Source organism: Limanda limanda, chromosome 19 (genome assembly GCF_963576545.1).
Source record: "Limanda limanda chromosome 19, fLimLim1.1, whole genome shotgun sequence".
NCBI classification, from domain to species: domain Eukaryota; kingdom Metazoa; phylum Chordata; class Actinopteri; order Pleuronectiformes; family Pleuronectidae; genus Limanda; species Limanda limanda.
This window is the reverse complement of record NC_083654.1, coordinates 5923317-5994807: the sequence shown is the minus strand read 5'-3', so window position 1 is coordinate 5994807 and position 71491 is coordinate 5923317. Positions and strand designations below refer to the sequence as shown.

Below are 71491 nucleotides of genomic sequence, written 5' to 3'. Positions count from 1 at the left end.
AGGGTTAGAGCGTGTCTGCGCTGTTGGGCTGAGTTATCCTCGTAAAGCTCTGGGCCTGATTATCCTGCAATGACTCATCCAGGGAGAGAGGGAGAGGTGAACTCAGTGCACAAGAACCCAACAACCAGGCCACTGGTTATATAGCTAGAAACGAGCAGAGCGAGAGAGAGAGAGAGAGAGAGAGAGGGAGAGAAGTAAGAGAACTAGGCCTTGAAAATCATCAAACAGTGCAATCCCTGGTTCAGGCATGTGAGCAATCAACTAGGACAAGGACAAATCACACACAGGTTTTGTTGTCACAGACCCACAACAAAAAAAAACAGGCAGACATCCATTATTTAACCTGCTTCACTGCACTGCTTGTTTATCGCAGGCTCGTGAGATGGACTCGCTGGCTATCGAGCGCCAGTGTTCCCGATGTGATTCTCACCAAGCTGTACATGTCAGGTCATGTAATTAAGTTGCTAATGTAGTCGGTAATCACAGGCAGAGAGGGAAACAACAAAAACAACAGGCTGCCGTGGACCGATCTGCAGCGGACAGGCTTTGTTGACACCGCAAGAGCCGCGGTGACTGGGATGAAGTTGCATAACATCTCCCGCACAGCGCAAGAGGGGGGGAGGGGAGGGGGTGACATTTAGAATCGGTCAGACGTGGGGTCCGGAGGGGTTGACAAAGACATGTTGACGTGCGCACACACAAACAAAAGTTGTACTCACAAAATTTGGAACAAAAGCTGTCGCATATATTATGTTCCTCTCATCAAATGTGTTTTTATACATTTGCAAGTTTATTTGATTTTTCTATATATTTTGGGGAAATGTCCACCTTCGCATGCAGACTTGTTCCGACCTCGTCAACCTCGCACTTTAGTGAAGAGTTTATAACATGAGTGGGTTTTGTGTACATTCCCTACTTGTGCATAAGTCACTTTCAGAGCATTCATCGCATGCGTACTCACAAGGCTTCGCAAACACTCACAAGAATGTGAAGCCATAGAGCCATTTCCACCAGTCCAAGTCGCTCCTGTTTAACTTTTAGGACACTGAACGTTTACAAGCTTCTGTGACTTACCATAGGTTTTTAAGTATTTGGACTTGATGGGTTTTCTATGTTTTCCTCAAATATAATTTCCCTGAGGAGCACTCGCAATTCTGGGCTTCTGCAAAGTAATATTTGCTCTATTTGAGCTGAATATTTCAGAGGGCCTTCCACTTATGCACATGAACACACACACACACACACACACATTTGTTGAGCCTGATCGAATGGGACCAGGCAGCGTTCTCACAGCACTAACTGTCACCACAGTGAGAGGTCAAACAGAAACAGTAACACAGCTTATATAAGTCACAATAACAGGAGCAGGGGGGAGAGCGGACAAGAGAGGTGTGTGATTGTGTGTCTGTGTGTGTCTCCCAAAAGGGAAGAGATGCATCATGTTTTATCTTGCGAAATAAAGATTACTTTAAACTTATGCATCCTCTCCTGGGTTTTTTGTATGAAATCAAAACTGATATTGATTTTTTATTCATTTATGTGCAGGGATGGCACAGATATCGGGCAAAATAGGTTTTGGAAATTTGACTGGAAGCGACCTGTCAGCTCCAGCCTCTGGTGTGCAGTAAGGGACGCATTCAGACATATTCGGACAAAACAAGAGTGCAGATAAGATGTGCATGTATATTTTCTAAAATTAAAGCTGTATAAAGTTGGTTGGTTTTCTTATTTATAATTACTTATATAAAGTTTGTGGTAAAACTGTAAAATATCAAGCCTAAATTACATTTATTTGTCATGAATGCTTCAGAGTGACATAATAAATCATTGTCAAATCTATATATCAGCCATTAATATCAGTATTGATAATGTATCCTCTAATCAGCCCCCAAAAATCATTGGTTGGACTCTAGTCTAAAAAAAACTAATTCAGAGAAGCAGTATCCTCATTGCATAACCTTCAAGATTCATAACTCGCAAAACACATACATACATATGGAGACACTTTTTAAGTTAACACACAAGAAATAACTGTTTGACAACAATTGTACAAATGACACCAAGTGATACAAACAAGTCAAAGCAAACAACCAGGATACATGAGCAGATTAAGTTTATTCTTAACTAAACTTAATTCTGGTGTATTCTTATTGGGTTCGGGCTGATGACTATAAGACAACATTAAATCTGTTGGACGGATCGGACATTCAAAATCACAGGTTCAAGAAGCCGGGATTTGGGCTGCAAGCAACATGTTACAGTCGTCAGTTAATTTTAAAAGACACCGACTCTGGAAAGTTCAAGATTGATTCGGAGAGACAGGTCACCGGGAGGGAGGGGCTGGGGTTGTAAAGTCACATCGCAGGAGAAGAGGAGACCAGCAGAGAGGGAGAGAGAGGAAGAGGTGTGTTGGAGGGGGGGAGATTTTCTATAAGCAGAAGCTAAAGAGGTCAGACTGCCCGTTTCTGGGTCAGAGCGCATTAAAGAAGCAGCCGCGCTGAGCCGTCGTCCTCAGCCCCGTGGCGAGGCAGCAATGTGGACAGGCTTCTACCAACTGTGACCACACATTAGGAACTTACTGCGAGCCATACAGACACTGCTCCGGGCATCAACACATAAAGTTGCCCTTTATTCTAATCCACAACATATAGGGACACGCACACACAGACGGACATCTGAAGAAGCCGGCAGCCAGCGGAGGTGTGTGTGTGTGTGTGTGTGTGTGTGTGTGTGTGTGTGTGTGTGTGTGTGTGTGTGTGTGTGTGTGTGTGTGTGTGTGTGTGTGTGTGTGTGTGTGTGTGTGTGTGTGTGTGTGTGTGTGTGTGTGTGCTGACTGGCACAAATGTTAACTTTAACTCTCATCGTAACGGTCCCGGGAACTCATCTGTAGGCATAAACATTGGGAGGTAACACAAGTAGGTCATGCTATGGAATACATATGAGCCGAGAGTGCTTGGCAAGTCACCCAGTTGGCAGCGGGACAGACCACGTTCAGTGGTTTATTTTCATGTCGTATTTCCTGCAGTTATTTTGCCCGCAACCATCCTGAGAACCGTGCTGGAACTTCAGTCAATCAGTCTTTGGTGGTACGATTTAGCCCAGCTGCTGCTAATAGTCAGAGCATGACAGTCACGCAAGGGGAAATACTCTGGACAAATCATCCCATTTAACATGAGGCAAACTGGTGCTGATGGTTCAAACGGGTATTGAATAAATGTAGTGTTGCACTTGCATACAGTAGGAGAACCTTGATTGGTAAAATTGTTTGAATTTCTCTTTAAAACTGTGTTCTTTTTGATATACTGTATGCTCACCAAAGTTATGTGGGTTACAAAGATTTGTTGCCTACCCCTGCTGGCTCTCAGAAATCCAGTACGTTGAAGATCTGTCATGTTTTTGCCCAACTACCATCTCCAAACCATTGATTGTATATAGGATGGATGAATAATCTCCACTTCCTCCAACTGTCCAGAAATGAAGCCAAAATATCTGTACTACGAATTCTGCCATCTTGTCTTTATGGAGCCAGAGTCTGTGCAGTAGATATATCACATCGGAATCAAGGTCCCACTGTTACAGGCGCTTGACCAATCATGAGTTGGTCTTTGCAGTCAATCAAGATGTGTCACCGTATTTTTATAGCATCAAATGTCTATCTTAGACAAAACTTATCTCAAAAATAAGCACTGTTACGTACATCAGTGTGATGAGAACTACATAAAATGACAGAAAAACCTCTTTATTAAATGTGTTCTTTGACTATCTAGTTTGGTCCAAGCCTCATCCACTGAAGTGAAGGAGGCTGGATTTATGACCTGTACTGCAGCTAGCCACCAGGGGGTGATCCACGAGACTTTGGCTTCACTTTTTTTGGAGAAGTCATGACCTTTAATACTGTACAGTTCAGCGTTCAGTCAGCTGCACTGCAGAAAGGGAGTCATCTTCAGGCCGCTGTGGCTGTGAGGAGGAATTTGTTTTCGATTAACCTTTTTTATTTGAGATCAGATCCAACCCAAGCGACCATTTTGGGGCGAGCCTCACAAATGACAACATTCAAAGCAGTTAAAGTTAAATATGAGAGCAATTGGTTCATTGTGTGCAAAAAATGATAAATTTATAAGCAGTTTAGTGAACAATTCCAGTTTTAACAAAACAATCCCAACATTGCCCATGTAACAAGACCTTCACCTACAGACAATGTGTTTTTGTCTCCATCGTCATGGAGACGGATCCATTGACTGAAGCCCAAAAGTGGTTGTGATTTATTTCCTCGCATTTGAATTGAACTGTTTTGGCTCATAAGCTAATCATAAAGTTCATCTTGTAACAATCCCAACTCAAAGGTTCACTTAGTAGCTTTTTGGCAGATGGAGTACAGTTAGTTGTCAAGGAGATGTGTTGACCTCAGTAGCTATTAAACAGGGGTCGGGGTTTGGACTGAAAGACTTCGGAAAACCAAGTGATTAGGCCTTGATATGGATGTTTTTATGAAATCATTTCCATCTTACAAGTGAACTCTGATTCTTAGACTTTTTTATTCTGATGAACTCATTTTTCTTAGGATACAATGGCTTCTGTGTGCTTGAGCTACATTAGGGGAAATAAGACACAGCTCCTTTCGAGATGATGTTGTTACACGAGTTTTCACATTCAAGCACTGTGTACTGATTTAATGTGATGAATGCAAAACCTTGCTGGCACGACTGCCTTTCGACTACGTCTGAATGACTCCCATTCATTTGCCATCGCCATTAAGGCTAAATTTGACAAATCTTTGAGTGGCAACTACTAGAGAAGTAAACATGCCACTTTCACCTCACCCGTAGCATACGCTCTGAGTAGAGCCAAAATGTGACTAGGAAAAAATGAGGAAGAATAATCTTTCAAGGGCAAAATACACCCAACTGAACTGAAAGCAGCTATTAGACAAAAGAGACAAGAGAGAGAAAGAGAAAAGGGCAAATATCTTTCCAATTATCAGCTCTGGAGCATTTTCTTAAGAGCGAGCTGAAAGGACAGGTTATTAAGGTTTAATGCATCACAGCATAGGAGCCATTCAAGGCCTTTTCGCTCATTAGACCGACCACCAGCCTCGCCACGTGTGCCTGAGTGTGTGTGTGTGTGTGTGTGTGTGTGTGTGTGCCTACATAGGCTTTTGCATGCAAGTACGCACAGCTAAGCACCTCACACACTACTAAACACTTAAACACTGGTAATGAGAGTGTGAGTGCTGGCTAGTCCGCTTACAGACGGAATAATTGCAGATTTAGCCAACAAGGGCATTCTCATCCTCTTGTATAGATGGGATTAGCACATACAGAAAACACGGGTAACATTTTCCTAATAAAACCACTCAACAGGAGCGAGTATGCTGCTGGAGCCTTGCCCAGAAAGTGTATACAATATATATAAATGAAAGTATTTCATAAATCCTTGAACAAAAAAGGGGAGAGAAAATTATTTAATCATATTTTCTGGCTGTAAGATTCCTTTTGTAAAATGTACGATTCTTTTTATATAACTGCCATTCAACCGGAGGTAATGCTTGTAGAAAACACTGTGCTGGGAAATAATTCTTCTCGGAGCGAAGGCCTGATTCCTGACATTAAATCCTTCCTATTTGCTTTTCAAAGCAAACAAACAACATGATGAAAAATTCTCCGGATGATATATTGCCCAGGTTGTTGTCTGCGTATTAGTTTGCAGTGTGGGTTGACTCCACAAACAAACCCCACATTGATTCTACTTATTGAAATCCACCACATAATATCTGAGGGAATCCGTCTGCCCGTAAAGCTCTCTTGCCCTCTATAAATAAAAGGATATAAAAAAAAATTGAGATGGAGGGAAGAGGAAAAATAAGAGCCTCTGGGGGAGAGGAGGCCTGATCAACCTGAACCTGGGGAGGATGCAGGAGGTAAACGATTTGGCCCGCCCGTGAGGCCGCTCGCTGGGACTTAACGCAGCCAGGCGCTGCCATGTGAACACATTAACCGCCCAAACCACCGGCTGACGTCCAGTCCGAGACCAGAGGATCAATGAAGAAGTATCTGCTGTGGAGCTTCTGCTCACTGAGCCACTAACTCTCCTTCTGTCCGTTCCTGCATCGGGTGATCATCACCATGTGGGCACACTGTTGCCCCCAAGTCTGATGAGGATGATTTTCCATAGATGGAATGATTAATGCGCCCGCTCTAAGATGCTGAGTGAGATTGATGCTGCCCGCTACCCCCTCCATGCCTAATCTTTCATCCTTACAGTAAATATGACACAATGTCCATATGCACACGAAAACAGCCTGATTACAAACAGCTTGCAAGCCCTGGTCCCTTTTAATGATTACATCCAAAGGCACTCTCTCAGTCAAACAGCAGTTTCCCTTAATGAAATTAGCTGATCGCACTATCTGCCTCCTTTGAGCGCGAGGTAAGGAGTTTCCACGGGGGTCACTCGGCTAAGTAACCCTCGTTAAGCAGCTCTGATGCAAATGAGATGCAAATCTGGCGAAAACGGAACACTGGTTAATTTGGCCTCTTGACATTGCAAACAGTCTCCGGGGGATGCGATGCAAATTTCATGCAAATGACAACTGATGGTCTTTGTCTCTGATGGCTAAAGGGTGGGAGCCCACGGGTTCAGGTTCATGACGGGTTTTGTCTATGCAAACATTTGATGTATCCAAGTGGAACTAAAGAAAGTAAATACCCACTAGAGGGTGAGGTGGAGTGTGGCAGTGGGGAGGTTCACGACAGGTCAGGAGGCTGTCATCGCAACAGCTGAAGGCATTACACACCCCCGCCGCGCGGGCGCAAGAGATGGAAAAATAGAAACCTCAAACCAAGAGAACAAGAAGGGAAGTAGACATTACATTCCAACCGCTCCACATATGTACCAGAGCCAGGACCCAGCTGTGTAATAATCCAGCCAACTCCTACATCATCTGGAGGCCTGCCCCATATACTCGCTCCTCAGATCCAACCCTCAGTGACAAGCCCACATATAAATACAGCAATCTGGGCAGAGTTCTGTTAGCACCTGACAGAGGTGGCACCGAAAGCCAAAGCATCCCGTGGAGAGGACAAATGTCAGTGCAGACAGGCCCTGGAAGACCTTGTGACACAAACCACTTCCTCTAGCGCTCAGTCTATGTTATACAGACAAGAGCAGTTTTCATCTGTCCATGTACATTTTAAATTCTGCAAGATCCTTGTACTTTTAACACTAAATACACCACAAAAAATTCTAAAATGAATGAATGTTTCCAATTGTGAATGCTGCCCAAGGGCTTCGTACAAATTCTGCGGCCTTCAGATGTTTGGGGAACAGGCGTGCGTTCCCACTCGGTCCACTGATTCCACCAGGCTCATTGAGAGAACCTACTGTGGGTGTGATGCTGTGTCTGCCGGTACCTCGGGGAGGATGTTCGCTCTCAATTCAACCAAGGCCACCCACTGAAGTGGAGCGGCTAAAGACTGAGTCACGAAGATGTAACCTTAGATAACGTGTGCTGTGGTGAAGTTTGTTTGTTCAAGAAGGAAAAACCAGATCAACAATGTCCTGATGTGACCTTGGCTGTCTTTACAGAGAAGTATGAAGAAGATGTGCTCAGAGAAGAAAAGAAAACAAGACATACTTTTCATGCCCTTTCACAAACATGCATTTGACCATTTCCTCGGAAGTTTCTGAGACTTTTACTTAATATGTGTTTTGTTTGACCTTTTGTTGACTATGTGCCTTCAAACCTGTTTGCACCAGCATTTGAAAAGGTGAAACCTAGCAACATAAATGATGTGCCTTTGCTAAACATTGGGGATTATCAACATACAAATTTGCAAACTTAAACATGACCAAACCCACCTGACATCGCTGACCTTTGAGAGTACGGAGAGCCTGACAGTACAAAATAGAAAATGCTCTTCAGCCGTGCATCACCATCCACTTTTATTTAACTTACCTCTGTCGGAAAAATGAACCACGTAGAAGAGCCGCAGATGGTTTGCAGACAGGATTCCATGAAACAGGTGTGCCTCCTAAATTAACTGTGGGAACTTATTGTAAAGGGCCTTTTTTTTTACACATCAACTTGGAAAATGGAGGAGCCCAGGATCAAACCACAATACCCAAGATTAGTGGACAAACCGCTTTACCCTTTAGCCACAGCTGCCCAATACCAACATTGGGCCGTCAAGAAGGTAAAATGTAATTTTTTTTGTTGCCATTTTGTATAATTTACGCTTTAGAGTCTTTGACGGGAAAGAAGTGCAGGAAACATGCCCGCAGACCCACATGATTTAATGAACCCCATTTAAACCCAACAATCCCCTTTTACATTTCCGTCGCCACACGGCTTCTCCACAGAGACACTCCCTCGCAGCTCTGACAGATTGATGCTCCAGCGTCCTTCCGCAGCTGAGTCACAGATGGCCAAGATGCTGTCCAGACCCAGAGTTTTAATGACAGTTTTAGACAGTGATGCCTGAACAGATGCATGCAGAGCGAGCGACAGGACAGCAGGTCTGAGTGATAGATAGGATGAGGATTTGCCAACTGCATATTCAGGCAAGTGTTCAGCTGCCTCCATGGAGAGGGGCGAGAGGCCGTGGTGATTCAAATGGAGCGTACACTTTCCAATGGTCTCCTCATAATCAGTCATGGTGTCGCATTTGTTGGCTGGTTTACATCAAAGATAGCAGTTATATGAGGATTGTTAAACACACTTAAATAGTTCATTACTTTGCCATTCACAGTGGAGGAGTTTGCCTCTATCCCCCCCCCTGGTGAGGTTCTCTCAGCTCACTGTCTTATCAGTGTTGCATTGTGCAAGGTACAAAGAAAAAGAAAAAAAACACTGTTGCACATTGTTCCCAATATGTAAACAATAAGTATACTATTGTTTGTGCTTATGGAATTGTACGTGGTATTTCACTGCACATCATAACATCCTGCAGAAAAAGTGCAGCGTTGGCATCTAGACAAGCAAAATAAAGACGAGTGCGTTCAGCAGGGTGTCATGTTTCCATGGCTGCCGTTAAAAAACCTGTTTCTGTGTCATTTGACCCGCGAGTGAATGTCGTTTGTATCCGTTCACATTACAGACATGAGCCAGATGTTAGAGGGGTTTTTGGCCAGAGGAATATGGGACAGTTTCTCATCTGGTCAGTCACAGCATGAAGTCGACAAGATTTAATGTGAAGTTAGAAGAATCGTATGAAGCAGTTTGATTTGTCTTGATATAAGGCTGCTGCCAAGACTGATGAGAATCTACATCTTCCGTTTACTTAATTAATACAGAACACAGAGCTAAGTCACAGACGTGGGTGGTGGCATTGCTTGAAAAGGCTCAGACCTTAAATTAACACTAGACAGGAACTACAAACAGAATCAGTAAATAGTATAATAAACTGCACATATATTCACCAACTCAGAAACTGTCTGTGAGGTCTGTAATTGCAACTACAGCGGTATGAGAAAGTCAAACTGGCGAAACAGCTCCTCTACGTCTGAGTCCATCAGTGAGGATCAGACCACACGTCTGCACTGAAACGTGCTGGAGAAAGGTGCAGCTACTCCCTCATATGATAGAAAAGACAGGTAGAGGTGCCTGCAGGTGCTACTGTGCACGTCCTGCCGTGCTCATCTGTTGATCGTCCTCTTTGCATCCAGAGGCCCAGTGCCGCAAACAAGCGCTCCTCCACTTCAGCGTACTCGGTGCTCCGCGAGCTGCGGGTGATGAATCAAACTACTCCTGTCCTGCTCTCTCACTATTCATCTCATTCATAAACCCAAAATATGGCAAAGGCAGCCGATTGGCTGGGAGGGCACCACGCGAAAAGACGGCGTGCTCTCGGCAGCCAATGGCTGAAGAGTAGTACGCTCTCTCCCTCTCGCTTTCATGCTCCCTCTTTAACCCTCTCTCATATTTTGTTCTCTCTCGCTCTCTCCCTTTCCCTGCCTCAGTGAATTACAGCAGTCAAAACAGCCTGACTGTAGGGAGTGTAGTGTAGAAGCCAGCGCTGTATTTCGGGGACGGGTGGGACAGCTGGACAAGACGATCAACCTACACTTGTAGAGTGGATTGCACTTGCTCCGAGTCACTCCTAAATCCCCTCAGGGGCCAAACCTTAAGTGGTGACTTAGTCCTATGTCCCCCTTTAGGCCTCGCCATCTGGTTATTTTGTTAGGAGCTGAAAAAATCCCTCCTAGGTGACAGAGAAAAGCACTTTAAAAATGAAACTTCATTGACCGATTGATCGGCTGATTGACAGCTATATTGGCCAATCTTTAACTGAGCCCTCTTGAGATGAGTGTGCTTACGTCAGTACTAACTCAATATGACCCAATTCAATATTCACTTTGTTTTTCTTCCAAGTGCAACATCTTTGTGGCACAGGGAGGACAAAAAAAAACAACAGAAAGACACATGAATCAATAATTGCAGTGATCCAGTGACTCTCCATGAACTCAGAGTGAGTGTGCCACTGTTTACAGGGAACTGGGTTGACAGGGTTTATGTGGGGTTTTGAGGTGCAACACTGCCATCTATGGACACGTCTGGGTGCAGCAGTCTGTCCACAGATTACATCATCATGTTGAGGGCACTGATGTGTTTTTCTACGATGCTGAGGCTCAGACAAAGAGAAGCAGGGACACTGGAATGAAACTGGATTGGAACAAGAGAAAGTTTCAAAAAATATATATATATGAGCACATTCATAGAAATAAAGAGGCAACAGAGAGTTTACATAAATCCCCAAACAATTTGCGATGTACATTTCACATTTACATGACTTCAAATCATCCAATTTGACCAAATCATTAAATAAAATGTATCCATCATCTATACAGCTTTTCCTTTCAGGGTCGTGGGTGGAGCTCGAGCCAATCCCAGCTGGGGTGAAAGACCGGAGAGGTCACCAGCGTATCACAGGGTCAACATACGGACACAACTTAGAGTCTCCAATCAAACTAACCCTAATCTGCACATGGTTGGATTTAGGGAGTATAAGTGCCTTATAGGCTGAAGACTACTGTCCACAAACAAACAAATAAATGGAGTAATCTTTTCTTCAATATTATGTCAGATGTTTGTCTGTGCTTAAAATCTTTATTTTTGTAGTAGCTAAAAAAAAGATCTTCTTCCCCTCATTTGTAAAAATAAGGCTGCTTTCCTTCTGACAACCAGCCTAACTAAAGAGGCAAGTCCGTGATGTCTGGTTTTATACGGACGTCTCAGGAATCACTCAAACAATAAGACTGAGTTTGAAACCTTTGACCTCTGTTAGATCTCTGCTCGTTGGTGGTTTGGCAGGTCTTTTTTCAGCCTTAGATAAAGGTATGAAGACAGATTCTATAAACATATTTTTTATTTGGTACATCGATCTGGACTTAAAATCGAAAAGGTTATAAATAAGCTGTACTAATGGAAACGTTGCCACAATTATTGTCTGAATGTCAGAGTGGGCTTCACTTGAATGAGGACGGAAACCGTCACACCACCATTTCAGTGTCTGTCTGACTAATGGGACGATAATGACGTTAATGTGCAATATTCTGCTAACACTGCACATATTGTTTACACTGTATGTATTATTTATATTCTATTTATGTTTCTTCATTCCTCTTTATCTTATTTTCGTTCAGGTTTTGTTGTGGCTTAAAGTAAACCCCCACACAAGAGAGTTCATTTGGAAAAAGAGTATTTTTTTCCTCTTCAAGGAAGGAGCCCTGTAAAAACATTCTCCAATTTATTTCCATACACTGTATTGAGGATTAGGTTTTTTTCATGGTAGCAACAGATGCAACTGCAAAGGTTAAGCATCTTAACTGTGGGTTGGGTCGGACATTAGGTCATTTCTACTTGATGCCACATACATAACAGGTCAGCACTCAGTCACAATTTCAAACCAGCACAGCTTTTGAGTGAGGATGAAGGATTCAGTGGGATCACACTGCCTCCTAGTGGCTCCATATGAACTACACTGGATTCAGGTCGAGTTCACTGTGGATGGGTTCTGAATGTTGTTGTTATTTAATGATGTAGTGCTGTAAAAACTGAGCACATGACATGATGGCTGATCTTGCAGCAGGCCAGTGAGAAGAGAAACCGGAGGCTGCAACATATTCACACACACACGAACACACGTTAGAAGAAAGCTGTAATATCTACTCGAGTCAAATGCTGTAGATTAATCAGTTACTAATTTAAATATTAGAGTAGAAACAATTACTGTCTTCCTTGCAATTTAACCGTATCATGGACGACTCAATTAAAACTGTAGTTCTAGTTGTTTAAAGATTTACTATATGATGGCAAACCAAAATGACAAATTATATAAATATGAAACAATGACAAGCAAATGCGTAAACCATCCATCTCATATTAAATAAAAGCTTACTGGAGACCATTTAACTTTTGCTATGATCTACAGCATCTCTGATACATTGTTTTCTTGATATGCATATCACAAAGCTGTGACCTATGCTGTGTGGGCTCAATGGAACCAGGTCAAACTGTATTTCAAACTTGAGGTCAATGTAGCTTAGTCAAATATATAAAATATAGAAATCAGTCAATATTGATAATTATCTCAATTTATTTATGAGCTGGGTGACAAACACTCGACAAAACAGAAAAAAAACATTTTATACATCTGAGGTAGATGTGTTATACCTCCACACTGTGTTTACACAATGCATAAGCAGTATATCAATATACATTCAACCTTTTTTATATCGTAATAGCTATTGTTATACCTCAACTCTGAGAACATGAATCACCTCATTATCATTGTCTTAATGGGTAACTGCTGAAATACAAGTAGTAACAATAAGTGAATATACAGTGTGAACTCATGTGAACAGGCACTTATTTCTGCTTAACAGTCAGTTTACCTTCACATAACAGCTATTTAGCCTCAAGGTCCCTGGGCACAACTTTGGTGTACAGCACTCGTGATGCAAACTCTTTGTCAACTGAGATTAACAAAAATTGTAAATAAGAAAATTCATGACGTGGCAGCTCTGAAGAACAGTTTAAAAAAATGCAAAACGCGATCAGACCTTTAGTGTTGCATTCTCAAGAATGCTCAAAACTGCCTGTGTTACTTTTCCTTATGACATTAAACACAAACCCACCAGTGGAGTCGATCATTCTTTAACAGGCTTGAACTTCAACATATGGTCCAGCATTTCAAAGTGGGAACTTGTCAATTTCTAAAAACTGTAAACATGACAGAAAGCTGTTGTTTATTAAGTTGAAGCATAACAAAAAATTCCTGTTATTTTACCGGATCCAAAGATGTCTCATGTATGACCCCAAAAGCATAACATCTTCATATTTAAGAAGCTCAGACCAGCAAATATTTTGAATTTTTTGTTTTTAAATGATATCATGAAAATGGTTGTAGAGAGGTATTCTGTTATTATGTAAGCTCTACAACAAAGGTCTGGCTCTTTCTGAAGTAGGTTTTAAGGATAAATGACAGATATAGAATTATGTTCCTGTAGTTTTCAAATTTTTGGTTTAAGCAGCGCTCAAAGGAGAACGTTAAGCCTTTAAGGTCACTTCAAACTTCCACAAAAACCTTTCACTCTACATGACAATATGAGAGCTGCGGTCTCTATGATCACGGAAAGGTTTTTCAACAGAAAGGAGATTTCTCAGTTAAGTTGGTACCAAGTCACATCGTATCCAAATATTGTCTGTTTATAAACAGCAACAGGGTTGATGACAGGCTGCATCTGTACATCAGAAAATAACTTCCTGAGATGTTTAATGTCTCAAAAAGCAGTCGGGGAATTGGAGACTCTTCACAACCAAAATTGAGTAGATACTATACAACTCACTGGGTAGTTTACACAACATGACTGTCTTGTAATCGGAGGTCTTGCAGTTATTGTGAGTTCAGGAGGAGGAACGCAAACTATATCTAAATCACAAAAACACACACAAGAAGACACGCTGATCCCAGTGAAGAGAACAGCTTGGGCCACATTTTTCTGTTCGAACTCAGCTGAGGCCAAGAGAAAACTAACTGAGCACAACCCAAACTCGTTCTGTTTTGGAGGTGACATCTATAAAAAGGCTTCAGGGTAATAATCGCGTCTTTGAGGAGTTCACACATAGCGATTGCCAACTGCCGATCGAAGGTGTTTGTCGGCCACATGCAAAACTGATCAGCAACTGGCCGATCGGGCTAAAAATTGTGTAATGTGAAGTAGACTCAACAAAAAAGAAGCGTTGACACAATGTCCTGGACAAAGTGATGCTATCAAATCATGACCTCAAAATGAATAATGTCAAACTTTGGGAAATGCCTTAAACATTTTGATTTAAAAAACATACAAAAATTGAACTTCTAGCAAAAGGTCCCAGAGCCCTGAGAAAACAATGAAGCCGAAAGTCAGACAGACTGAGCTATGCTGAAGTTTGTCTTGCATAGCTGACAGGAAAGCACCAATCCAATACCTTATAAATGACTGATCCCCATTGCATACAGTTTGTCAGTGATATTAAATTCCGTGAATCCAATACCAGGCGTATCATTCAGACTAGGGGCATCACTTCAGTTGTTAGAACTGCAGCCTTCCTCAGCCTTGTTATACCTCAGATCACAATTATTACAATTCGGTGAGATATACAGATTTTTAAACAGATCCGCATTTGGTATCTGCCAAGATCCTTCGTCGAGATAAGAGATGTGAAGAATGGATCAGTGCATCACACGACAGGCAAGCAAGACAAGTGGGGTATTTCCATGTCAGTGCAAAGTGATGAGGGACTAACCGTTGGGAATGAGGCACATATATGTAATTTTTCTTCAGCAGCAGTCTCAAAAAATAAGGGGGAAAAAGGAAATTATTATCACCGTCCACTGTGGAACTTTTAGCTTGAAGTCCAATAAAGGGCAAGGAGTTTAAAATCAGAAAATCTCAGCAGATAATGATGCAAAACGGACGGTTAAATCTTCTGGCTCCTTCATGTTCACGAAAGGAACTTTGATCCACAGTTTCCTTTAAGTCCACAAGTCGTAAGGGACGTCTACCTTAGTATTCAGAACAATATGGTCATTGCAATAAAGCTCCGCTGTAATGCTTTTGTGTTGCATCTACCTTCACATACCTGAGTGTGAGTAAACCAGAGTCACATTGTCCAGGATAGGTTCATTTGGATATATATTTACAAATATCATATTCAGAGCTGTACTTTCATTAGAATTCCCTGTGATATCCTGTTTGTGTGAAGGTATCCACTGCCGCCAGAATTATTGATTATTTCAATAAGAACAGCTGCTCAGACAAGGGGCATCTTCACTGGAAATTGCCCCTGGTCGTCAGAGGAGTAGTGGTCAGTGATGCCATCGTTGTCAGCCAGGCTCACGAGGAACTGCTCCCCATCAACAGAGAAGGCCACGGGTGAGGCGCGAGTGTGAAAGCTCTGCTGGTCTTCCGAGTGGGGTCGAAGGGAGGTGAGGAAGGTGGGCGCGCGGGAGGTGGGGGCAACAGAAACCGGTGAGGAGTGTTGTGTCGGATCGGACAGCGTGTTGCAGCTACTATTGATTCCGGGTGTATTGTTAGCATCATCTGGAAAGATAATGGGAGTGTGGATAAGGAGACATGAGTTGGTGGTAAAAGCATGAGCAATGATGGTGTAAAAGCGCAAAGTAAATGTGAACCAGCCATCTAAGAGTAGGGTTATAATTAAATATGTTATCTTATAAAAGGTTCCATGTATAGGCAAAGGCTCATGGGTATTTTCTGTGGCAGTTCAGTCCCCCTTTGCATAAGTAATCAGTGAGATGGTCCACAGGGTCTGTAAGTGTAAGACTCACCTTTGGAAGACACGCGGGCGGAGGACGAATGACGCAAAACTGGGACCGAGTTATTCCTACTGGTGGACAACTTTGAGTGTCTGCCATTGGCCACGGAGACATCTATGCCGACCGAAGAGTTGGGGGGATCGGAGCAGACGAGCACATCAATGGGCCCCCGGGTGCTTCGGAGGTGGACCTGGAGCCTCTGAAACACAAGGCAAGTAAACAGGGATTTTCACTAACAGTTCCAGACACTTTAAGGGAGCGGTTTCTGGCGGAGTTCAAATAATTAAGTTTTAGGCACAACTGAAACCACAGCCATGGTTCCACTCAGAATAAGGACAAATTAGAAAAGAGAAAAGTGAACTCATCATACGTCGAGGAACATACCTCCTCTGGATGTGGGACCTCCAGTTTTGTCTCTGGAGGAGCTTTGATCATAATGACCGTCTGTTCTTTCAGACTGGGGATCAGCTGAACATCCTCATGCGTCACATAGGCAAATGTTTTCCATAAGGTCAAGGATGATAATCAAAGTGTTTTTATAAAGAGACAGAGACAAATTCAATGACTGTCTAACTGGAGAAATGTCACAAAAAGTGAATACAATATACAGCTCTTTTTCACAGACCAAAGGGCTCACATTGAAAATCACAACCTTGTAAAAAATTATTATAGTTTGTCAATAAATCGATGTTTTTAATAATTTTTTTGTTCTTAGTTAGCTTCCAGCCTCTCAAAACAGAGGATTTGTATTTATGTGTCTCAGATGTGCATCTTTGATATTTCTGCATTACAGAAATTTATCTGATCTTGTAGCTGGAAGAGTGATAATTATACATAAAGCCCCAGAAACGCCTCAATTGAACATGCTGGGTAATGGAAAATCTTGACTTCCAACGACACACAATGAAAATATAATGATACCCATTCAAGCGCATACTGCCACCAAGGCCAGACAAGGGCGTCAGCAGAACACACCCAATCTCACAATGTATAAGGAAGTGAAAACAACTGTCCTTAATCCGTCCACTGATCAGGATATGCACTGAAGTTAAATGGAATCCTCCCTGACCCATAACAACATCTTTCTTTGCTACAAGTTTCTTGGAAATCCACTGTTCTTTTGGTGTAATCTTGTTTACAAACAAACCAACAAACAAAAAAAAGAGACAGGGGTGAAAAGATAACCATCTTGGCCGAGGTAATGAAGCCGAGCTCACAAAGGATATCTCTGATTGTTCCCGTGCGCCCACATCTGCTGAACTTTGCACATACAGATTTCAATCGCCTCGTCCAGCTTCATCTCCTGCTCAGTGAGAGCCCGCATTTCTTCAGCATCTTTCCTACTGATTGGAGCACACCTATGCACACACATTCAAGCAGCAATACAGGATGAACGCCACGACAAACATCAACATATTATATCTGACTATGATGTTGATTCATTCTAAATAATAACCAAGACAAATTAGCGAATGTGGGTGTATGTGCTTTAAGTGCGAAACGCTTCTTTCCTAGATACAATTCCTACAACATCCAGTCATACTTACATCCACTCAATATGGTTTTTAGCCTTCTTTCTGATGAGCTGGATCCCCTCAAGGACGTTGGTGATATCGTAGATACGCCTCTTGGCGACATTGAGCTGAAGTGCGACGGAGTTTAGGTCGATCACGCCATTGGAGGACTTGTTTAGCAGTTCTAAGAACCTCCGTGTCAGCAAAGAGAGTGAGGTGTCATTGCGGCACTTCATAATCTTACCTGTAAAAATGGGAGGAAATTTGCGATTATTTATAAGACAATACTTGTGATCTGTCTTGTGTCACTTTATGCAAATATATAGGTACATCAGTTGTGTTTGCGAAGATCAACTAATGCTATTTTTACACCGTTTGAGTTAACGTATATGTCTGATAACGAGGTTTCAGTGTGTGTCAGCATGAGTGACAAAGAGATAAGAAAAGAGCTAGCACGCTATGAAGAAAGATTTTACAAACTTAAGAAAAAATATCAGTCCTTTAACACGTATACACGTAATCAGTGGGTGTACATGTTTTTTTTATAAAAAGGTGGGTAAACACAAAAAAGCACTAAGATCAGATGTTCATACCAGATCGGAAGCATGACCGTTCTCCTGTGTGGCAAAGAGAGGCCGTGGGGGGGTCCTGGGGATCACCGACTTCCAGCTCCAGTCTTCTCTTTGCCTGAGAGAAAGAAATTGCACAGCTTGTGAGACATCAGAATATACCTCAACTATACACAAAATGGTTGTTATTACAATACATTTACACTAAAATTTTGCATTGCAACTATGTCATTGAGTCCTGTGGCTCACAGGGCCATAAAACATTATAATCTTCTCTCCAATCCATTATATTTAATCATAAGCAATGAGTCCGGTTGCTGAGAAGATATTTGTGATTGTGGGCATGATCGAGCAAAGTTGTGTCTACTTGCTATATTTCAAAATTCCAAACTGGTAACTTAAACTGACTTTGGACTCCTGCAGGAAAGGAGGGCAATCGCTCTATCTTGGAGAAAAATGGATATACCTTCAATAAATGTATGTGTGAAGGAGGTTGACTTAATAAAACCTAAGGAAAAGCGGGAGAATTAAGGCCAATTTATGCCTCTCCGTTTTTTCTATTACGGACAGATAAGACCGCCCTATCCGTCGTGAAACGTCCTCTCCGAGGGCTTCGGACAGCTTTTCGTACACGTCTGATTTTTCTAACTATCCGTCTTCATGTTGGAGACCCGACGGACCGCTCTTGGCTGTGATTGGTCCGCGAACGACATAATTTCCGTATGACGTCATTTCCGTATTTCCGGACCTCAAACTTCCTGTTTACATGTAGCAACAAACACGAACACAACTATGATTCTACGATTAATGTGACGTGTGTGTTAAGCCAGCGGAGTTGTCCGGCTGACGGTGGCTCGTTAGAGCACTGAGGGCATGTGTGCACGGTCACATACGGTTATAACGAGCTTTCAAAACGGCGCTAGCAGGCTAGGCTAGCCACCATGCTAACTGCGGTGGTAACAGTGCAAGAACCCGCCGTAACGAATTTAATTCCACTTCTATCATGACACTGTTTCTATAATACCGTCAGGTTAGAAGCAAACACTGGATAGTAGTAGTTAGTGTCGGGAGTCCCTGCTGACTGTGTGTGGAAGCTGGGGGGAGCTAGGTCCGTGTAGCTTCTAGCTACATGTAGCCTCAAGCAGATTCAAGCTGTGGAATCAGCAACACAGTTCGGAAACAAGACCGGGGAACCGCTGCGCTAAGAAACGATTACATCAGCATTTTGACCCGCTGGGTGTCACTTTATTTAGTTCTGTTAGTTGCCATGGTTCAGTGTGTGGGACGCAAGCTAACATGTAAACAGAGACACGTGGACTTCTTCTTCCCAAATGGGGTAGGCTTCTCTGAGCTCGTCTTCCGTTGCGCCACCTATGGGTTTGGCGGTGAATTTTTTCCGAACGTAGACTGACGGAGAAGTAAAAATCAAAAAGACTCTTTGTCTCCCGCTGAGACCTCTCCGAGAAACGGACACGTAGTAGTATATAAGAGCCTTTAGAAGCCAGAATGAAAACTTTTGTGCATTAAAATAAGCTTCTTTACAAGGTCATACCATCATTGTATTTCATTCTATTAACATTAAATCAATTTACACAATTCTATCCGTTTTGTTTGTATCATCTCTTTCAACTGGTTTTGTAATTTCCACACAGATTTGTCATTTTTATTTACTTAACTTCTTTTATTCTACTTTTTTTTGGATCTCATATTTGCTTTAAACTGTTGCTTCCTGATGTTACTCTGTTTCCAGTTCATTTTGTATGTTTTTAATGTTCCTGTACAGCACCTTGATTCTACCTGTGTGAAACATGCTTTATAACTAAAATCCCCTTGCATTCTACATTTTTTATTTGTATTCTATCTTCTATCTGGACTGTGGTTTTTCTCTTTAATAAGGTGAGTTGTTTTGGTAAAATTTGTGTTGTTGTAAACTATATGTAAAATATGGGCTAAACTTGACTATTGGTGTTGAAATGAGAAGCACTGGGGGTGGTGTTAGGTTAAATGTTTGCTGTGTTGTTACCTGGGGGATGGGACAGTAGCTCCCCCCCTCTGCAGGGAAGCAACAACCCCCCCCCCCCCCTGCCATGCTAATCCAAGGCCTCCACACTCATTAGCTTGTGGCTAACATTACATTACATGGTTCAGTCTGCTTAAGTTAGTTAAGTCAGGAAATACACGACTGTGACTTCCCCTTCAAAATAAAAGCATGTCCCTTAAACAGACACTTCTCACACAACATAAATCCAACCAAGAGATATAATTATAGCCATAACGTTAAACCCAATATACTTTGAGCTAGTTGCCGGTGCTATAATGTATTAGATGACATTAAATTTCAATCAATTTTAAAGTTGTATTTGTGCAGCCAATATTCACAATGTGTCTCATATGGCTAAACATGTTGCGACATTCTCTGACTTTAATCTTTAACAAGAGGAAAAGGAAGAACCAACAAAAAAAGAGCTATTAACAGGGGGAAAATTTAGAAACCTCAGAGAATCACATATGAGGATTCCCTCTCCCAGGACGGAGAGAAGTGCAAAAGATGTCATGTGTAACTCAGAACATCAACAAAATAACAGTATTTACAAAATTGATTAGAAGAAAACATTTGTATGAACTGGAGGCGCTGGGAATGAATTGAGGAATCATTGTCAGTAAGAGTAGAGTAAGTGAGTAGGCGTATTGTATGTCACATAAATCGTCGTCCACGATCAGCTGCCACCACGATCCACCACCCATCAAACATACTTATCATTAGGCTAATTCCAGGTAGTGACTGATGACACCTATTACCATTGCTTTGGATTCAAGTTGTATTTGTCTTGTGCAAGTTAACACAACGAAACCTGTTAACGAAAACCGTGGTCCAGACGTCCACAGTTTTGGTTTGTTTAACAAAAAAGGAGGAGTCGCGACACGTCTCCCTGCCCCATCCCACAAGCTGCCACGGCAGCAGCCTGTTGCGTGTGTGCGTACATGTCCAATCACACTCCAATCCAATCACAACCCTGCATGAGCTGAACCAACACAGAAGTGACTAGTATCTTCAGAGTGTGGAGGTCGGAGAGGAACCCAGCGCTTTTTCTTACGCACCAGTGACATGTGTATACTGCATAGGTACATATGAATTATTGTATATTTTCCAGAGGTCATTACGATTCACAGAGGACTGAATAATGAGTTTAGAAGCTTGACGGCCTGTAATAAAAACTCTCTCTAAATACCTGCTCCTGCACCATTTGCCAGCTGCTCACAGAGAGATCAGTCTGAATGCTGGAAGGCTTCCACAGACACTTCTGTTGGTGGATGTTGTGAATGGCCTGGAGTGTGTCCTGAAATGTGTTGGGTTAGAGCAGAACAGTTCCCCATACCAGACCATAATGCAGCCTGTCAGCAAGCTCGCAGTGGTGCACCAGTGGAAGTTTGTGGGAAAAAACACTGACAAGCCTTCTTGACCATGGAGTCTGTGTGGAGTGACCAGGAAAGTTCTTCAGTGGACTCAAAAACTTCACCCACCCCTCCATCGGCATAGTGGTGAGTACATAATGAATGAATTTCCTTGTTTTTTCGGGGTGAACTATCACCTTTAAACAAACTTTTTTTTTTATTTTGAAGGGACGTTTGGAGTTTCCGGTGGTGTGGCGTGAAACAGTTTGTGACCAATGGCGAAAACAAACCCAAGTTAATATGGCTAATTTGACTTGAAGAACATGTAACAAGTCTTCAAACATGTATTTAATAATAAAGTCTGCGTTAAGAAGCACATGTCCGGTGTGTTAAACACAGGCTGTGTGATGTAAACAATGCAACATGGCTGACATTGCGTGAATAGTCACGTTTATCTTGTTTATGATTTTAGCAGTAGCCCCTCCCTGGAGTTGTTATATTTATTTACAGCTGTGCCCGGTAACGTGCTCGTACCTGGGCTGGTTCGTGTTGACATGGCGGCTGCTGCCCCGGGCCGGTGGTCGTGGTGGTGGTCGTGGTGGTGCTGGAGGAGGGCCCGGGAGGCGCAGGGGACTTCAGGCCGTCCTGAGCATAGATATGGTCCTGAGGCTCCAAGGAGGCGGCCTGGTCGAGGGTGGTCTCCGGGGTGAGGGTCCCGGCGGTGGAGCTTCCCTCTGCACCGTCGGAGCCTTCCGGGGCCAGAGGACGCTGCTTGATCATCTTGTTCCGTGGGTTTGATTCCTGCTGCGGGGCCGACGTCTCATTTTCTCCGCTTGTCCGATAGATCAGGGGCCGTTTCCAGGGTCCAGCTCCGCAGACCAACACACACACACACGGAGCTGCAGAGGATCTACGCGCGAAACTCAGGTTCCTGGCTACACCTTTAAACCTCATTTACAACTGAGTTTCTATTGGCTATCGCTGTGTGTACGTAAAGGCGTGTACGTGATTGGACGAACATGTACTTTACCTGAATAACTTATACAAACACATTCATTCCATACAGCTAAAGTTGCCACTAATTTGGCACATGTGAATATATATAGTTTTAGTACTGTATCGTATTGTGTTTGACTTTTTTATAGAGTTCTTTCTAACTTTCTAACTAAGCTTTTATTTAGTTTTAATTATTAGACTTCTGAACTTACCTGTTTCTTCTCGTCCAACACTTTTCATTGTACCGTTGAACCCGTGTCAACTTGCAAAGGACAAATAAACCTTGACATTACATCTCCAAGGGAAATAAAGCGTTTTTTTCCTGGCGGCTTTACTTATTCGTTTATTTACAGCATGCATTTTAACACCACTCCCATCAAGCGATGAAACCCAAAATGTGCTGATTTATTTTCCTAATAAGATGGAGGATGAAGACCTTATTGGAGAACCCTCTAGAGCTGGTTGGAAAATGCTGAATGCCATCACAAAAGCTGACAACAGATCTGTGTTGCATATGTAGACTGTATGATGCATTTCTGTAGATTACCCTAGAGTATATAAACTAGTAAAAAACTGCAGTTAAGTACAATATACACACATCGACACAGGACTAACATTGATCTACATTTCCGTAACTCCAATGAATAAAGACAAATGTTTGTTGAGCCTAAAAAATTACTTAAAACAGGTAAGACTGAAATTAATGTATTTCTTTTGAAAAAGCTTACAACTAATTTATTAACATTTAGGAGTTTGGGGAGATATGTTGGTGAAAATAAATATCATATTTGCAGATGATGTCAGCAAGGGGAAGCAAACACGAAAAACTTAAGAGCATAGGACCGATCCCTGGGTTCTAAAACTATGACACTGTCCCTTAATTTACCAATATGCTTATCCAAGCAGTTTAAAAGTGTATTATTTCATGAGTGAGTGTCAAAAGCTGCCTCTCAAGTCAAGATGAAGCAACAATGATGTTAAGTCATAAGTGTTTAGTTCAGTGGCATGAGACTGTAGTGATGTTAAATTGTAATGATACAGAGTCAGTTTTATGGGCTAACTACTTCTTTGTCCAAGATTTCTTCAAGCTTCCACAGCCACAGGTGTTGTCTTCCCCAGCTGGATCCCCTACATTTTTCATAATATCCGAACTGACTGACTTTGGCTATCTAAGTGTTATCAAAATACTTAACTTATACTTCAACATAGAAGACCAACAAATTAATCAATAGCACCATTTGTGGAAAAAACAAAAGAGAAGACAGAAAATTGGGGCATATCTGTAAATACAACATTTATATTGTTCAAGCACAAATGAGGAAAAAACAAAACTGTAATTTGGTGCAATGTTGTCTTCCTGCCACTCAAGTGTATCTCAATACATCAGTTCCATAGAATAAAGACACTGACAAATCCATTTAAAAGTTTAAAAAAAAAAATTCACAATTACAAATATTTCCCCAAGCCTTTGTTAGCTGGTAAACCTATAACACATAGAAATTATTTGCTTATGTTAGGAATTTCTCAGCTTGAATCTAAATCATATTTGGAAATCACAATATTTGAACAACTTAATTCTCATGATGTTTTATAAAGAAATGTCAGGCCATTGTTCTTTTACATACTTTAAAAACACTGTCAGAGAACATAAGCAGGGACAACCTTCACATTTACATAATGTGTCGGTCACTGCCGACATCAAGAATCAACCACATCTGTGAGTCACTCGATTCTGTTCAGTCATCAAACCTGATCTTCTTCCCTTGGAAGGGCAGGATTTGTCCTTGCTGTTCCTTTCTTTTCTTACTCGCCTCCCAGGAGGGATGCAGTGCCTGCTCTGGTTCCGGCTGGGAAAAGGCACCTCGACCCATGGGAGCCTTCTGCCTCGTGAAATCGCCTCTGCCTCGTCCCCTCCCTCTGCCGCCAGATGCAAAGCCCCTCTCCCCCGACCCGCCCCGTCTGTCTTCTGGCCTGCTGTACTTGTTCCCTGAGTTTCCTTCTTCTCCTGCGAACTCTTTTTGAAACCTGGATTGTTTAGTGAAATCTCTGTTTGAACCCCTAAATTTATCACCATCTCTTCCCCTGCCTGCAGCTTCACCAGCACTCTTCTTAGACCCAGAGAGGGAAGGGAAAAAGACAGACTGAAACTTCGCTTTAGACTTCAGCCTGGACTCGAGTTCATCAAGTTCACTTTGGACCCTGTCTGAAGTTGTCGCCTGGTCACTTGTCTCCACCCTTTTCTTTTCTTCTACGACCTTCGGCTTCTTCTTCTTCTTGTATTTGCTGACTTTTCCAACGAAGAAGTCATCTTCGCTCTCCTCCGACTGGGAGGACTGCTTGAGGAAACGTTCCTCTGTGCTGTCGTCAAAGTACTCTTTCTCTTTCTCATCTGCTGACTCTAAATCACTCTCTTTCTCATCTAATGACACTAATTCTTTCTTTTTCTCATCTGATGACTCTAAATCTTTCTCTTTCTCATCTGATGACTCGAGATCACCCTCTTTCTCATCTAATGACTCGAAATCACTCTCTTTCTCATCTAATGACTCGAAATCACTCTCTTTGTCATCTGATGACTCGAAGTCACTCTCTTCCTCCTCTTCCTGTTTTCGAAGCACTGCTGCTTTTGGTTTCATTCCTGCACCTTTACTTTGAGGAACATCTCTCACAGTGTCCTTTCTTTTGCCACTCTGTGTTGATACTGGATACACTCTCTCAGACTCTGGTTTGTCTTTCTTTTGAACATCAGCAGTGGCGGATGCAAGAGCTGCTAACACTGTGTCTGTTTTAGGTTTAGCAACACTGGAATCTTTAGGGATACCATCTCCTTCCTTCTTTTCTGACATTCCGTTAAGCTGCACTTTAACCTTGCCCTCTTCTTTGTCTTTCTTTTTTTCCTTACTTTTGTCTGGTGACGGCGGTTTTACTTTTTCGGCTTGACTTTGCACCTTCACCCCTCCTCCCTTTTTTAGATCCTTCATCCTATCCACTTTGAAGGCTTCCACAGCAGCTTTAATGTCTTCGATCTTCTTGATGAACTGAGGGTGGGTGGCGATGCGTGCTACAGCCCGGTCAACAATGGTTGACTTGGGGTCTCTACACAGCTGCTCAAAGTTGAGTTTCTTCTGCAAGGCTGTCTTGGTCACCTGGCAGTGGGAGAAATCAATTAAATAATTAGACATTTTTGTATTTTTAAAATAATTATAAAATTTTGGCTGAAAGTTGCTGAATAATGTGTTCCAAAAATAATGAAAACGTTTTTATGAAACCTACCAAGTCTGGTCGGAGCACCTTCATGGCGTGGACCTCCTCTAGCATTCGGGCAGCTTTCCTCTGACTCTTCTCAACTTGCGCCTCATTCCCCTTCTTCTTCTTCGAGGCACTGATCTGTCGTATCAGCTTCCTGATGATCAACACTCGCACCCTCTTCACCTCCTTCCTCATCTTCACCACCTCGTTGTTGAGGTTCAGGACATCATCCTGTTCTTGGTCTTTAGTCTGAGCGGGTTTGGGAACCTTCTTTCTATTCTTTCTGGCTCGTGCCTTTTTTTTAGCCTCCTTTAATTTATCATCGGAACCAATCTTTTCTTTGTCATCTTTCTCCAGTTCCTTTTTTTTGTCATCATCCTCTTCTTCACCTTCCTCCTCAATCTCTTCCTCCTCTCTCTCTTTTTCCTCCGCTGATAGCAAAAGTTCCTCCATCTTGTCCTGGGTATGTATTATCTGTTGAAAAAACCAACCACTTACACATTAGTAACACATTGTCAATAGCAACAACCACAACGGCTTCTACCTACTAATACCACAAACGTCTATCTTTCTGTATGTGGAATGCATAACTCATGAACTGTGCTGAATAGACCTATGAAATAGCAGAAATACAATGTAAAGAAAATAACACCAGTTGAGTAAAGCTTTCAAGATTAAATATAGGATACACACTAAGAGTAATAAAGCTAGTTCAGTCTCATTTCATGAAAAACATTAAAATCCTCATTGCAGACAAACCAGGTGGGATGACAAGTTTTCTAACTTCACTCTGCACCATAGACTGTTGCTAAAAAGCTCTGGACACAACGTCCAGCACACAAACAATAACAGGTGTCCATACCTGGTTCTAGGCGTCATTATTTTTTTAATTGCCGTATATTGTAGAACTGTGTGAGGAGGACTCACTAAATATAAGTAATAATTCTGGAGTAGTTTCGGAGCGTTTTGGGATCTCACTGTCTTCGTCGTTTTTTTAGCCAAGCAGGTTTCTACATAAAAGGAATTTGCTGCAGTGTATTTGTGCTAGTATAAATATTAAAAAAATAGGACACTAAATTAAATATAGAAAATACTACAAGCACCAGGGGAGTGATCTTGCATTACGTTGTAAGGAAACAGTAGAGCACAATCCCTCCCCCTTGTTATAGTATTTTTGATATTTTTATATATTTCATTATTTTATCGTATCCTCACGTTCTCCCTGACACACAAATCTCACAAAACACGTGTATTACACGGCTTTACTGAAATAGTGTATGTTTTTTATAATGTTACATCGCAGCTGGATAGACTTCAGGAGAAATACACTTCCGTGGAGGGAGCAGAAACGACCACGTCTGGCAAAACAAACGTGGTTCTGCGAGCGTGGGTAAGTTTGATCACGTTACGTTAGGTGTAAATATGACTTTTTTACGTACAAGCAGCGTACAAACAACAAACTACAGCACGTAGGGTAACATTATTTGACATTTTTCGCTGTTCTCACACTTACCGCTCAGACGTGCCCGCTTTAAACACTTAAATCGGAGAGAGACCCATCTAAACTCGTCGGCAGTCAGAGGGGGCGGCCATGTTTGTTTCTCACGTCACCATCCGGCCAGCAGCGTCATGAGGTCGGTGACAGGGAAGGAGGGAGGGAGGGGGGGGCGCGTGTCGTGAAAGGGGGCGGGGCCTGACGCGGACTGTTGTTATTTATTTCTTTGTTTCATGTGCAAAGGAAACAACAACAGCGTGGCGGAGGAGCGAAGCAGCGACGACGACGAAGACGACGACGCGAGGATGTGCGTGTGACGCCCCCCCCCCCAGCCTCCGGCCGCCGTCACCGCAGCGACAACAGCTCCAGCGAATCTCTCCGGGGGGAGGATGAAGCGGCGCAATGCGGACTGCAGCAAACTCCGACGGCCGCTGAAACGGAACCGAATCACGGAGGGTATCTACAGCAGGTACCGAGGGGGGGCTGGGGGCTGGGGGTTGGGGGGCGTGATGGTGTAACAATGGCGTCTCTCTGCATATGTTGAAGACGGTTAGCTTCAGTCATGGCTCTGCACAGCCGGAGCTACGAGCTACACGACCGTTGTGCTAACCGTTGAGTCACAGGCCCAATAAATTCATATTCTGGCTCAATTCGAATTTAAACGTGACCGCGGAGACTTTGTGTACATTTTAATTTGACTTCAACGCGTCCTGTTGTTTTTTTTTTATATTTGTTTTTGTAAAAGATGTAGCTGATAAATAAATCGGGAGCTGAATGAACTGGTGAGAAGAAAAAAAACGTTTTGTTCCTCCTGAGATGACAACGGCAATGTCAAGGGGGCGCTCGTTTTGAGGTGCGGGGTGACGCCAGCCGCCGGCGGGGCTCTCACCTGGGCTTTGTCTTACAGAGGTGTAAATAACCAATCACCGCCAAACCAGACCGGGCTGACTGAAGCATATTAAACGCACATCTTATTTACACAGTGTGTTTTCCTTCACACTGGTTGATGGCCAGTGAAGGAAAATAAAGCCGTTTTAGTAGCATGTCCAGACATGACACTCTATACATACATTCTTAACCTCTCTCTCTACCAACCTCCTCTCTCACTTCTCAGCTGATAATGGATCTATTTCAGTTCCTTATATCACAGCAGCACATGTTACACTTAGAGATTTCTATATTTTCACACTTGATCACTGTTGCATGGTTATTTATCTGTATTCAAACCTTGTGTGACCTTCAGGTTGCATTGCAAGTCTGTTGTATAAACCTGATGTCTGGATGCCACCTAAATCCTCAATAGGTCTTGTGAAGTTTCTCCTGGTCGTCTCACGCTCTCCTCTCCGTCTTGTCCTCTCCCTGCAGCACGTTCCTGTACCTGAAGTTCCTCGTGGTGTGGGTGCTGGTTCTGCTGGCCGACTTTGTGTTGGAGTTCAGGTTTGAGTACCTGTGGCCCTTCTGGCTTTTCATTCGCAGCGTCTACGACTCCTTCAGATATCAGGGACTGGTAAGTGTTTTGTGTGAGTGTGTCTGTGTGTGTGTGTGTTTCTAGTCAACACAGAACAGAATCACACAGCCGCCACAAGGATGCAGCAAAGAAACACGCACAGAGTCCTATATTAAGTGATAGCGGTGGAGCTGAACACCCCTCAGCTCACCCTCCCCAAACCTGAAAGAGAACCTGTGGTCACCTCCAGTTGTCATAAAAACTCAAAAGGTGTTTATAGTTTGTCCAGTTTGGGCTACTGTAAAAAACATGGCAGCCTCCGAAGAGAGGACCAGCTCCTGATATAAATATATATTTTTTCATAAGAAGGGCCCATTCAAGGGAAAAGATAACAACAATTTGTACAATTAGAAACACACTAGGATTATATTCAGTTTCTGTCATACGGTCCCTTTCACCTAAATCTTACACACTGAACCTTTTAATGGTTTATTTGTTTTGTGCCTTTTGTATTATCAAGTCCAACTCAAAGCACTTTACTTTACAGTTTTGATATTTACACACCCACGTTCATACAGTGCATCACTTTCACTCAAGGGCAATTAGAGGCTCAGCATCTTGCCCAGGGACACTTGGGGTGTGGGGGAGACTGGGATTACTACCACTACCTTCTGCTGAATGGACACCCCGCTCTAACTCCTGAGCCAAAGCTGTCCAATAATTTAGGCAATCGTGCCTTGGCACTTAAAAAGATACAATGCGGTGTAAAAACCAGTAGGTAATAAACCGAATTACCTAAAATTTCCAAAAATCCATGATTGAAGTTTGACCTGTGGCAACCAGTAACTAAATATTTAATACTAAATATAATTATGAAATTATGTGCAGTTGTTATTACCTACTTTGAGAAGGTGATGTTTTCACCTGTTGTCGTTTTTGTTTGTCCTCCTGGGCTGACTTCCACAATACTTGGTGGATGCAGTGTGAATCAGGGAAGAACCCCTTAAAGTCTGCTGTGGATACAGGATGTTTTTGTAATCACTCTCTTTAGTATTGCAAGATAGGGCATTTTTTGATGGCATTTTTCACTGATTTCTGTGGGAATAATTTGTGTATTTTTACAGGGGGGGAAATCTGAAATGTTGGCAATTTGGTCCAGCTTGATCTAATTTTAGGGGCCTGTTGGGCCTTAGCGGTGGTAAGCACTCCACTGAGTGCCATTCATGTTACATGCTTAATCGTCTGTCTCATTTCCTCTTCACTCAGGCGTTCTCTGTCTTCTTCGTATGTGTGGCGTTCACATCGGACATTATCTGCCTCCTTTTCATCCCCGTCCAATGGTTGTTTTTTGCCGCCAGCACCTACGTATGGGTCCAGTATGTCTGGCACACGGGTGAGTCCAAGTTTTCTGTGGAATCTTTTTTTTGTTGTCTGCCAGCCAAATGGCCACTTTCTCCTGAAATAATGTGTGCACAAGAAATTGATTGCTGCCAAGTTTCTTCTGTGCTGGACCTAAAAGTGCTGACGTATTTTTTTCTCCCTACATTCATGCAGAGAGGGGAGTCTGTCTACCCACTGTATCGCTGTGGATTCTGTTTGTGTACATCGAAGCTGCCATACGTTTCAAAGATCTGAAGAACTTTCATGTAGACCTGTGTAGACCCTTTGCTGCGCACTGGTAAATGTCTCATTGTTTAATCTGTAATGCACATGGGAAGTGGGAAAATATCCATTTTACTCCAGCATATCCTGCCCAAGAGGATAATGATATGTCAAAAGTTGACACCGTGTTTCTCTTCCCCTCTCAGTATCGGCTATCCAGTGGTGACGCTGGGCTTCGGGTTTAAAAGCTACGTTAGCTACAAGATGCGACTGAGGAAACAGAAGGAAGTGCAAAAGGAGAACGAGTTCTACATGCAGCTTCTACAGCAGGCTTTGCCTTTAGAGCAACAGATGCTGCAGAGACAAGAGAGGGAGGCAGAAGAGGGTGAGAGACGCACAAAAGAAAAACACATGAAACACAACACTCATTACGCAAAGTTGAAGTTCATATAAACACATATCTTGCATACTGGAGACGCAACAATGAATAGAAATGGTCGAATAATACAGTGCACATATTTATACAGAGCTACAAAATCTTTCCATAATATTTAAAAAATTTTAAGTTTGAAATTTCCCACCAGAATTTTTTCACCTCTGGTCAAGCTCAAGAAAAAAAAATGTACTTTAAGTTGACACTTTATTTTACAAAAGAAGTAAGAGCAGGAAATATGAGGTCAAGGTAACTTAAGTAATCATTATGAACCCAATTGTGGAAATATGACTTTACCATATGTGTCTATATATTTTCCCTAATGTTTACAAATAGTTCTCCATGGTATACGTTTTTAGGGGAACTATGGGTTGAGACTGCAAGTCAGTAAATTATTACAAATAGGAGGCTTTACCTCTGGGATATTACAGGAGAGTTGTTTTTTAATTGCGGCTAAAATTAGGGCTGCGGTTCATGACTGTTTTCATTATAATCATTAAAGCTATGAAACGTAAAAAGCTAAAATAAAATGTTGTCATTTGCAATTTCTCAGAGGCCAGGTGGATTAGTTACATTAGTTATTTTGTAAAGCGCTACAAAACCTACACATATTAAATTTGCTGTTATACAGAGTTAAAGAGAGCGTTCATGTGGTGATTCACATCTATAACAAGGGTTATCATCATGATATTAATCAATATAATTAATGAAGAGCATTTCCTTTACTTTATGCAGTCAGCAGCTGTAGATTATGGCACTTTGATGCCAGAATTTGTACTAATTTAAATTACATTTCACTTGACTTTGGGATTTAGTTAATTCTATCCGGATAACTTTGTACATTCACTAACGCTTTGTGTGCTCACTCTCTTCCAGCTGCTTTAGCTAAAGGGATCACAGAGGTGGAACCTCCAGTAATATCCCAAAACGGAGCTACTCCTGGAAAGAAGAGCACATCAGTCCCCTTACCAGAACTGGAGTACCGGGAAAAAGGGAAGGACAGTACTGCAAAAGAGCGCGAGGGCAAAAAAACAAACTCCGTTGGAATCAATAACAACAGTATTGTACACACACTGGACTCTAAACTACAGGAGACAGAGTATATTGAGAACTACGTCGGGGCAAAGAGACTAAATAACGACCTGGCTGGAGAAAACGCCCACCCGGACACTAGCACACACACTACTTCGAAAGAGGAAATGAGTGGTGCGGGAAAGAACAATAAAAATGCCGGTGGAGCTGCGGGCAGCATTTCGAATTCATCTCCACGGAATCACAGCTCTACCAATGGCAGCGTGCCGCAAGGCTCATCGACAAGTAAGAGCGAGAAGAAGCAGAAAGGGGCTGGGAAGGGTCAGAAGGATCCGGTGGAGAATTGCATTCCCAACAACCAGCTGGGCAAGCCAGATGCTCTAGTACGGTAAGATTCACACACACACACAAACACTCGTACCGTTTGAAACACATGCTTCTTTTTACTGTACATCTTGTGTCTGGTTTATTGAGTTGTTGATGTAATTAACATTTAACATTTGCAAGCATTCAGCAGCAGTTTCATTGTACCTTCAGTTTGACACTTTGAAGATACTAGTCGATGCTGTCATCCCCTTCCATAGCATAATGAAAAAAGTATTTCTATATCGCCTGTGGCCCTCAAGCCCTCTCTTCTTCTTGCCTTTCAAGGTTGGAGCAGGATGTAAAGCGACTGAAGGCAGATCTCCAGGCCAACAGGCAGCTGGAGTCAGACCTGCGGAGTCAGCTGTCCTCTATGAGCAGCCAGGACCGCAGCCTTCGGTCTGAACTGGGCCAGATCCGCCAGGACAATGAGCTGCTTCAGAACAAGTGGGTGCATCTGCAGTCTGCCCACACACAATACTCCCCTCTACTTTAAACGACTTTTCTCTAGTCGCCATACAATTAATGGGATTATTGATCTTGAGAAATCAGCAGATATTATGAAAAGGAAGTTTGAATTAGCTGCAGCAACTGAAAGCATTAGAGCTTTTTATTTATACAAGGGATACTCAGGTGGTCTATCATTGCACATCCTTAAATTTGTGAGATTTTCATTCAAAAGTTTTGAATGAAAATGGCCAACATTGAAAGAGTAGAGGAAGAGGAACTGCAACATTAAGCCTGTAGTGTGGACCAAGCTGGATCATACATTTCCTATAATGCAGCTCAGTAGTTGTTGCCATTACAACCTAGTGAATGCCTAGGTCTTCCAAACTCAGAGTTCCACAGTTTAGAAATCGTGTTTGTTGTGTTATGTTTCTAAGCAGAGTTGACCCTAATTATGTCTCAGGAGCTTATTTCGTCAGATATGGTTAATCTTCCATCACAGAACATGATTTATAATTGTATGTTTTCATTGGCTGGGTCATATGCTGCACAACAGCAATGAAGCAATGGTGCAAAACAAAAAGTTATACCTTTTATATGTTATTATAAGTGTATACAAAATATTATGAAAATGTGTTGAAAAAATTTGACTGGCAGGCGGCCACAATCTAAGTGATTAAAAGAAAACACCAGATATTTCACTATTGAAGGAAAATTCGATATTGTCCCAGATAGGTTACTATCCTGGCAACATTAATAGAGATATTTCACATTCTAAGTGACTACTTTGAATGGCTGATGGTGCTAGAGGAGGCTTTTAAAGTCTCGTAAAAAAATCTGCATAAACACTCAAAATATTCAATTCTCAATCTCATACCCATGTTCACCTTATGATCCAACCTACTTGAACATTTCCTCCTCACTCCTCAGGCTCCACAGCGCCGTCCAGGCCAAGCAGAAAGATAAGCAGACCATCTCCCAGCTGGAGAAGAGGCTCAAGGCTGAGCAGGAGGCTCGGGCCCTGGCTGAGAAACAGCTGGCCGAGGAGAGGAAGAGGAAGAAGATGGAGGAGGCCACGGCTGCCAGAGCTGTAGCATTAGCTACTGCCACTAGGTACTAATTAAATGATTGTTGAGATGTTAACCTCTGAACCAAGGAAAGCAGAGTATCAGTATATGTTTCAAGAGATTAGTCTTTGTTCCCTCTGGCAGATGAAACCGAGGAGGCCAATGTAAACTAATTTGTGCCTAACTCAATTAAAATGTAAAATAATGTTGCCTGAAGCTGCAGGGGGGGTGTGATAGCTTCGTGGTTCCCAGGACTTCTCATCACTGGCTGTGCAATAAGTGTAATTTCTTCAGTAGGGATTGCTTAGTTGTTTTTTTTTATATAACTATTGTTATATAAAGTGTTGCTTAGGTCCAAGTGTACCATATAATATGTTCCCTCTATTTTCTGACTTAAATTTTTGCCTTTTTCTCCTTTGTTCCACAGAGTGGAGTCTAATGACTCTCTTCGCGCTCGTATCAGAGAGCTAGAGACGGAGTATAAGAAGCTCAGCTTGGACATGAAACTTAAGGAGGAGCAGATTAGGGATCTGGAGGGGAAGTGTCAGGTAAGACTGACTATTTTTCATTAACAAAATAGTTCATGTTTGTAAATGTGCACTTACTTGGTCAGTCACAGGATTGAAAAATATATCTTCTTTGTACTAATTCCACAAATCACTGTCTGTCCGTATGTGGATTGCACGTCAATGGAATCGTTCAAGTTATCGGCTTTACACATTTTGAAGAGGTCATGGAAGTGTACAGTCAAATTTGGTGCGATGTAGACATGCAATTCGTTCAATGGTAAAAAAACATCTAATAAAACGGGTGATCAGCGCTCTGTAGCAGTTTGCTGGGACTCATAATAAAGTTGATGTTGTCACCTTCATTTGCTGTAGCTCAATTATTGCAGGTCACTTTTATGGTTTCAGAGAGTAAGCTGCAACCTAGTATTACCACAGGCCAGGCAAACAGGCAGGCTTAGAGCAGCACTAAATGCTCTAATGTAATTGGCTATATTACCTCTAATTATCTATGAGCACTTCAATTTCTAAGAGCACATGATCCCTTAAATAACATTTGATGCTGTTTAAGTTTGAGCTATTGGTGTAAATAAATGAAGAAACCCTCTGTGCCATATCAACAGTAAAACTTTTGTTTGGGCAATAAAATTAAATATCCACAGGAAATAATGTGTTTTGTAGTGTGACCATACATCTAATATCCTATTACTCTTACCACACTTGTTACACACAGGAGCTGAGGAAGTACAAAGAGAATGAGAAGGACACAGAGGTGTTGATGTCAGCACTGTCAGCCATGCAGGACAAGACCCAGCACCTGGAGAACAGCCTCAGTGCTGAGACCAGGATCAAACTGGACCTCTTCTCTGCACTGGGAGATGCCAAGAGGCAGCTGGAGATAGCACAAGGTAAGTGGGGACTGTGGGGATACAGTGAAATAGAATTGTAGAAGCTACAGAATCTGTCTTTCGTTCCTTACATCAGGGTGGAGGTGAAAATGTAGCAGCCCTTTTTTTTTGTCAGAAGGAAAAGCAGATATGAAACAAATCTCTTTAAAGATGCCTCAGTTCTCTTCTCATTGAGCCATGACATTGGAATGTGATTAATATGATGAATGATAAATGTGGTCTACCTGCTGTGACATGTCAAACATCTGCTGTTTAATGGGACAGCAGTTTAGCAGTCTATTAATCATTAGCTTGTAAAAGAATAACCCACTGCACATCATTTGGTTGAAAAATATAAGATCCTGGGCTTGTCAAATGAAATCAGTGCCAGTGTGTATACACGGATCAGCCACAGTATTAAAATAGGTAACTGGTTTTAATGTTGTCGGTGCATAATCAGAGATTTCCGCACACTGTTCACTGGTAAAGTTGTAGCTGGCTCTTTAAAATGTCTGGATGCATTTGCGCATTGTAGGTTAAATTGCAAGCATAGACTGTATAGTAGATGGACGTCCACTACAGGTCCAGAAAGTGAAGCCTGTGTTCTCTTAAAAGACCAGCAGAGGGCGACTCCACTGGTTGCAAAAGGAAGTCAGGTTCTATTATGGAACATGATTCTAATTCTCACTTGATTTATGACTTTTGGAAACATTGTCGTACAAAGTTAAGGGTCTTGATCAATAGTTTTAAGTCTTCCTCATTACAGCATGCTGTTCATTTCGTAAATAATGTTCCCATTTTGATTAAAATGGACGTTAAAGCACAGGATGCATTGGGACATGGATAATGTGTAATTGACAGCTGGTACCGTCCAGTGGGTGTAGGTGAGTGCAGTTTTCTCGAGCTCTCAGTCAGGCTCCACCTTCCACTCCTCCAAATTTGGGCATTTCTGGTTTAAAAAATCCTCATGATGAGCTAAAATACCATTTGAGTTCTCAGGGATTCAGTTTGAAAGGTCACGTGTGTTCCCCCCGCTCTGCACTCTGTGTGATTAACGTCTCTTGATCCTCCATGTCCTCCAGGCCAGACCCACCAGAGGGAGCAGGAGATCGCAGAGCTGAAGCAGAAGATAGCCGAGGTGATGGCGGTGATGCCGAGCCTGTCTTACTCGTCAGACAGCAGCAACCACAGCCCCGTCGCCCCGCACTACTCTTCCAAGTTCATGGACAATAGTCCCTCGTCCCTGGACCCCAACGCCTCAGTCTACCAGCCCCTCAAAAAGTGACTCTGACGTCCACACTTTGTGTCAGACAGAACTTTTTCTCTTTCTTTATTTCAGTGACGTTCTCAGTTCTGGCTTTTTGTTTTTCAGTTTAACAGCCCCTGACAGTTGTTGCACTCACACACACTTACACACACACACACACACACACACACACACACACACACACACACACAGTGCACAGTGCACACAGCCCCTCTATATATGTGTACTTGGGTTAGTTTTTGGTTCTATTATGAGAACTATTATTTTGAGGGGGTTGTGTACAATCACATTATTTTTGTTTGTACTATTGAGTTTTGGGATTTAGCCATTAGACAGCATGATCTGTTTAAAGGGGGAGAAAGGAACATGCAATTTGTTGGCCAAACTTTTACTTAAGAGCCATCATGCATCACGTCATGTCAGTCTTCTTTTGCTGTACAGTATGAATCCCCCCCACAGCCATACTCACTTCTATAGTGAACTCACTCCCAGACCTTTTTATTTAAAAAAAACAATTGGCCTCCATGATCGTTTATATAAAGACAGAAGACGTGTTTAGATGTGTAAAGTAAAGCCAGGTTTGAGGTACATGAATGTAAAACTATTCATGTTTTGATATTGCCATCTACTCAAATCAGTGATTGTTTGTTTTGTAATGTTTCAGTTCAGTTACACCGACGTACATTTCCTAGAAGATAGTGATATTGAGCAGGTACACGTTTGCTGTATTCTTCAGATATTCCAGTACGATTTTGCCCCTTAATGCTGGAATATAGTAGATTCTCCAGGATTATTAGTAAGTGGATGAAGCAGATTCCGTTTTGTCCTAAAATAAAATAAAAATGCTGTTAGATTCGAACCCGGCACTGCCAAAATGTTCCATAAGCGTTCACCTGTTTGCTGCCGAAACCTTTCCTCTCCCTCTGGACCAAATTAGAACCCGTTACGCCATATTGTCCACTGGATTTAATGATGTCAAGGTAACCAGCCGTTACCATTATTTGCAGATCTTACAGTGCCTTTCAGTTTCTCTTTTTCAGACGCAGAAACCACATACTTTGCAATCCTGGGATCTAAAAGCATCAGACTTCAAAACCGTCCCTTTCTCTCTGGCTGTGAATCGCCTGATTTCTCACAATCCAATAATTTCAATTCAGTATTCAAAAGTTAAACCAATGAAGTGTCACCTCAGAGACGTTCGATCGCTTTGAGCTAATTGATCTTCGCAAACTTAAAAGGGAAGACCTAACTTTGGACAAGGTGCATGTCATTTCACAATGACACAGTATTGGTATGCCAGACACCAGCCAAACCGATTGTCTATTAACATGCCCTAGTCTCGGCATTTAGCTGTTTACAAAAATGTACATTAAGATATTGAGGAATGTTTATTTGTTTGTTTTCTTTTCCGTTCTTAAGTGCCAAGTGTTGATGTTCGGTTTTCATCCATACTTTGATCGATGTAGCTAGCATAAGGTTTGCAGAAGAGTGCTGTCTTTTTGTTTTGTTGTCATTAGAACATATCGGGGTGGTGTTGTGTTTACATGGTGCTGGGCTAATCTTGATGACGCAGCAGATGGTCAGTCGGACCGATTGTGTTATTCACTCATTTATTTATTTGTTCCAGACCTTTTATTGAGAGGCACCACTTTGATATCTCCCATCATGTTCAGTTGATTTCCCAAACGTCCACCAGGAAAGATTCAGTGAATGTGTTGTGTTGGGGGAACGGTTACCCCTGAACCGTTTGACCATGTTGTGCTGTCATGTTTCCTACCTGGGGAAAAAAAAAAGAAGTATTTTTTTGTGGATTGCTCTGGCGTTGTGACTTCAGTTCTCGAGTTGCTTTTACAAGTTTGTGTAGAAGGAGGAAAAGGTTGAAAACAAGTGCTTTGTTTTATTTCATCTTTGTTCCACCATGCTTATTTTCTCAAAGTGGTGGTGGCTATGTCACCCTCCTCACTTTGACCATCACTATTAAAGAAAGTCTTGCTGGTGGCAATGCAAGCCGTTAAATCTGAGTTTGTGTCATTATCTTTGTGTCTGGTTTTACTTTTTCTAGCCCAAATGTGATCAAATTATCTCTGAAATCACAACAAAAAAGCTATTCTAGTCAATGTAGTTTTTTTTAAATTAATTTGTTTCTTGTTATATTACAAATTTGACTACAGTAAGTGCAACTGCGATGTGTGCCAACCTTTTCTTAACAATTAACAAAAGTTAAAAGGTATCAAAACCATCCTTTTCAATTTAAATTCCAAGACGTTCTTAGTTCAGAACCTACAATTCCATGTAGCTGACGACTGCTTGCAAGCTGTTAATTTATGTTGTCATCGCTCAGACCTGCACTCTGACCACACAGTTCTTTCACACATTCCTGTTGCTCTGCCAGTGGTTAAAAACAGGGAAAATGCGGTGGCTCTCTGGTTTGAGGCCGCCTTCAGGTGCCTTAAGGACAAGCTCCATTCAGTACCTGAAGCCACAGAGCTGCTTTGCCTTCTATATTTTGTATGTGTGTCCCAATGGGCTGTTATAAATGTTTGGTTGGTAAATATTTTCAACTATTGAGCTTGCATTTCCTGGAAGATCATGTACAACAGTCTTGCTTGCTCTAAAAGGTACAGCCTCAGAAACCTTAACTGTGATATGCCAACAAACTGATGATGTAATAATGACACTATTTTTATTATTATAATTATCATGGTCAGTAGTAGTAGGCCTTGTAGTGGTCATATGGTTAACAGTGGACGTTTAGTTTTTTTCTCTTTATTGAAAAAATAACCATTTACAAACATTGTGGTGTAGAGATCATAACCTCATAACGCCTTTGTATGTACAAGACTTGTTAGTAATAAGGATAACTTCGTTAGATAAATAAGACCAACAATAATTAATATAAAATAAATTGAATCAAAGAGAATAATATACTCAAGTAAAAGTAAATAACTAAATTAATACATTGATTGAAAAATAATAATAATAGTAAAGATAAAACAAGTTACCCTAGTTGCTGTAGAGGTCATGGAGGTCAGTCATCAAATACTTTCAGTTCATCATAAGCTGTTCTTATGTGAGTGTAGAGAAGGTAGAAAAGAAAGTAAAAGTTAATAACTAAAAAATAAATTGATTGAAAAGAAATATAATAATACAATTAAAAAGTACTAATTAAATAATGAGCTACCCCTACTGCTCATCAATTATTTCCAGTCCATCATGAGCGCTAAGAAGAGGTTTGACCTGTAGCATGTAGCGGTGGGAGAACTGGTGATCACTGGTCAGTTACTGTGATCAACAGTAAAATCCCAGGTCTTCCATTGTGTGGGTGTTTATATCATTATTATTTACTTCCATGATACTAAAGAAACAGGACGAGCAAGCAAACTAACAAGATTTCTACATAATAATAATTGGTCCAAACTGGAACCCAACTAGAGAACTACTTTGATTTGGTAACTCATTGTCTGTCAAGGCTCATGATTACACTTATTTCCACAATATTAAGGACATAAGATGAGCTGCATTGAAAACAAGCAAATTCACTTTTTTCAGGATCAGGAATCAGGAATAGATCTGATCCAAAATGGGGTCAAGGGATCAGTGGCTTCTTCTTGGATCGTTTGACAAGGTTCATAACAACATTAACTTCCAGGATGTAAAAGAAACAGGATGTATTGGAAAACTTATTCCAATAATATAATTTTCTGGAAAAGTCCGATGTGACGCGAACGCAGCATCTCTGGTATTTCTGGCAGCACGTGAAGGCACCACAGGTCCATCCTCTCCCCGGTCAACAACACTTCTGCCGCCGCCGCCGCTGCTCGGTCACCCCGCTACAAGTCCTGCGAGCCCCCGGTCAAGTCCTGCGAGCCCCCGGTCCCTCGCACCCCGACATGGACGCCCTCAGGTCGGCGGGGAGAGCCATCATCCGCAGCCCCAGCCTGGCCAAACAGTCGTGGAGCTCCGGCAGACACACAAGTAAGAGAAGAGCTTCCCAGGAACATGTGTTTGTTTTGACTTTTGAACGATACAAAGTTAACTTGGACTTCACCTGAAACCCCCGACTCACGGACAGTTGTTTGTTTGACAACTTTATCAACGTGTCCGAAGCTTTTTTAAAACTTGATGTCTAAAGCGACAAAATTTGGAAGTTTTGAGTTTGACAAAATCCGCTGCAAAGGAAAAGATGGGTGGAGGGGAAAGGAAAACGCTCAGACAAGTCGGTTGTTTTGTCTTGTTCGATGACGTTTGACACATCTTTTATTCCAGTTGTCCTGAGGAATGAGTTTCCATTACATCCTGTTTCTTTTATATCCTGGAAGTTAATGTTGTTATGAACCTTGTCAAACGACCTAAGAAGAAGCCACTGTTTCCCCTCGGTCCCATTTTGGATCAAATCTATTCCTGTTGGAAAATAGTGAATTTGTTTGTTTTCAATGCAGCTCATCTTATTTCTTTAATATTGTGGAAATAAGTGTAATCATGAGCCTTGAAAGATAATGAGTTACCAAATCAAAGCAGTTCTCTAGTTGGGTTCCATTTTGGACCAATTATTATTATGTGGAAATCTTGCTAGTTTGCTTGCTCGTCCTGTTTCTTTAGTATCATGGAAGTAAATGATAATGATAACAAATGATAAAATCGAGCAACCAAACATTTACATATTTGAAATCATCTCACTCTTATAGTTGTGCTTGTGTGTAAATATATATATACTGTTATATATAATTTATTATATTTTTCTTTGGAAACACTTTTTTACCATGATAAGAAGATTATTTTAAATAGTTTTTAAGCAGTGGCAAATCCGGTTAATTGTTTGATTGCCCTGATGAAAGCCTTAAAGGCTGAAACAATCAGGATTGTTTTACTTTTGAAATGATTTAACATCCATGGGACTTTTAAACTTGGTTAAAACATATAGATCCACAAACTGAAGAGCACCAGAGGGACAGCACTATACTAGCTTACCTTTTTTTTTTTTTTTTTTTTGACAAAACTTATTTTATTGCCTTGTTAAACTCTCTTTAGCAGTATTTTGGATTTGTGAATAACACCCCTAAGAGTTTGTGCAGAGGTCGTGGTCAAAAACTACAACTCCTAGTGACCCTGTGTTCTGCTCAAGCGCCATTCAGCAGGGCAGGAAGCTTGCCCCCCCCCCCCACAAACACACACAAAGACACACACTGCAACACTAACATGAAACGCCTTTAAATGCCACTCCGGCCACCATTGTAGTTCTCAAGGGCCACTTTGTAAGCTAAATCTCACTTGATCCCGGCCGGGTGGCGTGGAAAGCCTTGAAAGCTCCTCCGCCTGTAACCAAGAGGACGAGGCTGGAATGCTGCCTCGGGTCAGCCGGTGCACGGCCCCTGTTGGCCAGTAGCTGGTCTATTTTAAATTCCATCAGAAAGGCCTAAATGGAGATACATGGTAAAAAGGTACAGGCTGGATAACATAAACACATCCTACATTGGCAAATTTATCATACAGAGGTCAAGCTGTCTAAAATGCTCACTTTCTCGCCCCCTTTTTTGATTTGCACCAGAGAGTTAAACCAGCCTGCTTTTAACAAGCAACAGGATTTCTTTGCGAATTAGCTAGTTCTTTTGGACTGAGGTGTTTCCATGAGGCATTTTGACTTTAATTGGGTTCTTGCTCTCATTATGAGTGGAATTAAAAACTCCTTGTAAATGCAGCCAGTGTGACCAACTTGTTGTAGAAGTGGTGTATTGTAGTGTAGATTACAAGGTCTTCTCTGGGCTGCAGGGTGCACATTCCTCCCCAGCGCTGACCCACAGCGCCCAGGCCTGACTTCAAGGTCTCCAGCGGGACCAAGTCGGGGGGGCGACAGGTAGTGTCAGGACCAGTGGACCAGGAGAGGCATGAAGCATTTCACACAGATATTACCATTAATGGGGCTCTAGGTTTCTTCACTTTGCATCGAGGACAGACCTTTCAACCACATGAGGACAAACCCCATTTTCTTTTTAGTGGCAGTGGCCTCCCGGCTCCGTGATCCTCTGCTGCAAACAGACTTTTTCCAGGGACTTCCTCGAATAGAAGCGTGCAACTCAGACTGGCGCATAGTGACGTCAGAACCAGTGCCAAAATGGGAATATTTCTTCCGTATTATGAAGCAGTTACTTCACCAAAGTGTAGGATTTGCTGTCCCTTGTCTTGTGAGCAGCCTTTTCCCTTCCTTTCTGTTTCCTCTGTTATTTTCTGCTATTGTTGTCAGACTTTCACAGCAATCTGTTATTTACTCTGCTGGCAAAGTGGTATTTTTGAAGGCTGCGGGAACCACTCGAAAATATCTTAACCTGCTTTAAATTTACTTAGTGTCAAAGGCTCTCCTGGAGACCAGAAGCTAGTGGAATCAGTATTTTTCCTCAGTTAGAGATGCAGCAGGTTGTATTTAATGTGAAGGACCAGATTCAAACTCACCAGATCAGAGGTATCTGTGTTAAGTTGTGAGAGGAGCCAAAGAGTCAAACTCAGTGACAGGCTGGTCTCTGCAGACTGCCCTACACTGTGAGGACAGATATGAGAGGATATATGACCAGGCTTATTGTAAAGAAGCCCTGCTCCTCCTGCACATGACCTCCTGGGGTCAGGGAGCAAGGACTGTGATATGTTAACATATCAGTGCCTTAACCTACCGAGTGGTTTATGGCTCCAATTTGCCAGAGGGGCCAATGACATGTTCAACATTCATGCACGATTCCTGATTCAGGAAGGTGCAGGTTTAACTTGTTCTTTGTTTACTGTTAGCACTATAGCTTTGATTTAAAGCCACAAATCATTAGATATGTTTGAAGATTGTTCCATGTTCAAGCACATTGTCTACTTAAAAATATATTTTAAAAACTTATCAATTTGCCTTATTTATTGTTACTTTTCTTAGTAAGTGAGTAAACTTTATTTTGAAAAGCTACTGACAGGAAAGGGGCTTGAGATGTCAACAGGTTAGTAACTGCCGTATGTCAATGTTGCAAAGGCTGAGATTGAATTTCTTGATTATTGCTTATTCCGAGTATGACCTTATTTCTGTTAAGGTTATCAGATTCTGCTGTTTCCATGAAAGTGTCCCATTCAAACTATTGTCTTAATGTTGATTTGAATCTTTCCGTCTAAATGAGTGACTGTATGTCTCTAAAATGTTTGTTGAACTTCATAACACCTGCAGAGACGTCCAGAACCTATCACGAAGTTAAACATTCAGTTGAAACCATAACATCATCTCCAATCAGTTTGGATCCCTTAAATGCAGAGTTGTTGTTTTATTTTAGCCTTGTGGACGTTTATCGGTGGAGTTAAAAGAAACGTTAAACGGTGGCAGATGTTGGTTTGGTATAAAGGGGTTATTTGGCTCAGAGGCCTTTTGTGGTTCTAAGTTGCAGAACTGCACTTGGTGGTTTCCACAGTGATTCAGTGTTTGGTGCAGACACACAAATCAGCCTGAATGTGAATTGCCTGTCAGTTTGTCCTTTTTGGATCAGAACACTTGTTGAGACCGTGTTCAACAAAGGATTTAATGTGTGAACTCATCCATCAGTGTAGGATGAAGAAGCAGAAGACGAGAGCGTTGGCTTATCTCTTTTTAAATCGCCTTTTTTTCTCTGTACTTTCCCACTCTCATCAAAGACACGGCCACTTATCCTGCCATCACAAAAAGACTAATTATTTTCTTTCACATCCAGATATTTTTTCTCTCAACACAAACTTATTGCCGGCTTGTATTTCCAGCAGAGTCACCTGGTTTCAGTTGGACTCACAACTGTGCACACAACTGTTTCCTCTCATGGTCGCTGTGTCTGACCTTTGATCCCACAGCTCTGCACTCTGTGGTAGAGCAGTGCCTGGTACCTCTACCTACCACTGCTGCTTTCATTCTTTTTCTCAGGACAGACTAAACTGATTCTTACAGTTTGGGCATTAAGTGCCGTCATTCCCCAGGTTAATGATCTTTTGGTGACCACAGTTAATCCAGAGTGTTGTTTTGACCATATCTTTATTTACATTATTGATTCCATGTTCAGATTTGAAACTATTTCACTCGAACACTACACTTGAACTCAAATACCCCCTGCTTGTCCTTAGATTTGCTCTGTTTGTGCCCTAACTGTGCTCTTGCGCATGTTGTGTTGCTTGGACAGATTTCCTGTGCTCCAGCTTCAGCTCTTCTCCTCGTGCTTGAGTGTCACTCACCCCAACACTTGTACCCACAATGAGGGTGGGACGATACCTGGCTTTCTATTGGTTGAGGAACAAAATATCCGAGTGCAAGCAGTTTGAGCATAAGCAGAGCAAATCTAAGCACAAGCGGGCAGGGTACATTTGAGTGAGAGTGCAGGCTTTTAAGTGTAAGCAATTCAAACTCTGAAAGTGTAAAAGACCACTCTTGTTAAAGATAGGGGAAACAAGAAACCTATACTCCAGTCTTTCCTAGAACAGTCTGTAAAACCTGCACTGGAACCTGCTGTATCCATCATGCTAAAAGTCGTATGGGTGGCCCCTTAATGTGTTTTGGTATGGTTTGGTGGTTAAAGCAAAAAAAGAAAGAAAGAAACAACAAAATACACATTTATCAGCCACAGAGAAAAGTATGTTCCTGTGATTCCTTTTTCATTAACTTGTAATATTTAGAATCTGGTTTGAATCTAAACAAAACCAAGCTCATGCAATTCAGAAATATCACAGAAATCAAAGTGCCTGAGTACTTCCTCTCAGAGCTCTGGCTGCGGACTCTGACGTATCTGTCCCTCGAGGCTCTCACAGCCGGGTCCAGGACAACATTGTGTTTGTGTTAAGCTGGAATTTAAATTCATCATAATGATTATGAATTAGTGGCTTCACAAAAATTATAAGGCTAAGGAAATGTTGTAATGTTTTGGCACAAAGTTTGTCTTGTCATTATAGTTAATTTCAGCCTTTAAGATAAATGTCTTTTATCTGCTTCAATCAAACAAGGATCTCTGTCAACCTCGAGAAACCTTCCATGTTAGTCTGACTTGACAAAGCACAGCCCTCTTCATTTTATAGTGTGTCCACAAGGTGTGTGTGCATGTGTGTGTCAACATGTGGCTGCATGAGTGTGTGGTATGCACTACATCCCAGAGGAGTTCAATGCTAGGAGGATGAGTTTCTCGGTATCTGTGATGTTTTTCCTCCCTTGGCTTCTCCCCTCCTTTTTTGCTCTCTGAGGAAATCTCTGTAAACAAAGCCCACAGGGTCAGGGCCAGACAGCCCCACTCAAAAAGAAGATAAGAGACTTCATGGAGGTAGCTGCTGTTCCTTTGACACTCCTCATGATTTTCTGAGAGAACATATCGGCGTGCTATCTTTACATTTTTTGCAGAAGTTAACATAAAAGTTGAGACATTAATGTACTTTCACAGAGACATCTGTGGCCTAGTTTGGGGAAATGTTATGTTACTTTCCTCTTATCACAGAGTCCATGTATCTTTGCACCCATCTCTTTGCCTTTTTATTGTCAAGCGCTATAAGTTGTTTTGGAGTTGAAATATTTACTTTACATCGACCGTACCTCTGACCTAGATACCCTGTTTTGCCTTTCCACCTCAGGGAGGGAGCAGATGAAATGGCTCGACTTTAAAAAATCAACGTGGGCTGTTTGCATTTCCTCTGATCTGTTTTTTATCAAACCCCCTTGAATGTTCTCACGACTAATGTTGATTTTGGGGATATGAAATGGAGGGTGAAGCATCTGTGAAGCTGTAACCAGATAATATTTTATGTTTTTAACTTGATGAGTGGTACAGTGGGTTAGCACTTTTGCACACACCAACAAGGTTTAAGGTTTGAACCTGACCGCTCTGTTTGAATTTTGCATGTTGTCTGTGTGGGGTTTCTTCCTCTGGCTTCCTCCCACAGTCCAAATGTGCAGGTTGGGTCGATTTCAGACATGCACTGAACTTAAGACATTTTCCTAAGATATTCTAGGGCCTGTATGTGAATAGGGAAATGTCAGTTGCTGCGGCCAGGTTCTGAAACTTTTCCTGCCAGCTCCCAAGGAAAATATCTGGAAAATGTGTGAGTGAGCCCATGTGCGAATACAGCAGGACATTGGCAGGAGGATTCACCGCAAGCGAGTGAGCGTGTTGATGTTGTTTCCACCCCGGGACATGGAAAAGTGAGAAGACTAAAACAATGTTTATCTAAGGATGAACAAGAGGAGCCATACATGTAGAAGGTGCAGACAAAGGTGTCAACCTTCAAACAAGATTCAAAAGCTTTTCACGATAGGGGCCAAAGCTGTATAGATGTGTAATTTCCAGCCTCTTGTATGCTCTAGCCAGGCGCCAGACCTGACCTGACTGTTGCGGACATTTTCCTGTGTTTTGCTTCATTCTTTCATATTTGAAAGGGAAAGTCCGTTCATGCCTCGGTTTAAATGCTTTAAAACGCCCATCTGTGTGGATGTGATAGTTGTTTCTCAGCTGTGTGATAGACCTGACATTGACCCCAGCCCTTCTGTGATCCTTTAAGGATAAGTGAAATAGCCAATTAATGAATGAATGAACTTGATGAAAAGGTGCAGCAACAAAATGTTTATTGACTCACTTTTCCAAAAAATTTGTTAATTTGTTCTCTCTCTCTCTCCTTGCAGAGCTTCCAGAGAACTGGACAGACACACGGGAGACCATCTTAGAGGGCATGACCTTTAACCTTCGTCACCTTGGCATGACGCTGGTGGACCAGCCTAAGGGAGAGGACCTTTCAGCCGCTGCTGTGAAGAGGATTGTTGCCACGGTAAGGGCTGGAGCAACAATGTCAAGAAGTTAGATGTTTCGTATTGAGAAGGAGAAGACTACTGACTTTTCATCTTGTATAATGTTGTCTTCACTGTCGACAATATCTACCAAAATCTGTCGGAGAAACCACAACAGCTGAAACTGATCTCTCACAAGATCAATTGCCCAAACGCTACAAGAAGTAGATGTATTTTCATTATTAATGTTGTAGCCTTATTTCAGCCTCATTCTATCTCAATTGGAACTAAATGATTTGCAAAATGCTGCAACACAACAAAAAGTGGAAAAATGTCTGAATTCACTTTAGCCTTACGTGTGACTGAACAAAGGTCTTGGCTTTACTCTTTACCAGGCTAAAGCCAGTGGGAAGAAGTCCGAGAAGGTTGCTCTCAAGGTTTCCCCTCAGGGAATAGTGCTGCACGACAGCCTGACCAATAAAATCCTGGAAAACGTCTCCATTTACAGGTATGTGCAGAGCTGAAGGCTTTTGTAGATTGGTGGCGTATCAGTGTGTTGTTCCAGGTAGATTAATGCTGTGTAGGTGTCCCAGCACGTGGCTTCCTTATCCCCTGAACCCTGCTTAAATACTCTGAATGCTGTTTGTCTAACCTGTGACCTGTGACCTGCAGAATATCCTACTGCACAGTGGACAAGCTGCACGACAAAGTGTTTGCTTACATCGCTCAGAGCCCCCTCAACGGGACCCTGGAGTGCCACGCCTACCTCTGCTCCAAGAGGAAAGTGGTGAGTTGTTAGACTTGAGTATCAGTGCTCTCATGTTTAATTCAAGATCAGGATGAATAACGAGAGCGCAGTGAGTTTTAAATTGACTCAACATCACCTCATTAGGAGTTTCTCAGTCAGAGTCTAGTGTAGGTTTCTCTGTGGTTTGTGTGGATTTGTATGGAATAAGTATTGAAACTTGAAAAATGGTTTAAAGTCTAAAACTCAGTGTTTGAAAGCTTGAAATCAAAGTAAAAAATGTCACATGTTAAAGTCACTGTTTGACTGGCAAATATTTTTGGGGAAATCTCTGTAAACATTATTTTTTGTTTGGAGTTTTCTTTCTTCAAAACTGAAGCACTGTTTAAAGTGTTTCACACATTATCAGAGTCTCAAAATGTTTTCACTGACCATCAGTTCTGGAGTTTCTGCAGGAATCAAGTGATTCACAAGCTCGCAAATGTGAAAAAGTCTTTGAGAAGTGGGTGTTGTTTCCTCCACTCTGAAACAAGTGCAACAAAACTGAAGGTGTACGTCTGTAAAATTTCTAAATATGTTTTACAACAGACATGCACCAGTTTTCAGATCACGCAGTTACGAGGTTTCAAAACTGCAAAACAAACTAATGCAGAGGGAGTTAAGAGATGCATTTGAAAACAGAGAGCTGCGGTTTTGAAGAGGGAAAACTAAGATATAAATTGTTTCAATCGTCCAAAAACCTATTTTTATTTCAACCTTTTACTAGCCTTTTTTCAGTTTCCTAATATAGCATGATACTTATTTTTTAGATTCAAACCTGTCAGCATTTTCAGGTTGATCATTTGACTCTACCTGAGCCTGTGACCTCCCTGTCCATTGAACAGCTGTGCAAGTGTCACAAGTTCCAAGTGATTCCTCTTCCTCCAAATGCTTGTTGGAGTAAGATGAATGCCTGGATGCGCACACATGATTTTCCTGTAACCGTGCACCTCTGCATTTCCGACACTGAAGCTCAGCCTCACCTCTTCCTCTTCCTAAGAGGAAACCCTAGAAGTGAAGCTCCTTGTGCTCTCTATCTTCTTCCTGTGTGTTGAAAAGCAGAAGGGCACTTTTCCTCTCATCTTACCTTCAACCACACTTATCCCACTTTTCTCCCAGGATAACACGATAATAACTTGCTTCCTTTATACTTGATTCTCATCGGGCTTATGGAGATGTTGCTGATGACCTCTTTCTGTCCTCGACCATAGCAGCATCCACTTCTTTGATTTAACTATTGGAAAGAACTTACTTTCTATGGTTTCTTATTAAAATTATAATCATCATAGCCTCCAGTCCATTCTTAATGAATTAATAGCCTCACAACTATTAATCTCACAACTGGCACAAATAGTAATGTCAAACACTCAAGTGATTGTGGTGGTGAGAGAAATTTAAATCATAACTTTTGGGGACAACTGTATTATCAGCTTTGCTTGTTTTCAATCAAGTTTCAAAGTTTTGAAGTCTGTCACTATTGTGATTTTGAATACAATTGTCCAGTTCATACATTAACCAGTTAACAAATTGTACATCTAGCTATAGGATGCCAACACTGTTGCTATTTGACAGCCACTGTCGGGGCTAAACTTAAAAAGACATTTGGCTCCTGCCTCCATTCTGGGTAAAAACAGTGACAAAATAGCTCAGGCTCTGGTTTATCTGCAATAATCATAAATAGATGATGTATCAATCAGCCTTGAAATGTCACTTTGCATCACTACCACAACAACAAGATCAGTTCACAAAATAAATGGCTCTTGTGATCAAGGTCCCCAATAATCGTTCTTATGTTTAACACAGTTAACACAGAGGAAGTCTCTTCACTCATGGTCTGTTACAAACTGTATTTCTCTCCTGCTCTCCAGGCTCAGGCTGTGGCTCTGACTGTGGCCCAGGCCTTCACAGTAGCTTTTGAACTCTGGCAAGTGGCAAAAGAAGGTAGACACCTCGTTCCCCAATCGTCAAGTCCTTGACATAACACACACACACACACGCACACCATCTTGACTTGCTTGTGGTATGTCTCTGTACATCTCTCTCCCTAGAGAAAGGAAAAAGAGGGACGTCTGGTTCGGCTGGGGAAACCAGCAGCAGCTCTCATTCCGAGAGATCTAACAGCCTGGGGAGTCTGAAGGGGACAGGTAAGAAAACAAGGGTCTGCAGTAAGGCTGGTGGTTCTGTGAAACTGTTCCCAGGCTCAGCACAGGGCTTTGAATCATTGACCTAGAGTAAAGATGGACGACTTGTCTCCAATTCCTTCAACTGTATAATAATGAAGCCAAAATATCACAGAAACGGGTGCTGCCATCTTGCACTAATGATGCCATTGTGGTGTAGAGCCAACCCAGGTCAGCTGTCCATCGTGACGTTTTACCCTGTTTTATACCATCAAATTAATAATCAAACAAAACTCGACCTAAAATGACAGACACCATTTTTGAGGAAAATGTATTTGATGTGTTTTTTAACTTTTCAATGTGGTCAAATCTGTTAATATTTGAGGTTGCCGGGTTTATTACTCATACTGCAGCCAGCCACCAGGGGGCTTCACTTTTGGAGAGCAGTCATTTTGTCCATCTTTAGCTACAGTCTACGTCGCATGTATGCCAACATACTCACACTGAAATTAGCGTGGTGATATTCAGCATTTACGATGTTTGTTAAGTCAAAGTGTTAGACAACTTTTTGACCTGTTGTTGGCGCTTGATGAAGAGTCTGTTATAACTGTTCATTCTTGAAGTAACAAATGTGTTTGTACCATGGCAAAGATATTAAAAAAACAATAGGGGAAAGGTCAGGACATCAGCATCATTGTTTAATTTTATTCTCATGTGAGCAGACAAAGCAAATGTTCAAGGCAGTCAACTCAGGGTATTTAACTATGTGGTAAAACAACAATTGATTGTCCTTCCTTTCACTTCACAACTAGATGTTGCCACAGACAACCTATTGAACATCGAGGACAGTGTGAATGTTGTGGTTGAGACCAATGGGAATATGGAAGAGGATCAGTTGGACAATCACAGGCCCCTGGAGACCAATAACAACCCTGCCCGGGTACGATTCTTCTCTTCTGCTCTCTCTGTTTCTCAAATCTCCTTCAGCCTGAAATCTTTATATTCACTTTCCATATGACATTGTGAGACAAGTGGCTCAAGCCAGATATCTGTAGCTGACAAATTCTTAAATTTTAGCGTCTTACACATTAATATATATATATATAATAGCTCTTTGTGAGAAGAATAAATATATATACATTTATATATTCTGAGTCTGCTGTCTATTATGTCCGCAGATTGTCCTTTTTTCCAAAATCTTCTATTATTTTGTTAATCCACCATCCATGAATTATTATATTTTTATTTCTATACTCATCTTCATTATTTAACAGTGTGTGTGAGCTGTTCCCCTATATTTTTTACTCTTTATTTCAGGGAAAAGAGGATGGATTGGATGAAGCCTTCTCCAGGTGAGATCATTTGTTTTAATAGTTTTGTAATCAAGTGAAATTAATTCTGACTGATTCGCCTTCTGCTTTTTTATTGATGATCACTGTCCCCAAAATTCTGCCATGTCAAATCCTCCAGCATCTTGTAGCTGCTACTTGGCTCCACATTGCCACTTACTGATGATTTGTGTGTACTGCAGAGTACAAGTCTTTCATCCCTCCGATTTCCTCGAGGAAATGAAGGATAACCTCGGCAGAAATGATGCAATCGCTGACTTATTATAGTTTGGTTGACCACTGAGCTTTAAACTGTCTTCAATCTGCTGTGTGTTTGTGTCTCCAGCTGTGCTCTGGATAGCTATGGTTCATGTGCAGGTAAAGTTGAGAACCGCTGTCTCACTGTGTAGTGTAGTGATCTGAGTCACTAACCTAAATCCATTCCATTCAACCATCTCCAAACCCAATGACACAGTTTATAGGTCAGAAGTGTGACAGAGCTTCATGTGTCCTTTATACACTCCCTCATGGAGAAAGTGTCGACTGGGCTCAGAAAAGGAAACTGATTCAAAGTAGAGAATTTTAATCCTAGTTAAAAAATGCTATCATCTCTACCTGTCATCACCACAAATTAATAACCCTTTCTGTTATAGACTGTGTGTGTGTGTGTGTGTGTGTGTGTGTGTGTGTGTGTGTGTGTGTGTGTGTGTGTGTGTGTGTGTGTGTGTGTGTGTGTGTGTGTGTGTGTGTGTGTGTGTGTGTGTGTGTGTGTGTGTGTGTGTGTGTGTGTGTGTGTGTGTGTTCCTGTACTTATATCTTTGAAAGGACAGTTTTAAGCATGGACCGAACAGAGTGAGGACATTTTTGGGAAGTGAGGACATTTTGACTGGTCCTCACTTTTTCAATGTATGAGGGTTAAGACTTGGTTTGAGAGATAGGGTTGGGGCAAGGGTTTGGTGTTTAGTTTGGACCGTTAAGGTTAAGGTTAGGGTTAGGGGCTAGGTAATGTATAATGTCAATGAGTGTCCTCACTAAGATAGAAGTACAAACGTGTGTGTGTGTGTGTGTGTACCATAGCAATCGAAATAATGGGACCTCAGTGCACACAAAAAGCTTTGTTTTGCAATGATTGTATTTGTGGTCAGTATTATAAAACTGGAGCAGTGGGTCCTAACTGAACCTCAGAGACTGTCCCACGGTCTGTCCCGTGGTTTTAATGAACGTCATGTCTTGAAGTAATCCTGTCGAACTCCAGCCAGACTCAGTTTTCATGAATTATCTCTAAGAGAAATACCACTGTTTGCAGTTTAATAGAACAGCACAGATAACAACTGACTTGAGGTTTCAGTTCTATAAAAACAGGTCTGAGCTGTGACATTAGTCTGAAGTCAGCTGAAAAAGAGCAGCAGAAAGAGAAGAATGTTGTATGTAACTGGGGAAAACACTAATCATACTTCACAAAATACGCTATCTTGCAGGGCATCCAAGATCATGAATTCTGGCTCATGATCTTTTCGAAAAGAGACCAACTGATTCCTTTCATGGATTCTTATCAAGTTACTGCTTTCTTTCTTAGCCCATGTCCTCTCTTTACACCAAGTTGTGTGGAAATCCATTTAGTAGTTTTTTGTGTAATCCTGTTCCTGTGCAAATCAACCTACGAACTAACAAAAGGGGTAAAACAACAACGCAGCAGTGAGTCACTCTGATGCAGTGGGTGACATGTTCTTTCATTATGACGATTGCGAAAACTGAATCATTCCCACATACAACACATAAGCTTCTGTAGACAGGCCATCAGGATGGTGAAGTTTAACCCTTGTGTGTCCTCAGCCATGCCCAGCACACTGTCTTCAGAGAATCCCATCCACTGCCCGAAACTTAGACATTTTACGGTTTTACACATAAATTTAGATACAGTGCCCAGATGTCCTGGGAAATTATATATATATATATATATATATATATATATTTATATATTTTAAGTGTTAAGCTATACATTTGACATAATCACCCTTGTTTGTTTCGTGGTTTCCTTGGGAATTATTAACAATTAAGGGAATTATAGAATAATAACAGTTTATTCAACAAAAAAAAAAGGATTAGAGCTCCCTATTTCTCCTCATCACTTCCTCCTCTGTCTCCTCAGACTGGCAGTGTCACGTACTAACCCCCAGGTCCTGGACATTGGGGTGACGCCACACAACTGGCTCACAGAACCCGACTGGGACAACACCAATGGAAACACTCCACGCGGTTTCAGCCCATTCGGGGACGATACCTTAGGCTTCTGACCACCACAAACACAGCTGAGGGAGACGACGACTGAGGAGGTGTTGGGGGGGGGGCGTCTTTATGGCTTTCAATTAATTAACCAGGCATCAGTGTCCCTGCGTATGGAAGATGTGGATCCAGTAAATCCATAAGGGAATAAGTGTAGAACTGTGGGATTACATTTGGCCACTTCACCTTTTTGTTGCCTCCTTTCACGTGGACGATTCTTCACTTGTTTTTGCTGCCCCCTGCTGACCAAAGCAATAATCTCTTCTTTCAGAGTCACTCTCCTGTCACCACACTGCAAACATTCCTCTCAAACGTCATCTTATGTCAGCATCTGTCCTTTTTGTTTACCTAACAATTGTCTGTAGATTTGGCATCATAATAAGTGTTTTGTACATGTGATTAGTTATAATTTATAGTTTTATAATTATTTTTGTATATACATAAATATATGGATGAAGACAAGAGAATGATTTAATTGAGACTGATGTACAGACTATCAACAGGCCTTAATAACAGCAGGACAATCAGCTATGCTACATCTTTCAGTTGTGTATGTACAGTATCAGTGGATTTATCTTTCCACCGCATCGGTCGTATCCTAAAGATTGTTATATTTCTATAATCTGAAAATCACTCAAGTTGTTCATATGAAATCAACCAGTGGCTCGGTCAGAACTGTGCTGTTTACAGGTGCAACTTTTCCTCTACATAGTAACAGTGTTCTCTTGAATGAAGCCCAGCAGCGCTCACCATTTCAATGTACATTATAACCAATCAGCATTGTATAGAATTAAAATATATTCATGAATACAAAATGCGTTGATTTTGTTTATTTTATGTAATTTGTGAACAATTTATGCAGTCGCAGGATGTAGAGCTGAGAAAAGGAACATGGTGTGAGAGCAATTTAGTAGTCGTTTTGATTTGAGTCATTTACAAGGTTAAGAATCTATGACAAGAGTGTTACGAGAAAAGGTTGTGATTTAATAAGAAAAGAAGTCAACATTACAAGACCACATAAATCATTTAACAAAAAAGAGTGATAATACAAGAATAAAGTTGTAATTTAATGAGTTATAATATTACAAGAATAGTTGTACTTTGAGCAAAAAAGTAATAATGTGGGGAATAAAGTCATGAGAAAACAAATTGAGTTTTATGAGTAAATAAAAAAAGTTTTTTAAGGGAAAGAGAGTCTGTGCTCACTGGAGTTCCACTTCTTCTGGATCCAAAGTCTTGAAACAATCTCTAATATCACAGAGCTGTTACCAACCATAACACAGTTGACTGCTACCAAACATTTCCTCCTCCGCAAAAGACAATTTCCCATAAGTCTGTGTGGTTCTTTTGTCAGAATATACATTTAACACATCATGATACCTATGATAATGTGGTGCTGATGGGACAAAATCTTGAGTTATTTGTGAAAGATAAATTATAATTTAACAACTATTCAGCATTCCTCATTTTAACAGACTGATTTTAGAAAAATCATATTTCCTTTAAGTGAAACTTTGCTTCCAAAGCAACAGATTGACATTGAGAAATGTGTATTCATGTTTACATCTAGAGTAAACTAAAGAGATTGATGCCACCTAAGGCAACAATAGTAACCAGTTAGTGTTGAGAGTGGAAAAAGTACAGAGACCATTCTGTTCATGTTTGACAATCAAATTAATGAAGCTTTAAATTACTTTTTTTTTTTTTATTATATCATATGATATAATTCAATATTAAGTCTCCAAGATGAAACCTTGCAGACTAGAGTTCCACAACCATTATTGATGTGGCAACTTTGTTTTGTAGGAATTTATTCTAACTGACTTCGAAGCCAAAAGGGCATGAAACAAACGAAGCCGTCCTCTGGCATTTGTTAGAGCGAGGAGCTGCTTCATGGAGCCCTGCAGGACACCACCTGCAGTGTGATGCATGTGTGTGTGGCTCCCTGCATCCGTCTCCCAGCACGAGTCTCCACGGTCTACTGCCTTCAGCCACAGTTCTGACGTTACTGCATATATTCTCACTTCCTTTCCCTGCCCTTTCTCTGGCTCAGCACGTGACAAATGTTTGTGACAACTGGTAATTTGGTCTGCTCTGTGTGACTCCTCACTGGCTATGAAATGACACTATTCACACTGACAATGTAGCTCTCAGGGGATGGAGGTGAAGTTAGTTTATCCCGCCAGCAGAGGGCAGCCCTGCACTGACAGCAAAGTGAGGCCCAGGCCACAGCTGAGGCGACTGTCTGTCCTCACAGTATCTGATGCTGGTCACATCTTTATCTCCCCACCCGGACATGGGGGGACATTTGTACTCCCTGTTGCCAGGCGATGATGTTACAACATGTCTGATGAGCCGTCCTCCTCCTGCTCTGTCCTGGCAGGTCAGGTCAGGTCAGGTCAGGGTAGGTGTGAGAGTGTCCCCCAGTTGGCTCCTAAGGATGCTTTGTGTCAGACTGATCTGTTTGAACACCAGAGAGAGGAACATGATGGCAGGGGGACACTCCAGACTTCGGCCTCATCAAGCTGCACACAGCACACGTTGCTCGCCACGTTCTGTATTCAACCCGTGTGTGTGCGTGTGTGTGAACAGAATTCTGGAGAGCTGAAAGTCACATGCTCTCCCCCTCTCCCTCTCTTTCTCTCTTAACAGGATCTGGCTCAGAGAAGCAGTTTTTTTTTACAAGTCGTCCCGACAAGCTTACTTAACCACCTGCATTATTTAACAGTCTTTTCCTCAAAGGGAGCTCTGTAAGTTTGATGAAAGCGTGCTCGCTGAGAAACAGAGGGAGGACCGATACTGTGAGGGCCACACGCACAACTTAAGTGGCAGCAGGAGGTCAAAGTGAGTCACGTGCACCAAGGTCAAGTGACCCTATGAGATTTGTTTACAGCAAACTGTTTGTGTGACGTCTCAGATGAGCTGGTTTTCCTTTTTTGGGGTCGGTGGGTTTTTATTGATGCATGATGAAGGCGAATATTAAATTTCTCACTCCAGTGAAAACCTGCGAAAAGGAAGCACTTACTTCAGCTCAGACACGTCTCTGTTCATCTGGCCTCTGTACAAGTCGGTGGTGTAAACCTCAGTACATTATATATATACACACTCAGCTATAGAGAGAAAATAAGTTCCAGCTCTGCTCCTTCTCATCGTGTTGAGCCTGAAGCAAAGGGGAAGGAAATGAAACCTGAAATCAATGTATAAAGTATTAGATGGACAATTTCACACAGTAAACACATTATAAAAGCTGCTGTAGCTCAAAGTTCAGTTCACAGAGATTCAAATGAACTAGTTCAAAGTTCACAATTCGGAATTCTGACGTGCACACTCACAAAAATAAACTAGTTCTCGTTTATTTCTTCCATGGAAAAACAAACAAAACAAGCTGCTCTGATCTATTTTCAACAGAACCTCTTCCTCCTCATCCCTCCCGGCCCTAAATCACTGCCACGTGTTTAGAAGTGGACCTGAATGCTAAACTGAGACACAGAGGCAGGGTGACAGTGAGTATTAGAATGTGTAAGAGGAGAATCTGACAGTTTGTATGTGACTGGGCTGAGAGCACAAAGGTCCGGAGCTGAAATATGGCGGCGACAGGTGGGTTTGGATTGCATGGTTATAGGACACAGGTGTGATGGGGCGAGGAGCAGGAGCAGACCTGGGGACTTTATTAGTCCTGCCGTGGGGAAATATGTGTTACAGCAGCAAAAAGAAATAGTGAAATACACATTCAGTAATAAAGTAGGTAAAAAAATACTTGCATATGTATGATATTGAAATTGGATGGATAGAAAATGATTATTGCGCAGTTACATTTGTAGAAAGCAGTTGTCCAGTGCCTTCAAATAACGCATGTGGTGATTTGGCACTATACAAATTAAAAGAAATTGAAAACCTGGAGCAGGAAGGAAAAACCTGCAATGTCTGTCCCTCAGACTCTTGAATCGTTGAATTGGGGGGATTTGGCTGAATTATTACCTCCAACAATCGGAGATATGTTTTCGTTTTGATTGTCAGACTTTTAGCAGGATTGTACACAAACCCCAAGACTGAGTTTACTGGTGGAAGGGTGGAGCACAGGCCCATGAAGAACCCATTAAACTTTGGAGCAGATTTAATTAAAGGGCTGGATACAGGATTTTTCCCCCCACCTTCCTTATCTTTGTGAGATTGGGCTTTTTTAAATGCTTTCTGTGGCTTTCTCAAGAACGAAAGCATTGGTCTTAATGAAAAGATAACCAGGTATATTTAAGGAACTGATATCTGTGATTGCTTGCGTGCAATTTAGTGCAGCTTCTTGGAATTAAAGGGGACTGCGCTCTAGTACCATTCTAGTTATAGAACCACAGACACTAATGACTTTTGAAAGCCCTTGAGTCCAAGTTTAAGCACTTAAACAATATGTCACGAAGCAGGAAAAACAAAAAAACAGATTAGTGTTCAAATGTAATCCAGGTCTATATTTATTCATCACGCAGAAAGTGGGGGAAAGAGCTTCAGTAATGGTACATCGTAGAAACCTTATTTAACCTGCATGAACCAAATTATGCAGTAAAACTCAAAATAGATGAGAGGCTGGTCCAGGTTCCACTGCTGGCTTCATTACAGTCACTTCTCATAAGATGCTCTTCTTCTGATGTTTGTTGGCAGTTGGCTCACAGCTTTTTAGTGCATTCAACTGTGTGGGTGGGTTTCTTCTCTTTTCACAGAGTTTGGGTAGCAGCTCTCTCCCCTCAGCTGTTTCCAATTTCTATGCTGTTAGGCTCTAGTCATCTCAAACTCCAACTTACTTTAATGAGCAGGTAACTACTACTGCTGTTACTACAAATAATAATGATAATAACAACAATAATAAACTTTAATTCTATTAGATTTATTTATTTTCAAATCTGAGTTCAAGGTGTTCCTCAAAATAAAATATAAGTGCAAAGTTAGCAAATCACAGAAGAGCCTGATCAGACTCAGCAATGCAATCAAACAAAACAGATAATATAATTATTATTTAAAAAAGAACATTAAAAACAATCAAAGAAATATTGTAATATGAATTTTAAGTTATAATGTATGTAATCTATGTATGAGAGTGGTCTCATTCTTATGGTCAAAGTCCTGGCAAGATTACAGGAATTTCATGTGATGTAACCCACACATGCACACGCACACTCACACACACACACACACACACACACACACACACACACACATACACACACACACACACACACACACACGCACACACACAAGGGGTCTGCCGTGCACAGAGAAAGCCCTTTTCAATGTAAACATACAGCCCACAGGCAGAAGGTGACATGGATGGAAGTTTCTGGCTCTCACTCGAACAGCAAAATCTCATGCATGGGTAAACAGACTTTGCAGGGGTCAAAGAGGATATACAGTGGTTATGTCACACACACACACACACACACCAACACACAACTTGGTGTGTGCTTCCTGTTTTTGTACAGCTGAGACAAGCACTGCAGCAAAACTGGCTCAGCGTTGAGTAAACATTTAAGCAAACTAATCCATAGCTTCACGGGAGATGAATCTGCAGCAGCTGCGATCGATGCCAATTTTAATTCACACATCTAATAAATTCCGTGCTTAATGTGACCTGCCAGCCATAATGTATTGGAGCAGTTGGGTTGAGAAATGGTGACATTCATTTTGCATTGTTCCTCTGTCTGGGTTTTCAGATAAAAGCTCTGAATGCAGGGGGACAAAGACACACTTGAAATGGGAGGAGAGCTTGGTGTAAAATCCTCTTCTTGCTGTGTGGCCGTGTCTCCGTGTCCGCATCACTTCTGACACACACCGTCTTACCTTCCTGTCGTCCACTGAACAGGAGAACAGAAGTGTTGGCCTCATTAGGCTCCATCAGCCTCCTCTGGCATTCTACTGTGTTGTGCAATAGGAGTAGACTTGACGTTGGCTAATTATTAATAATCATGAAATAGGATTATTAAAATAATAAAAATTATCTATCAAAAATAATTAAATTATTAATTGAAGATGATCAGTAATCAAATAACAATAAAACCACTAATGAGAAAATAGGAATTATCAATTAGAAAGTACAAGCTGTCAATTAACAATGATAAGGTTATCAACCAAGAATAATGAAAATAATTAGTCTAAAACAATAAAATTATCAATTTAAGAATAATACTATCTATATTGATAATTGAGAAAGGGGGGGCACCACCCTGGTTACCAGGGACCAACGATGTCAAGCTATAATTATCAGTCTCATAATGATAAATGTCAAATTAATAATGTCAATATTTTAATATTAACGATTACTTAATAAACAGTGAAGGCTTCTAAGTTCGAGCACAGGCGATCATAATCCAGCTGCAATCACATACATATGCACAAATAATCACAGACTACAGATACTTTAATTACAAAAGTATTTATTAAAAAGGGGAAATAAAGTTATAATGTTATTCAATGATTTATCATTTTAACAAGCTCCAATATTTCAAAGGTAAACACAGCAGCAGCACTTATCACAATTCAGAAAATACATGGACAACCTGCGGTCTACCTATGTATGTCTGTCTCTATGTGTGTGTGTGTCTGTGTCAAAGTGTCTCTCTGTGTGTGTGTGTCTATGTGTGTGTGTGTGAAATAAAGTTAGTGTTATTTAATGATTCATCATCTTAACAAACTCCCATATTTCAAAGATAACAACAGCAGCTTATCACAATTTAGAACACGCATGTAACCTCTGGTCCATCTATGTGTCCCTGTGTGTGTGTATGTCTGTCTGTGTCTATCAATGTGTGTGTGTGTGTGTGTGTGTGTGTGTGTGTGTGCGAGAGAGAGAAAAAGAAGGGGGGTGGCGATGACGCGTAGTGACATCACATCTAAGATGGAGGCCGATCATGATTCGTGGAATCAAGGCCTAAAAACTCTCAAAATGGCGGATTGACTACAAAACAAGATGGCGGAGCCGTTATGAATTTAGAGCCAGGATGGGAGGAGAGAGAGAGCGGAGGCGTGGCAATAATAGACTCAAAATGGTGGGTTAACTTGCGTTATTCAAGATGGAGTCTATGTTAATGACACCATGTGGCCGGAGCGCACACTGGTGGTCGTCACATGAATTACACAAAGGAAATTTTAGACAAAGAGAATTCTTATCTCTGCTTGGCTTTGGGGGCCGAATGGTTTCCAGATGTGTTCAGCCTCTCTAAGCATAGATTTAACTATGTGACATGACCTGTATTATAAATACAGGTCAGAAGTGTGTATAGGTCGGTTTAGAAGGAGAGAGAGATAGAGAGAGAGAGAGAACATGAGAAAACATGTAAGGAGAGTCCAAAGAAGCTCTTAAAAATACGTCTGAGATGAGTTAACAGTGATTCACCCCTCAGCCCTCAAGCGAGCGTTGTGGGCCGAGGTTCTGATCGGTGAAATCACTGCAGACTCACACAGACGTTAACAGTGCGGGCGGAGGCGCTTCTCGCGGCCCTATTTACTGCAACACAAAACATTGCGATCCAACCGGAAACCGGAAGTAGCGGCTCGGAGTAGTGGCCGGCTAAAACAATGGAACACGGAAGTTCCATCAACAAAATACACTCAAGTATTAAATCAACACGCTACATATTAAAACTAACATCTGCCCAGACAACATAAGCCTCTTACTGTGACCGTGATTTCGTGGGTTGCATGCGACTTGGCGCGAATCCCCGGAGGTTCAGTGAATCGCTTGAAGTTTCTCAGACGGGCTCTCGTGAGCACCGCAGCTGGGCCGGAGCCGATCCGTTGTGCTCCGTGGCGAGATGAGGTTTCGTCTTCTTCTGCAGCAGCGGAGATCGTGCTGCCTCACAGGGACGTTCGGCTGCTTGTAGCCGTTGTAGATCGTGTGGAGAAAGAATAAAGTAAAGTCCGTGTGGATAAGGAAACAGTCTGAGATCGTCCAGCGAGCAATTTCCTGTTTTGGTCTTTCCAAGTTAAAAACAGGAAAAGTCCTTTTCAAAATAAAAACGTCATCTAAGGTAAAAGAAGAAATGAATGAAATGAATTGAAATGAACAAAACAAATGTCTTATCGCCTCCATTAGTTACTGAGTCGTGTGGTTAGACCTCTTGAGGTCAGAAAACAACTTGAGCAGCGTGGAAAGGAAGATGACAAAGAGAGTCTCTTAAAAATACCGAGTTAACTAGTAGAACCCCGGAGGGGTTCTGTTGTTGCTTGGGCATCTGAGTGAAGAGAGGGAGAAGTCTGTGAGTTCAGCCCTTTTAAGTCATGTCTCAGGTGACTCCCCCCTGGGAGGAGGGGTCAGGGGTCAGTGTGGCCCTCCAGCCAATTGAGTTGTCAGGATTTGGCCCCCAGGGGCGGGCTTACCGTGGGGGACCAGGACGTGATCTTTTGCCACATGGAGATAAGGGTCCATGCTGGGTTTTTAAATGTAAGGGGTTACCCGAGCCTGGCCTAAGGTTTTACGACCCTTTGTTCTAAGTCGGATCACTGGGCCTTGCCCAACAGTCCCCCTTTGACCTGGGAAGTGGGTCGTTACCCAGTTTCCAGGGCACGCTAGGGTCGAGAGTCCAGTGATAATCCATGAGAGGTAATCCTTGAGTGGAGTTGAAGCATTGAAAGTTAGTTCATCATGAGGCATAAATGTCTTTGAGGCATGAGTCTAAACAGAGAGAGGTAATTGTCTGGGCAGACAGAGGCTAAACAACATATATTCTAAAACACGGCGCACATTTCAATTTCACATAATGCTTATCGGCAGTTATTGTTAACATACTGATGAATTTCGGTGAAGAGTGAAATGAAAGAAAAGTGGAAAAAGGAACAGAAGAAAATGTTTGAGTAGGTGCTGGTGTTTTGAGGTAATCATGTGTGTTATTCTGTCAAACCAAAACATTTAGAACGGCGAGTCACGTTCTGTTGTTCGCTAACCTGTGAATATATGGTAAATCCTATTTCTAGGTTTGCAAATCTACAGATATTGAAATTTTTCTGCCAAGACTGAATTGCCAACTGTACCCGTGAGGGCTGCACAACCGTAGTGGTAACGACTTCAAAATCCTCAACGAGGTCTAAGGAGTTCACTACCTGAACATACGTTATACAATTTACTGACAGAGGGTCTAAAGCATGCAGCTATTGATGGAGTGAGTGGTTTGAGCGGTCTTTGTTTTAAAATTGGGATTTCTTCCCCCCCCCCTTTCAGGTGTGGAGGTGAGAGGGGGTTTCTGGCAGCGCCTCGGTCCTTCCCAGTCATTGAAGTCATCTTTAGGAGTGGAGAAGGAGGGCAACTGCTTCTAGTTTCGCCAACGGGGTTCAGTGTCTGGTCTCTTAGGGGAGCCTGGAGGAACACGTGGCACAATGTCTCTCATTGCTTCATCCACACATCTCCGTATTAATTCCTCTGTGCCAGGATGCATCCCATGTGTTGGATTTCGGTCACCATCACTATACTCCTGGTATTGATGAGGTTTCCTTTGGTTACAGCCCCTACTTCTCTGTGGAGAGGGATTCAGGTGCTGAGGTCGAAACTGTTTGTGGGGCTGGTTGAAATCCTCACCCCCTTGGTTTTGAGGGGCACCCTGTTGGAAGGGTCGTTGTTTCTGGTTCTCTTTGCTGGGGTTCATCCTGGCGTGGGGAAAGTTGTCATCTTCCAGCGCCGGGTCCACATTGAGTTGGACTTGAACTGCCAGAACCACGGTGTCGTCTTCGTTACACCCTCGGTTGTCTGGGTCGAAGCGATAAATGTCTTTTCAAGGGGCTCTTGCCGCCGGTTGCGGATTTCCTCTCTTTGAGGGGGTGCTGAGTCATCAGTGTCTTTTGACTCGAATGTGCCACGGTACTCATCTTCGTGGCCACCATCTCTTGCACCGGGGTTGGAGGACCATCCAGGACGCGACCGTGAGTCATGGTGCGCCTCTGCCTGAGTGACAGACTGGGAATCTCCTTCAGCCCTCCAGGACGGATTCCTTCCGTCGTCGTGATGTGGATCAGCATGGCTCCGCGCAGGATGTGTTCCTTCTGGCTGGAGTGGATGCTGTGTGTCCGCTGGACAGGCATTTGATGTTGCCTCATAGCGGTCGCAGGTCACTGCACGTCTAGGGGTTGAGTCCTGCTCCCCCTTTGGTGTTGAGTGGGTCGGAGCGGTTGACTGCTGGGTGTGTCTGGCTCTCCAGAACAAAGCTTCCTCTGCATGAGGGTTGCGTAGCAGTGCTCGCAGCTTTTCTCCCAGTGTCTCTGTTCCGCTGACTCCACCGGGAATGACGTCAGCTCCTGGCCCTGTCATCAGGGATCTCAGCTGGAGGGGGGGACAGCTCTGTTTGACTGTGCCCCCCCCCTTCTGCTGACCTTTGACCTGCGCATGCTCCTGCACCGCCTGGTCCTGTTCTTTGCGGGTCTCGATGATGTGCCGCAGGTGGGAGTTTTTTTCTCCTGCTCCGCTCGACATGCTGCTTGCATGGCTATGAGCGCCTTCGCATGTTCTTGGGTCTGCAGCTCGGCTCTCTGCTGGTAGAGGAGTGTCAGTTGACCCAGAGCATGGGGTATTTTTGGATGCGGGCCAGTGGGGTTGATGAGTGCATGGACAGTTCTTGATCTTACGATCGCAGGTACTTATTTCATACTCACTCAACTCACTCACCGCATCATTAGAAAAAAAATTACTCAGACTGGCTACAGTCTCTAATAGGACCTCTGGTCCTGAGGGAGCACTTGCCCCACGGTGTTACATGCTACTCATCTTCTGAGTGCGAAAAGGCACCTGGTGGACTGCTCACGCTTGCTTAGAAAAAGTGGGTAAAACACTTAATTAAAAAAAACTACACAACAAGACGCACAGGTGAGCTTCACCCTGTGTCTATAAAGTGTCAATGAAGGATAGCTCGGTGGCTCAATCCTTAAGACCTAGTTGTTCAACAACTAGTCTTCTCAAAACTAGTCTCTCAAATCTAGTTTGTCTCCTTAAGATCAAAAAGCATGCAGAAAATCTCCAATAAAAATTACCAACTACTGAAACACAGTCAGCAACCAACCAAAGTTACACAAAAGTCTGCTTAGCAAAGGGAATTAAGAATAAAGAAACTTCAAAGAGAAATTAGTTTCGAACCTATGTCTCTCTTCAAAGATTAATCATAATTATTGTGCATTGAGATGACACAACCACTTATATGCTAGAAGCAACCAACCACGGATACACAAGGCACTAGTATACCTGCTTGGGACAGGTGCAAAGGGATTACAATAAAAATTTCAAAGAGAAATAAATTTCCAGAATTGTATTTCTCTTTTCTTAAATTATTTATGATTCTTGTGCTTCGAGAACACAACCACGATTGCACTCTGCAGCCAATTACGGATACACCAGGCACTGGTATATCGGTTTGGTAAAAGTTCAAATGAATTAAAAATAAAACTTTGCAAAGAAGAATAAATTTCCAAAATTATTTTCTTCTTCAACAACGAATCATGATCAATACCAAATGAGAGAAAGGAAAAGTTTTGGAAAAAAAAAAAAAAATTAAACTTTTCAAAAAAAATTAAATTTCTGGAAAAAAAGAAAAAGAATCTGGATTATTGTACACAGTATTATGATACAGCTGGAGTTAGATCGCCTCACAGGGGGCACCATTTATGTTGTGCAATAGGAGTAGACTTGACGTTGGCTAATTATTAATAATCATGAAATAGGATTATTAAAATAATAAAAATTATCTATCAAAAATAATTAAATTATTAATTGAAGATGATCAGTAATCAAATAACAATAAAACCACTAATGAGAAAATAGGAATTATCAATTAGAAAGTACAAGCTGTCAATTAACAATGATAAGGTTATCAACCAAGAATAATGAAAATAATTAGTCTAAAACAATAAAATTATCAATTTAAGAATAATACTATCTATATTGATAATTGAGAAAGGGGGGGGCACCACCCTGGTTACCAGGGACCAACGATGTCAAGCTATAATTATCAGTCTCATAATGATAAATGTCAAATTAATAATGTCAATATTTTAATATTAACGATTACTTAATAAACAGTGAAGGCTTCTAAGTTCGAGCACAGGCGATCATAATCCAGCTGCAATCACATACATATGCACAAATAATCACAGACTACAGATACTTTAATTACAAAAGTATCTATTAAAAAGGGGAAATAAAGTTATAATGTTATTCAATGATTTATCATTTTAACAAGCTCCAATATTTCAAAGGTAAACACAGCAGCAGCACTTATCACAATTCAGAAAATACATGGACAACCTGCGGTCTACCTATGTATGTCTGTCTCTATGTGTGTGTGTGTCTGTGTCAAAGTGTCTCTCTGTGTGTGTGTGTCTATGTGTGTGTGTGTGAAATAAAGTTAGTGTTATTTAATGATTCATCATCTTAACAAACTCCCATATTTCAAAGATAACAACAGCAGCTTATCACAATTTAGAACACGCATGTAACCTCTGGTCCATCTATGTGTCCCTGTGTGTGTGTATGTCTGTCTGTGTCTATCAATGTGTGTGTGTGTGTGTGTGTGTGTGTGTGTGCGAGAGAGAGAAAAAGAAGGGGGGTGGCGATGACGCGTAGTGACATCACATCTAAGATGGAGGCCGATCATGATTCGTGGAATCAAGGCCTAAAAACTCTCAAAATGGCGGATTGACTACAAAACAAGATGGCGGAGCCGTTATGAATTTAGAGCCAGGATGGGAGGAGAGAGAGAGCGGAGGCGTGGCAATAATAGACTCAAAATGGTGGGTTAACTTGCGTTATTCAAGATGGAGTCTATGTTAATGACACCATGTGGCCGGAGCGCACACTGGTGGTCGTCACATGAATTACACAAAGGAAATTTTAGACAAAGAGAATTCTTATCTCTGCTTGGCTTTGGGGGCCGAATGGTTTCCAGATGTGTTCAGCCTCTCTAAGCATAGATTTAACTATGTGACATGACCTGTATTATAAATACAGGTCAGAAGTGTGTATAGGTCGGTTTAGAAGGAGAGAGAGATAGAGAGAGAGAGAGAACATGAGAAAACATGTAAGGAGAGTCCAAAGAAGCTCTTAAAAATACGTCTGAGATGAGTTAACAGTGATTCACCCCTCAGCCCTCAAGCGAGCGTTGTGGGCCGAGGTTCTGATCGGTGAAATCACTGCAGACTCACACAGACGTTAACAGTGCGGGCGGAGGCGCTTCTCGCGGCCCTATTTACTGCAACACAAAACATTGCGATCCAACCGGAAACCGGAAGTAGCGGCTCGGAGTAGTGGCCGGCTAAAACAATGGAACACGGAAGTTCCATCAACAAAATACACTCAAGTATTAAATCAACACGCTACATATTAAAACTAACATCTGCCCAGACAACATAAGCCTCTTACTGTGACCGTGATTTCGTGGGTTGCATGCGACTTGGCGCGAATCCCCGGAGGTTCAGTGAATCGCTTGAAGTTTCTCAGACGGGCTCTCGTGAGCACCGCAGCTGGGCCGGAGCCGATCCGTTGTGCTCCGTGGCGAGATGAGGTTTCGTCTTCTTCTGCAGCAGCGGAGATCGTGCTGCCTCACAGGGACGTTCGGCTGCTTGTAGCCGTTGTAGATCGTGTGGAGAAAGAATAAAGTAAAGTCCGTGTGGATAAGGAAACAGTCTGAGATCGTCCAGCGAGCAATTTCCTGTTTTGGTCTTTCCAAGTTAAAAACAGGAAAAGTCCTTTTCAAAATAAAAACGTCATCTAAGGTAAAAGAAGAAATGAATGAAATGAATTGAAATGAACAAAACAAATGTCTTATCGCCTCCATTAGTTACTGAGTCGTGTGGTTAGACCTCTTGAGGTCAGAAAACAACTTGAGCAGCGTGGAAAGGAAGATGACAAAGAGAGTCTCTTAAAAATACCGAGTTAACTAGTAGAACCCCGGAGGGGTTCTGTTGTTGCTTGGGCATCTGAGTGAAGAGAGGGAGAAGTCTGTGAGTTCAGCCCTTTTAAGTCATGTCTCAGGTGACTCCCCCCTGGGAGGAGGGGTCAGGGGTCAGTGTGGCCCTCCAGCCAATTGAGTTGTCAGGATTTGGCCCCCAGGGGCGGGCTTACCGTGGGGGACCAGGACGTGATCTTTTGCCACATGGAGATAAGGGTCCATGCTGGGTTTTTAAATGTAAGGGGTTACCCGAGCCTGGCCTAAGGTTTTACGACCCTTTGTTCTAAGTCGGATCACTGGGCCTTGCCCAACAACTGAGTCATCATTTGTCACCACTGTTCACTCCATTCATTCTAAAGCAAATATCACCATTTTATTTGACACAACACCATTAGCTTGAGTGTGTGTCTGTGTGTGTGTGTGTGTGTGTGTGTGTGTGTGTGTGTGTGTGTGTGTGTGTGTGTGTGTGTGTGTGTGTGTGTGTGTGTGTGTGTGTGTGTGTGTGTGTGTGTGTGTGTGTGTGTGTGTGTGTGTGTGTGTGTGTGTGTGTGCAAGCCAGGCAAAGTGTATGAACACAGTTGTTCACTCTCTGAGTCTAATTAACATTTCCGGTTCCACAGGATGCCCAGGATGTGTGTGTGTGTGTGTAAGTCTGCAGTTGTTGTATTGATACACTGCGCCTGCTGATACAGCCCCATAAACAAGCCTTGACTTTGAAGGCCTGTGCCGCATCCATTGCAATCTAACCTTGTCACGCCCTGTGTGCTGGGGGCCAACTCGGGCTCCCCACACCCCCCCGTTCGGATTCAGAGAGACAACTTCCACGCTCGCCAAACTCTCAGGTGATTGAGGTGTGGGGGGGGGTCGGATTAAAACCAGATACAGGCCCGCAGTGAGAGTGATCTTTGTGCAAACATGCATTGTTAAAATTACAATATCAAATGAAATGAAAGCCTCATGGTATTATGAGTCATGTGGAGTTTTGTTGTGAGAATAGAGCAAAGGAATTATAGTAATACCAGGAAGTCACTGCTGCTATTTATGTTCATATTGTGAGTAAACCAAATAAATGCAATGTGGTAATCAGGAGGCTTTAGAAGTGTTCTTTTAGCCTTAGCTAAACTAATTGCCTCTCCTGGCTTTAGTCTGCTGTTTGTCTGCATGTCTGGTTTTATTTCCTCTGTGTAAAGCACTTGCAACTTACAGTATAATTATATATAAACCTTATTGTTATTATTATAGTACATTACTGATCATCTGACATTATCATTACGTGATACATATTCCTCAGTAGATTTATCTTTGGTTAAATCACCAAAAACTTATCTGACAAACATACTGTCTTGCATAGACTTAGGTTTTCGCATTTTGAGGCACCTGCCAAAGTATTTAGAAGCTGTCATGTATAATCTGCTGTATACAAAAACCTGCAGGACCAGGGGATAGAAGCAATGGGTTGTACGGAGGACCCCCTAAAGGGTTAATCTGCCAACGCCACAGTGCTTGTTTAGTCCGGCCAGTCGTCTAAAAAACCAAGGTAATTTTATGCTATCCAAAGTTTAGTTTTCCATTTAGTAACTTGAATTTTGATCTTCAGTAACCACGACATTCCATTACTATAGGACAAACTCCATTTGCTGGTGGATATAATAATATATCTAATGCACTGTGACTGAAAGCTCCAGAAGTGTAACTCATGACAAGAAACTGAAAAAATTACTTTTTTGAAATTGCTCTGGAGGAATTTTCTCAGATATTCATTAAATTATTTCAGAATTGGCAATACGTGTATATTCTAGTGTATAGGTGATAGAGTGTGTGTATCTGTGTGAATGTAGAGTGACATCAAGAAACATGAATGGTGCTTTGAAAATACTTTAATTTTTTTCTGTGTTAATACATAATTAGACATTTATATTTTCATACAAATAGTATATACATGTGTGTTTGTGTGTGTGTGTGTGTGTGTACTTGTCTTTATAGTTGTGAGGGGACTACCTTGTGAGGATATTTCAGTTGGTCCTCACAAATTCATTGGTTTAAGTGCTCGGGATCAAATTATTTTAGGTTTAGACATTTGGTTGTGAGCTAGGGAATGAATCGTGTCAATGAGTGTCCTCACAACCATAGATAGACAGGAGTGTGTGCATGTGTGTGTGTGTGTGAAGGTGTACCATGGATGTGAACGATAGCAGAGTCATGCTAGCCCTCATGAACAGGTTTTATCCCATTAACATCAAAATGGACAACACAGACATGATTGTACGTAAAACACTGACTCCATTATTCTGCTGTAAATCCATGCTTCTTGGTTATTTGCTGAAACGTACAGTACAAACATACGCCATAAGTATAAAAGGTCCCTTTCTTTACTATGTGTTGGGGCCTTATGGGGTAAGTAGTTCAAGGTTTTCAGAAGTTACTCGTCCAGTCATCTACATCACAGGCAAACTAGTGTGAACAAAGTGCGATGACAACATGGTAACGTTCAGTTGGCACATGGAGTTGGGGTGAGCAGGAGTTGGGTTTAAGGCTGAGGTTACTGAGAAACTCAAGGTGATGTTGTGGAACACAAACTACACAACTGGACCATTTCTTATAATTCTTACACATTTATCCATTGGGTGCTAAACATTCATACATGTAGACGTGGCCGAGCATGTGGTTGCCAAAAATCCAAGGTTGTTTCCTGCAGCAAAGAATGTTTGGTACAAGAAGCAGACATTTTTTGGCCACTGTCAAATGTATATACAACGTGTACTTCTACTTCTTACTTTACACATACTTTGTTAACTCAATATACATCCATCCGTTCATCCATTATCTATTCTAACCCTATCCCTTCGAGGGTTGCGGAGGGAGGCGGAGCCAATCACAGCTGACGATTGGCCAGGGCTCGGTACAGCTTGGACAGGTCTCCGGCGTATCACAATACAGACAATCAACTGTTCAATCCTACGGTCAGTTTTAGGGACTCAAACGAACCTAATCTGCATTTCTGGTGTTCTTCTCCCAGACACAGAATTTCCACAGTGGTGACTCTCAATATTCACTCCTCAAATGATGTACTCAAATCAAGACAATGCCACCCAACTGAGAATCCTATTAACATTCAAATATCCCATCATGCTGGAAGGAACTTGGAGTTTTGAGATCCACAGGGTGTAATAATCTTCTCTCTCCTGTCTCTTGCAGTTTTACTCCCTCTGACTCATCTTCGCCTCCCCCCTCCCCTCTCTGCATCTGTTTGTCCGTCTTTAGGATTTTCCTTCCGTCTCAGTCTCCATATTCTCACACGGCTCATTGGATGTTCACCATGAGCAGCTGTTGAGTCACCTCCTGCTGCCTCAGATAGACGGAGACCGAGCTGTCGGAGCCAGCTTCGCCTTCTGCTGCTTCCCTCAGTGTGACAGTTTGGTCCCCAGCCAGCCGGAGAATGGGCTCTGTGCGTGAGCCAGTGTTTTAAGTGAGTGTGTATGTGCACTTGGATTAGACCAGTGGAAAGTAATACCGCTTGAGGTTCAGTGCTATTATAGCTTTAAAGCACATTTGCACTTTTATCACCCACTAGATCAGATTTACGTCCCGCTGATTTTTATCCCTGTGCAACCGGTTTATTGAGAAGTTCAGAACAGAACAGTTGGTGTTGATCAATCACAAGTAACATCATAAACTTCATGTAATCACAAGTCTTCTCTTTTAGTCTCTTTCTCTTTGTTTGTGTGCAGGTGGGAAGCACTTCTTTGCCTTTTTCAATGTCAAATGGTTTCTAGCTAAAACAAACTCGAGCTAATGGCCAACCCCAATACTGGAATCACACGTTTTACACCCGTTCATACGGTTTGAGAGACTGGTGCGTGGATTAATCTAATGAGCTTTACTGCTGCCTTTGGTGGAAACCTTGAAATAGCGAAATATGTTTGACCATGACCTCACCATCAGTGATGTCATGATTCCATATAGTTGTACATCATTGCAGTACAGCAAACAGGTTACACCACAGGAAGACGGGCACAAACATAAGGGCGTTTTACGTTACTCTTATAGAACCTCTCATGTAATTTTGCTTACACTATTTAGTTAACCACTTTTAAAAGATTTTTAATGGACCGATAACAAAGCCCTATCCCCTAGTTACACCTGTCAAGCTAGGATTTAGTGCTGTTTTTTTAGCTTAAAAAGATACCTGTTTCTATGTCAACCAAAATAAAGCTAACCTTTTCTCCATGACTTTATTAAAAAAGCTGTCTCTGGCCAC

General features: G+C 41.9%; 4 protein-coding genes across 4 annotated transcripts; 2 read left to right on the top strand and 2 right to left on the bottom strand.

Moving 5' to 3' along the window:
• Nucleotides 1-12575: 12575 nt before the first annotated feature.
• Nucleotides 12576-22188, bottom strand: e2f3 (E2F transcription factor 3). The gene is made up of 7 exons (XM_061092785.1): nucleotides 21829-22188; nucleotides 17926-18019; nucleotides 17366-17576; nucleotides 17045-17176; nucleotides 16203-16317; nucleotides 15831-16017; nucleotides 12576-15582 (listed from the first exon to the last, which is right to left on the bottom strand). Exons 1-7 carry the CDS (start codon nucleotides 22072-22074, stop codon nucleotides 15293-15295), a joined length of 1275 nt encoding a protein of 424 aa, XP_060948768.1. The 5' UTR covers nucleotides 22075-22188; the 3' UTR covers nucleotides 12576-15292.
• Nucleotides 22189-23567: 1379 nt separating this feature from the next.
• Nucleotides 23568-27122, bottom strand: srfbp1 (serum response factor binding protein 1). Its single transcript, XM_061092750.1, has 3 exons — nucleotides 27053-27122; nucleotides 25564-26013; nucleotides 23568-25436 (listed from the first exon to the last, which is right to left on the bottom strand). The coding sequence occupies exons 2-3, from the start codon at nucleotides 25990-25992 to the stop codon at nucleotides 24027-24029; spliced, it is 1839 nt and encodes a 612-aa protein (XP_060948733.1). The 5' UTR covers nucleotides 25993-26013; nucleotides 27053-27122; the 3' UTR covers nucleotides 23568-24026.
• Nucleotides 27123-27273: 151 nt separating this feature from the next.
• Nucleotides 27274-36232, top strand: maco1a (macoilin 1a). The gene is made up of 11 exons (XM_061092588.1): nucleotides 27274-27503; nucleotides 28400-28541; nucleotides 29748-29874; nucleotides 30036-30159; nucleotides 30290-30468; nucleotides 31393-31936; nucleotides 32200-32358; nucleotides 33289-33471; nucleotides 33853-33973; nucleotides 34665-34839; nucleotides 35901-36232. The coding sequence occupies exons 1-11, from the start codon at nucleotides 27424-27426 to the stop codon at nucleotides 36101-36103; spliced, it is 2037 nt and encodes a 678-aa protein (XP_060948571.1). The 5' UTR covers nucleotides 27274-27423; the 3' UTR covers nucleotides 36104-36232.
• A 3645-nt stretch (nucleotides 36233-39877) lies between these two features.
• On the top strand, nucleotides 39878-54147 carry ldlrap1a (low density lipoprotein receptor adaptor protein 1a). The gene is made up of 9 exons (XM_061093103.1): nucleotides 39878-40060; nucleotides 46716-46858; nucleotides 47213-47325; nucleotides 47490-47604; nucleotides 49470-49542; nucleotides 49650-49745; nucleotides 50534-50661; nucleotides 51039-51073; nucleotides 53199-54147. Exons 1-9 carry the CDS (start codon nucleotides 39976-39978, stop codon nucleotides 53341-53343), a joined length of 933 nt encoding a protein of 310 aa, XP_060949086.1. The 5' UTR covers nucleotides 39878-39975; the 3' UTR covers nucleotides 53344-54147.
• Nucleotides 54148-71491: the final 17344 nt, after the last annotated feature.

Coding starts and splice junctions, on each gene's coding strand:
- e2f3 (XM_061092785.1), bottom strand. CDS start 22,074: ATGATCAAGCAGCGTCCTCTGGCCCCGGAAGGCTCCGACGGTGCAGAG. Junction 16,018..16,202: donor AGGTCCCACATCCAGAGGAG/GTATGTTCCTCG, acceptor CTTGTGTTTCAG/AGGCTCCAGGTCCACCTCCG. Junction 15,583..15,830: donor CGCCCGCGTGTCTTCCAAAG/GTGAGTCTTACA, acceptor TTATCTTTCCAG/ATGATGCTAACAATACACCC.
- srfbp1 (XM_061092750.1), bottom strand. CDS start 25,992: ATGGAGGAACTTTTGCTATCAGCGGAGGAAAAAGAGAGAGAGGAGGAA. Junction 25,437..25,563: donor AGGTGCTCCGACCAGACTTG/GTAGGTTTCATA, acceptor TCCCACTGCCAG/GTGACCAAGACAGCCTTGCA.
- maco1a (XM_061092588.1), top strand. CDS start 27,424: ATGAAGCGGCGCAATGCGGACTGCAGCAAACTCCGACGGCCGCTGAAA. Junction 28,542..29,747: donor CCTTCAGATATCAGGGACTG/GTAAGTGTTTTG, acceptor CTCTTCACTCAG/GCGTTCTCTGTCTTCTTCGT. Junction 34,840..35,900: donor GCAGCTGGAGATAGCACAAG/GTAAGTGGGGAC, acceptor CATGTCCTCCAG/GCCAGACCCACCAGAGGGAG.
- ldlrap1a (XM_061093103.1), top strand. CDS start 39,976: ATGGACGCCCTCAGGTCGGCGGGGAGAGCCATCATCCGCAGCCCCAGC. Junction 47,326..47,489: donor GAAAACGTCTCCATTTACAG/GTATGTGCAGAG, acceptor TGTGACCTGCAG/AATATCCTACTGCACAGTGG. Junction 50,662..51,038: donor CCAATAACAACCCTGCCCGG/GTACGATTCTTC, acceptor TCTTTATTTCAG/GGAAAAGAGGATGGATTGGA.